The sequence below is a fragment of the Peromyscus maniculatus genome, chromosome 22, assembly GCF_049852395.1.
Source record: "Peromyscus maniculatus bairdii isolate BWxNUB_F1_BW_parent chromosome 22, HU_Pman_BW_mat_3.1, whole genome shotgun sequence".
NCBI classification, from domain to species: Eukaryota; Metazoa; Chordata; class Mammalia; order Rodentia; family Cricetidae; genus Peromyscus; species Peromyscus maniculatus.
The window spans coordinates 7,326,427-7,398,515 of NC_134873.1; the positions used below are offsets into that span (position 1 = coordinate 7,326,427).

General features: G+C 40.3%; 2 protein-coding genes across 7 annotated transcripts in view; both read left to right on the forward strand.

The window, feature by feature from the left end:
• The window catches only part of LOC102927813 (uncharacterized), an 18,733-nt gene extending 17,688 nt beyond the window's left edge, over positions 1-1,045 (forward strand). For all 4 annotated transcript variants that reach the window (XM_015990710.3, XM_042269953.2, XM_042269952.2 and 1 more), the window contains one exon: positions 1-1,045. This exon is cut by the window's left edge. The gene's annotated coding sequence lies outside the window, so the exon portion shown is untranslated.
• A 15,472-nt stretch (positions 1,046-16,517) lies between these two features.
• Positions 16,518-44,000, forward strand: LOC143270303 (uncharacterized). 3 transcript variants are annotated; one of them, XM_076559722.1, is made up of 4 exons: positions 16,518-16,621; positions 33,450-33,576; positions 33,779-33,839; positions 41,673-44,000. In XM_076559722.1, the coding sequence occupies exons 1-4, from the start codon at positions 16,619-16,621 to the stop codon at positions 43,615-43,617; spliced, it is 2,136 nt and encodes a 711-aa protein (XP_076415837.1). In that variant the 5' UTR covers positions 16,518-16,618; the 3' UTR covers positions 43,618-44,000. The 3 variants fall into 3 exon arrangements, with proteins under 3 accessions (XP_076415837.1, XP_076415836.1, XP_076415838.1); XM_076559721.1 differs by lacking the exon at positions 16,518-16,621 and adding an exon at positions 29,213-29,354; XM_076559723.1 differs by lacking the exons at positions 16,518-16,621; positions 33,779-33,839 and having other exon boundaries at positions 29,986-33,576.
• Positions 44,001-72,089: the final 28,089 nt, after the last annotated feature.

Genomic DNA, 72,089 nt, shown 5'->3' on the forward strand with positions numbered 1-72,089 from the left:
TTAAGAGTTTTATTGTGGGGGATAGGAAAGATGGGTGAGTGAGCAAATGGAGAGAAATGTGCAGAAGAGGGTAGGAATGAATGGAGTCTGCTTTTAAGGATCACCTCGAGCATGTTTATAGGGCTTACTTAGCCACGCCACACATGCAAATAAATTATGTGGCTATGTTCTCAGGGATTACATAAGAGGTAAGGCCCTGGAGTGACTAAGCATTTTGCCTGAATGCTGACAATGCATGCATAGCCATGGGACTCCAGCAGCAGCTAGGGTGTCGGGTATGATGACATTCCACCCTTTTTGCTTTTATAAAAATTGAGGGGTTTCAGGTGGCAGGTGAACAGGAATGGGGGATGCCAGGTCTCTGAAGACTGCTTCTAGCTGACTTGGTGGAGTTGATTATATTTGGGAGGGCACTCTTCCTGAGGTAGCCAGTTGTCCTAAGGTAGCTGTTTGTCTTTGCTGCTCTGTAGAATCATCCAGTGCCACTTGGATCTGACAGTTTGGACCCAACAAGATGCTAGTGAGGTAGAAGATGAAGTTTAGAAAAATTTTCTTAGATCCTGGTACTTGCAGGGAAGAGAAGATGAGGGGGGTCTCCAAGTGGTCCCAAGATGAGGGAAGAAGGTTCCAGGACTAGGAAAAGGTTGAATGATACTTATCTATCTGGCCTGTCCAAGTGAGTCCACACCAACTCCCTGGAGCTCAGAAGAATTTTTCAGTTTATGAAAGTGATATATTTTAGACATATTAAGAAGCAACCAAATGGAATTTAAAACCCTGTACTTATAGCTATGATAGTATGGTGATATAGTCTGCTATCAGAATTTTGTTGGTTAATGTTAAAGTTATGGAGTCATATAGCAAGAGAGAAATAGGAATCTGGAATGTGCTTTTTTATTATTAACAATTAGGCTTCCTATCTTTACCTGAGTCAAACCCTAAGACACCTGTTTCTTTTCATTATCGTGGTATCACTTTAGCATCCATGAGACACAGGTAATTGATTGCTAAGGGCAGTCAACACTAATAAACATATTAAAGCCTGTTCTGTGAGTCTCCCTTGTGAGTGGGCATGTGACTACCTCTGGAGTGTTACTTTTTCTTACTGCCTGGGTACATTTGATAGTCCTTGCACCTCCCAATCTGTGACTGACGGTGGTCCTATAATAGTCAGCTGAGTAGTTAATTAGAAATTTGAATGTGGAGAGGCACAGAGGGAAACTGATGAAGCAGAATGTGATCAGTAGAGACAGGGAAGAAAAACATGGGATTCCCAATCCAGTGGTATTGAGGGATGAAGCCTCATTCTTCTGGAATTGGAGACAAGGCAATTGATCTCATTGTCTTATGGAACTTAATAGAGCAGTGCCCTGTTTTCATCACTGTGTATGAGGAGGAATTATGGGGGTGAGGTTAAAAGGTTTTAGGTGAGATAAATGAATCCAGTGGGGAAAGCCTTCAAGCCTAGCAGCTGTGGGGGTTATAAGAATTACCTTGAAGGCTCTATGCCATTTAAGGGGAAGGAGTGAGAGGTGTTGGGGGGAAAGAAGGACCTGATCCCCATGTTGATTGTGGGTGGGCCGGGTAGGGAATAGTCAGTAAAATTCCATAGGAGAGGATGGAGCTGATAGAGTAAGGGGGTGATCAGATGAGCAGGGAGGAGCGAGATTTGGATGGAAGGCTGGTGGTTAGAACTGGCCTCTCATACATGAATGAGTTCAAATGGCGCAATTGAAAGGGGTTGTTTGGGAAGAGCCTGGAGGCTGAAAAGAGCTAAAGGCAATAGTTTTACCCAGTCAAAGTGAAGTTCCTGTCACATCTTAACAAGAATATTTTTTAAGGAGTGGTTAGTTTGTTCTACCTTTCCTGAGGACTGGGGATGGTATGGGATATGGACATGCTAAGGGATGTTAAGAGCTTTAGATAGGGTTTGGGAGACCTGGGAGGTGAACTCAGGGCTCTTTTCAGACTGGAGAAAGGTGGGGATCCCAAATTGGGGGTAATCCCTGGAGGAGGAGGAGGAGGAGGAGGAGGTCAGAGACTGTCTGAGCCCATTTTTAGTAGTTGGAAAAGCCTCAATCCAGTCAGAGGATGTATCCACTAGGACCAGGAGATATTTAACCCATCTGATGGTGGACATATGGGTAAAATCAAGTTGCCAGTCAGTCCCTGAAAGGGAGCCCCTAGCCTGATGGGTAGGAAAAGGATGGCTCTAATATATGGAATTAGGATCTGACTTTTTACAAATTTTATAGGAGGCAGTAATAGCTTTTAAGAACTGTAAGTCCTCAGGGATGGCCTGTAGGTGAGCCTTGACAAAATGAGACAGAGCCTGACTCTTAGGATGAAAGAGCTGGTGTAGATAGGACAAAATTTGTAGAGTGCCAGGGGTGGCTGTGAGGATGTGGGTTGTAGTGTATAGATTCCCTGTGGTGGGTGGGGTGGCTGGAGAGCCACTGTCCTAGCTGCTTGGTTGGCTCAGTTATTTCCCTTAGAGATGATAGAGCTGGTGGGTCGTTGAGACTAGCAGTGAATAATTCCTATAGCTTTGAGGAGATGAGAGGCTTTTAGCATGGCCATTATTTGGCCTAAATTAGATATGGATCCTTCTGCTGTAAGAAGCCTGAGCTGTTTCCAGATGGCAGCATGGGATAGAAGGATATGGAAAACATATTTGGAGTTTGTGTAAACATTTAGGCATTGCCCATGTGCCAATGGAAGGCATGGGTGAGAGCTGTTAGTTCAGCCTGTTAGTAGGGTGGGTGAAGAGTGCCTGTGCCTCAACCACCCCATTATCTGACACTATGGCATAGCCTGCTTTACTGGTCCCCTCATGTAAAAAGGAGCTGCCATCTGTGTATCAGGTATAGGTGGTCTGAGGCAGTGTGCCCTCCTGCATGTGTGAAGAATGGGGCAATAGTTCCTCTAGGGTTTCAGTGCAGGAATGAGATGGGGAATAGTTAGTATTAGGTTGAGGGAGAAGGTTTGAGATATTAAGAGATGAGCAAGATTAGAAAGTAAGTGTGGCATCTTCCACTAGTGCCAGTTGGAAAGAAAGAACTTGGGAAGTAACGGAATTTTCCCTGGGGCCAGCCCTGAGAAAGTTCTTCCCAGAGTTCTGGGGAAGACACTATACCTGGCAGGGGGTTATCTGAGAGAAAAGAATCTGTGTACACCAAAACTCTTTTGTCTGTTACTTTATTTCTCTAAGACAAAATTCTATCTATTCAGCTTCACTTCCATCCTGAGTCTCAGTTCCTTTCTGTACCTACTTTTTTCTGTCCCCTCATAGCCCTAATAATAACTAAGCTCTTATGCTTTTGATCTCATCTTTGTCCCCTGTTTCTTCATCCTCCATCTTTCCTTCCTCTTCTCCTCTCCTGATCCAATGCACTTACAATCTACAAGAAACTTTTTCTTGCTCCTCACTCCTCAGCCTGAGCCATTCTGCTTTACCATCTACAGAAACTCTCCTTGTTCTTTCTTTCCTGGCCATGCTACCCTCTGCCTGCCTCTGGAATTCTGCTCCAGTCCTTACTGCACCTGGTTATGCAAAAAAGCCCTATTGTCCTCAGTCAATCACTCTGCAATGCCACTAGGCCTGAAGGCAAGGGATAATCTGAGCTTCATTTGCACAAGAAACAAAGCTATGCATCTATAACCCCGCCTGTCTGCTAGACTGGGGGGGGGGGGCGTGTTACCTAATAGATCAGCATCTGAGCAGCTTACACTGTTTGCCAGTGTGGCCTAGTAGTATATGGGCCCCCACGAATTTCATAGCAGAAGACAGCTGAAATATTAAAAACTGAATAACACCAAATATTTCTTGATAAATGGCTTTCTCTAGAAAAATGCCTTGAAGTTTCTAGGTACAGCTTTAGTACACAGTTGAATCTGTATGATAATATATTCTTGTGGCCTACAAGAATGGAAAGGAGGAGAATTTGTAAGCCTTTATAAGTTAAGAGATGGGACAGGTTGTTGTGGAGAAGATGGTGGGTGACCCAAAGGTTAGTTTCTTTGATTCACAAATAAGAAGCTCAGCATTTTGCTAAAGCACAAATGCAGGGTGCCCATCCCTGGGTGGTGAGGTCTAGTTTCTTTGACAAGCATGTTACAGGTGCAAAGGAGGGTCCCATCTGGTGCTCTAGGGTTCCAAGGGCAAATCCCTCTCTGTTACATAGAGGGAGAAGGGATGAGTTAGGTCTGGAAGATGGAGGGCTGGAGCCTGAAAGAAAGCCTGTTGGATCTTCTGAAAGGGCTTAGTAATGGAGTCAAGGAGGGGTTCTTGCAGGGAGCCAAGAGCTGCCTCATATAAGGGGTGAGCAAGGAGGGAAAAAGATGGGACCCAGGACCATAAGAAGCAAGCTATTTCCAGAAAGGACATAATCTCCTGCTTAGAAGAGGAGACTGCAGGAGATTGGATTAAGTGCTTTCTATCTAAAATAATAGCCTTGTGGGTCAGGGTAATGTTTAGACTCAAGTAGGTGAGCTGAGAAGCAAACAGCTGGACCTTGGAAGATGAGACTCTATGACCCCAGCTGGACAAGAAATTAAGGAGAGCAGAGGTGTTCATTTGGCTCACTTGTAATGACGGGCTGCAAAATAGAATGTCATCTACATACTGTATGGGTTTAGAGTTGGGGAGAGACAGTAAGTCAGAAGCTAGGGCCTGACCAAATAGGTGTGGCCTGTCTCTGAATCCCTGTGGTTAAGACAGTCCAGGTCAGCTGCCTAGACAGGAGAGTGTCCGCATCAGTCCAGGTGAAAGTGAAGATGTTTTGAGACTGAGAGGAATAGAGAAGAAAGTGTCCTTGAGATCCAGAACTAAGAAATGGGGGGTTCATGAGGGGATAGCAGAAAGGAGTATATAAGGATTATGAACCACAGGATAGAAAGGGACCACTGTGGAATTAATGAACTGTGTCTTGAACCACATAGTAGGTTCCATTAGACTTCTTAACTGCAAGTGTAGAGGTGTTAAAAGAAGAAGAGGTAGGTGAAGTAGATTTTTTTCTTAGAAGGCCAGAGATGAAATGTTTAAGTACAATGAGGCTGAGGAGTGAGAGTAGGTATTGAGCTTGGGTAATGTACTAGGTAGGGTCCTGTAGCTGGATAACAGTGGAGGAATGGTGCCTAGCAACAGAAAGGTTTTGGGTGTCCCAGACTTGGGGGTCCACCTGAGAAGCTGGCAAGGGATATGACATGTTGGAACCAATAAGGTGGGTGGCTAGGAGGAGGAGAGGAGCTGCTGGTAAGTCTGTGGTCAGGCAAAGGGGGGGGGGAATAAATAAAATGGGAGCTCCCACTTTGGCTAAAAAAATTACTTTCATTTTAGGGATACAGGGCAAATTGGAACAACCAAAAATAATGTGGTTAAGAGGGTTATCCCTGAAAATGCAATTGAGTGGTGGGGTCTGATGAAGTAGGTAAGGCTGTCCCCCTACCCCAACAATAGATGAGAAGGAGAGGCAGGTCCCCAAAACTCCCTCAGGACTGAGTATGTGGCTCCAGTGTTTAAAAGAAAAGAAATGGATTGCCCTGACACAGTGGTAGCTACCCAGGGCTCCCTGTGGGAGATGGCAGTAGTCAGGTTAAGGGAGCCCAGGCATCCTCAGTCATCCATGGCCAGTTCTAGAAGGTCAGCTAGAGGGGGTCTGCATTTCACGTCCCCATGCCACCAGGTTGGCAGGGGCAGTCAACTGACCAGTGTCCCTTTTGGTGGCACTTTGAACACAACCCAGGCAGCCCATGTGGGGCAGGGCAAGTAAAAGCCCATGGCCCCCTTGACCACATTTGAAACAGGGAGTGGGTGGTCCTCGAGCCCTGGGTGGGGAAGGGACCCCGAGCAGTTGCCATGGCTGGTCACATGGCCTTGGCCAGCATTTGATATTTCTGTTTACGTGCTTTCTCATCTCCCCCTTGGTGCACCTTAAAAGCCAGCGCTAAGACTTCTGCCTGTGGGGTTATGGGCCATCACTCCAGATGATTAAGCTTGGCCCTAATGTCAGGGAAGCTCTGGGGGAAGAAATGGCTCATTAGGAGCTGTCTGCACTCTGGGCTCTCAGGATCTAGATTCTTTTCTGTCCTGAACTATGTCTTGAAGCTTTTCATAGTTTGCTGGTTAGAGGGTAGCCTTATAGAGACCCACTAGAAGGCAGATTATAAACTGATCCCTAGCTAGAGAGTCACCTGGGGTGTTATAATCCCAATGTGGGTCTCAATTGGGGACCACCTCAGCCCTGAAAGGATATGCTGTATTAGTCTGGTGAATTTCATCTGTATGTATTCTAGCCTGTTCCCAAACTTGCCTGCACTCTTCAGGAAGTAGGTTGTTAGTTAGGATCATGTATATATCATGAAAGGTGAGACTATAGGATTGGGTGATATATTGGAATTTTTGTGAAAGAGGTAGAATTAGACATATAAGAACCCAGTTTCTTTTCTATCTGAGAGTTCCACTAGTGAGAAAGGGATATGTACCTTAAGCAGTCTATCCACCCTGGCTACTTCTCGTGAAGAGAATTGTGGCCAGGTTGGTCTGACTAGGGTGGGGTTCCTTAGCATCTCAAGAATGTGTGGCAGGGGGAGTAAAAGTGGGAGCCAGAGTCTGGCACTTGGAGCACCCCAGGACCGGAGAGGAGGAAGGAGCTAGTGGAGCTGAAGGTACAGTTTCTGGAGAGGAGGAAGTAGCAGAAGGTCAGAAAGGCAGGGACTTATTAGCAGGGTCTAGAGTAGTAGGAGCATGAAGGCAGGTTATAGGAATCAAGGAGAGAGGGTTTGGAGCTGAGATAGAAAAAGGCTTGAATATACGGTAACTCTTTCCATATGCCCATTCGCTGACAAAGTTAGATAGCGCCTGTAAAATATCAGAGTCCAATGAGCCTTTTTTTTATTGTTATCTAAGGGATATTTTTTTGTTGTTATCTAAGGGGTATTTAGGCCATTTTTTTTTTAGTGCAGAGGTGGATAAGCTTAGAAGTCTGTAAGTAGGATGTTAAGCTTAGAGGTTTGAGGGTTTCTAAAAGGCATCCTAGAGGAGATATGGAGCTTATGCTATTAGAAGGCTTATTTCCCATGGCTGAGGCAGAGAGAAAAAAATGGGATCCAAAGGCTCTAATATCTCAGGCATCCCAGAGATTAAGCAAGGATCAATAATGGCACATACTGCTCAGTGGTACATCGACAAAGAGCAAGGGCCAGGGTGCTAGCCACAAAGGACAAAAGTCTGAGAGACAAGAAACAAATGAAAAATGAGGCCTCAGACCTCAGTCTTAGGGAAGGGCCATAGGCGATAGTCAGTGAGAGGGGCTGACCATAGTCTTGAAAATCAAAGACTGGGAGTTCCCCCACTTTGAGAGAACACCAGTGGGACACTGGATGATCAACAGTCATTTCCACGGGTTCAAGAAAGTGTTTATGCCAACTGGCAGAAGGAAAACTCACCAACTGAAGTAGCCAGTGTTGGGCAGAGAGATGCAGTGGCCAGGCAGATGGAAAATGGGCAGTTGTAGAGGAACTGACCTCAGTTCAGGATTCTGGCATGAGGGTGCCATGAGAGCCTGTTTGGTCTCAACACCAGTGTTACTTACTGGGTTCAAGAACAGAACACGAGATACAAGAAAGCCCACTTTAAGAGTTTTATTAGGGAGGATAGGAAAGATGGGGCTGATGCAGCAAGGCTGCCAGAGAGAAATGGACAGGAAGTGGGAAGGAATGGAGATTTTCTTAAAAGGGAATCTGCTTTTAAGGATCACCTCCAGCATGCAAATGGGAGGTTATGTAACCATGCCATGCATGTGTATAGATTACATGGCCAAGCTGCAAACGGATTACATAGGAGGTAAGCTATGGAGTGTCTAAACATTTTGCCTGAATGCTAATAGCGCATTGCATCATGGGACTCTGGAAGCAGGTAGATTGTCAGGAATGGTAACAACTACCATGCCCTGTTTATGCAGAAATCTTGTGTATGCTGAGCAAGTATTCTATCTAATGACTGCCATCTGATATGAAAGCATTGATGTAGCTGAGTTGTTTGTATGCAAGTCCACACTGAGATCTTGTCTCAAAAACAAAAACTACAAACAAACAAAAACTTTCCTTAAAAGAAATTGTGGGGGCTGGAGAGATGGCTCAGAGGTTAAGAGCACTGACTGTTCTTGGAGAGGTCCTGAGTTCAATTCCCAGCAACCACATGGTGGCTCACAACCATCTATAATGAGATCTGGCACCCTCTTCTGGCCTGCAGGGATACATGCAGGCAGAATATTGTATACATAATAAATAAATAAATCTTTAAAAAAAAAAAAAGAAATTGTGTGTTTTGAGACAGAGTCTATCTCAGTTGCCTAGACTGGCCTAGAACTCACACCATAGCCCTTGACTTCTGCCCCTTGGCCTCAGCTGCCTAAGTACCTGCAGAAAAGGACTGGACTACTGAGTGAGCAAGCCAGAGCACAGAGGGGCTTAACTATGTGTCTGGATATGCACAGCTAGTAGCCAGAGGTACATGACAAGATCAGAGTGTTCCTAGGGTCAGGTTGGGATCCAGAACCTTCTTTGATGTAGAATGCCATCAATTCAGCATGGAAGGATAGGAACAGGCCCAGGATCTAATCCACTTAGGGGTTGAAATCCTGAGAGTCTTATGTGGGCTAGGGCCACAAATGCACTGTGAGGCATTGTTTATGAAGAGAGAGAGAGAGAGAGAGAGAGAGAGAGAGAGAGAGAGAGAGAGAGAGAGAGAGAGAGAGACAACCTAGGCCCACCCTTTCATGGTTCAGCTGCAACTTCAGTGGCTTCGTATAGAGGGTGAGGGAGCATGCCAGGGCCAGAGCTTTGCCCAGCAGTCCCTGGACAAAAACAAGGAGAATGGCGAAAAGGAGGCTTTCCTCCTGCTCACTGTGGGGGCACACTAACCTGAGATACACAAAACTCAAAAACCTCCCACAAAGCAAGATATTGCAAAATCCTTCCACTTCTCACATGAGAAGCTGAGGCATAGAGAAAAGGAGAAGAGTCTGTGCTAGAGTAATTCTGGGTATTGGTGCTCCAATTGGTTATTGTAAACATGGTAACAAGTGTGCTGTACTTATATAGGCACAGGGAGGTGAAGCCACTCTCAGAAAGTCACAAGCCATTAAATGGGTCATAAGCCAGGATTTGAACCCACATATCCCCTGTGTACCCTTATGAAGATTTTAAGACTGCATGTATTAATTAATGTAGGGGTGATGGCATGCATGTGTGAAGATCTGAGGACAACTTACCTGAATCCATTTTCTCCTTCAACCATGTGGGTCCCAGGGATGGATCTCAGGTAGAAAAACAGGCTTGGCAGCAAGTATCTTTACCCCCAGGATCATCACACATGCCGCCAGTTGTATCATTTTATGTGTGCTCTTTGTGTGAATGTGCAAAGATATCTATCTGGTCATGGGAGGCATAAATGGAAATGGTAGCACCCAGCAAAACTTAGCAAAGACAGGAAATTTTATGTATCTCATATGGCAAGACAGACAAAACATCTGAAAATAATGAAATAGTGGGAAAATTGGCATCAAGTTTAATTAATACTAGAATATTAAAATTTTCCAGGGGGAAAAATCAGAATAAATCAGCAAAAATGATTACATTTAAAAAAATAAGGAAAATGTAGCAAATTAAACCAAGACAACCCTATAAGAATAAGTATTATAAGGAATCAATAGTGAGGTGGTGATTCATACCTTTAATCCCAGCACTTGGAGGGCACATTCCTTTATTCCCAACAGTTGGGCGACAGAGGCAGGCACATAAGAATTAAAGTGATTTAAATTTAAAAGCCACTTGCAAAAGGAAGGCTGAAATTCAAAGTGAATGCTACTGCAGAATAGTCCTTTAGACTCTGTGAAGACGCATCACTGTGATTCGTTTAATAAAAAGCTGAATGGCCCTCAGCTGGGCAGGAAGAAGTTACTCAGAACTTCTCGGGACAGAGAGGTCTCTAGGAAGAAAATCGGCAGAGTCACCAGCGAGAAGAGGGAGGTAGAAATGCAGGAGGAAGGTAAAAGCCAGAGTCATGTGATAACAACAAGTACATGAATAAAAGTAAGTTAATATGAGTTATAAAAGCTAGCTAGGGACAAGCCTAATCTATAGGCCCAGTTTTGATAATTAATAATAAATCTCCATGTTAGTTTTTGCAAGCTGGTGACCCAAAGAAAAATCTGGCAACACACTATCTTTTAAGATCTAAAAATAAATACTATTAAATCTTGAATTTATATATAAAGAGAAAGGGAAATATAAGTATATTTACTCACACATAATTTGATCAAGCAACCAGCTATTAAGTATACCTGCTTTTAAGCCAATTTTTTTTCTTTTACTTAATTGTTTTAGGCTTAAATTTGAGAACATATAGAAGGGCAAGTCTTGTTTTTAAAATGAATCATATTTGTACTCAGTATGAAAGAAACTTAGTTTTGAGCACTTTACAGCATTTGATCCTCATATGGTGATTAGTCATTAATTTACAAGTCTTAATTATCTTTAACAGTTTACAACAAGCTCATAGCTTTTATAAGATTAGAATTTTACAATTCTAGACATAGATCTCTAAGTTAACTTTTCTTAGTTTGAGTATAACTTTGTACCCTTAGGATTGTATCTTTGTACAAAAATCCATTCTAACCTAAAATAATTGGGAGATTTTCTTCTCAAGTTTAAAAGAAGATATAATAATAAACAGAGGACACATTGGCACTAAGGAATTTCAGAGGTGCCAAAACTAGTTAATTTCTAGTTAACTTTCTGTTAACTAGACTCCAGTCTCAAGTCCCTCATTCCAAATGTTTCCTCTGCTATATCCTTTGTACATTCACAATCCTTCTGCAACTTTCTTTTTCTTTTTCTTTCACATTAGTCCTCTCTCTTTTTTTTTTTTTTTTATAAATAGCCACTTGATAATTCCACAAATGTATGCTTATATGGAAACATTATATTGCCTTCTATATATAAAACTTTTATTTAACTTTTTAAATTTATTTTATATATTAACTATAGTTTTTCCTCCATGCCCTCCTCCTGTTACCTCCCACCACCACCAACCTACCCCTTTTCCCATCCACTTCTCTGTCTCCATTCAGAAAGTGACAAGACACCCATGGTCTTGAACAAAGCATGGCATATCAAGTTGAGGCAGGACTGAGATCCTCCAATAGATCAAGGCTGGTTGAGGTAATCCAACAAGAGGAACAGATTCCCAAAGCCAGATAAGCACCAGAGATAGGTCCTGATCTCATTGCTAGGAGACTTACAAATAGACCAAACTACACAGCTATCATACACATGCAGAGGGCCTAGGTTGGTCCCCTAAAGGCTCCCAAATTGTTGGTCCAGAGTTTATAACATCCTACCAGTTCAGGTCAGATATCTCTGTAAGTTTCTCCAACATGACCTTGATGCCCCTGGCTCATACAATCCCTCCTCCCTTTCTTCAGGAGGATTCCTGGAACTTGTCCTAGTGCTTGCCTGTGGATCTCTGCATCTGTTCCATCAGTTACTGTATAAAGGCTCTCTGATGACAATTAGCGTAGTCACCAATCTGATCACAGTAAATGGCCAATTCAGGCTCCCTCTCCACTATTGCTAAGGGTCTTAGATGAGGTCATCCTTATGTATTCCTGAGAAAATTCATGACCATATGGATCAAACACCTCAACATAAATCCATTTACAACCAACCTGGTAGAAGAAAAAGTGGGAAGTAGCCTTGAATGCATTGGCACAGGACGTTATTACCTGATTACAACACCAGTCACACAGACACTGAGATTGACAGTTAATAAATGGGACTCCCTGAAACTCAAAAGCTTCTGTAAGGTAAAGGACACTGTAAGTGAGACAAAACAGCAGCCTACAGAATGGGAAAAGATCTTCACCCCACATCTGAAAGAGGGCTGATCTCCAAGATATGTAAAGATCTCAAAAAACCAGACAAGAAAATACCTTTTCACACTGAGAATGTGTATTTTGGTTTCTTTACTGCACCCATTTTCATTAATGGTACACTATAAAAGGATCAGTAAAGTTGCCAGTCTCTCTGTGGACTATACCAAGGCATAAAAGTTTTATTTTATTTTATTTTATTTTATTTTTTTTATTTATTTTTTTTTTTTTTGGTTTTTCGAGACAGGGTTTCTCTGTGTAGCTTTGCGCCTTTCCTGGGACTCACTTGGTAGTCCAGGCTGGCCTCGAACTCACAGAGATCCACCTGGCTCTGCCTCCCGAGTGCTGGGATTAAAGGCGTGCGCCACCACCGCCCGGCTAAAAGTTTTATTTTGATACTAAAAGAGCTGCAATACAAAATCATTTTAAGGCAAAACATAGTTACTTATTGTAACCTGTTAAGGATAATTAAGAAATGTCACTTAATGGTCAGTCACCTTAAATACAATTGGAATGTAAAGTCCTAGTCTTATGAAAGCTCCTAACTTATTGTAAACTTTTAGAGATAATTAAGAAATATAAGTTAATGGTTAGTCACCTTTTAAATGATAAAACTCTTTAATATGCTCAGAACTATACTTATAGTCATTCTAAGTACTAATGTAATTAATTATAAGAATAAGCCTTATTTAGCCCCATGTATATATTTTCAAAGTTAATCCTAAAACAAGTGACTAGAAGCAAGCAAAGTTTGTCTATTCAGATATACCTAATAGATAGGTGGTTCTCAAATGCTTCAGAGATCTGCAGAATATGGCATTTAAAATGTTTAAGCTCTTGAGACCAGCCTGGTCTACAGAGTGAGTTCCAGGACAGGCACCAAAACTACACAGAGAAACCCTATCTCAAAAAACTTAAAAAAAAAAAAAAAAAAAAGTTTAAGCTCCCAATTGTAGATAGAATTGCCACAACATAAATGGCACCATTAAGGTATCCAAAGAATATATATCAGACAACCAGCAAAGAAAAGTAGGAGATAGATCACTACCCAGATAATAGGTTCATTGCTTTAGGAGTATTATTCCTAAAATTCAGAGCAAACTGTCGGCAAATGAATAATAATAAAGAGTAGTCTTCATAGATAGCTGAATATTTAGAGAATAATGGAGCTAGGGAGAATGTGTTTATGAACACTATTGTTAGTCAGCACATATCCCTCAGTGGGCAGGTGAAAAAAAAAACTGCATTATTCACGGTTCTTTACATTATCAGAACTGGTAGAATGAATCTCTCCCTGTAGGAAGAAAGTGGAAGTAATAGAATGTTGTACAAGCTGTGTCCATCTTTAATCTGGAGTGCTCTTAACTAGTAAGATATTTTTCTACCCTAAATTTTCTATTCTTGATAATGTTTCCTGTCCAGGGCAGCCTATTCAGGGCCATAAACCTGATGCTGATTAAAAAGTAGAATTTTCTTTCATTTGAGAGAATAAGGCAGAGATGAGCTCCCTAATTATTTGTCCAATACAACATGATCAGCCAACTATCCATATAGGTACAACCAACAAAGCTGGATGCAACAGGTTGTGTTCATGTATTTCAGCATACTTATTCACCCATAATTAAAAAGGAAGAATTTAGAAGGGATTTGGGAAGGGATGGAATGAAGATATAAAAGGGAAAAGGGATGTAATATCTTTTAATTAACGATTTATGAAAATAAACTTTAAATAAAGAGGGGCTGGAGAGATGGCTCAGCAATTAAGAGCACTGGGTGTTGTTACAGAGGACCTATGTTCCATTTCTAGAACCCACATGGTAGCTAACCATTTACTGTAACTCCAATTCCAGGCATCTCCTGCCTTCTTCTGACCTCTGTAAGCACTGTGCACTGATGCATGCATAGAAAACACTCACATAATTTAATTTTTTTTAATGTGAGAAAAAGGGAAGAATGAAACTTTCTACAGTGATGTCACAGCCCTGAGACAGACAGCAGCCAGGGCTAGTTGAAAGGATATCTCTATGTTCTTGCATGGAAGGAGCTTTTCACTTCCACCGAGTCAGCCTGTTAAGAGGCAAAAGCTGCTTCATTCTGAGGTTAATATAGTTCATGGTAACCACTCATCTAAGAGCAGAGTGTACAGTGACTTTAAATGTCTTTTCCTTGAAGTCCTCTGTATTTTTGTTCTCTATCTTTTCCATCTGTGGCAATGGCATTGGTACAGTTATCCTTTAGACTGAACATCAAAATTGACAGGTTGCATAGTTTCCAAAGCAATATTTTTTTCCACTGTGTCATTTATTGATTTTCCGCTAAGACCTTGTGGTACAAGATGAACCTGCCAAGGAATTTCTTTCCATCATTTTTATAATTTACGTAAGTTTCTGCATGACATTGCAGCAAGAATATCCCTAAATATCTCTGCTTTTACATTCTGATTATGATCAGAAGTGGTTTTCTTTACCTGCCTGTTTAGGAATAGGGAGAATTCTACATGAATATGTTCAGACTTCCTAAGTAAAATCCACATACTTCCTTTGTTTAGGAAAAGCATGCTTTCCCTGCCTCCTGCAGTAAGAAAATTTTCTCATTTCTTCTTTCTTGGCTATTGTGATGGCTATTCTTGGTAGTCAAACTGACTACTTCTGGAATTAACTAAAACCCAAAGAGTTGATAGACCTGTGAGAGATTTTTTTTAATGTTTTGAAATTAAAGACCCATCTTTAATTTGGATCATTTGAGGTGAAATCCAAAATTAGCTGCTTGGTGGTTGTGTACATCTTTAACTCAAGCACTCAGGAGGCAGAAACAGTTAGACTTTTCTGAGTTTGAGGCTCTCCTGGTCTACAGAATGAGTTCCAGGGCCACACAGATAAACCTGTTGTGCCCAGATCGTGACCCCCAGAGAGACCACCAAAGATGAGCATGCCAGAATGCAAAAGCAAGGTTTAATTTTGGATATCCAAATGCAATACAAGCCTAGGCAGGGACTTCGTCCAATACATCCAATGAAGTGGAGGCTGGAGGAAGTGCCCACCTGTCTGCAAGCTCAGCTTTTAAAGGGAAAAATCACAAGGTTACATCATTTAGGGGTGCTAGTATGGGTACAATTCTGATTGGCTTGCTTCTAGGGACTTCTAGAAATTACTTCTAAGGGAGTGGTTGCCCACCACCATTTCTCATTGGCTGCCCTAAGGTGGGGGCATTTCTGTGGTCAGTTACCCTGGAAACCAGGGAGAGGACATTCCATAGTCTGGCAGGCATTACCTCGTGACTATCTTGTGACTCTGTACTTTTACACTTCCTGGTTTCTGGAATCTGAACTGACTGGTTTTAGTAACTAATGGCCTATTCCCAAAAGGAGAAATCTTAGGCCTTAATTTTAGGGTGAAAGCATTTTGGTCTTATTTCTAAGATAGCTCATTTTGGTCTCACAAACCCTGTCTTGAAAACACACACAAAAATATCAAAGTTTAAGATCCACCTTTAATCTGGGTTGTACCTCTGGAGGCAGCCTACATATATATAAAGTATATTGAAGGAGGAAGCTCTGTCTCTCTCTTTGCCTCCTTGCCCTAGCACCAAGTTCATTCCTTTACTAGCATTAGAGCCTACTTCCTTGGTATTTTGGTGTATAGTTAAGACCAGCTAAAATATTTAGCCTCATGAACTGAACAAGTACTGTACTCTTCAAATTTCCATTGGTAGGCAGCATTGTTAGACTACCTGGAGCACAGCTTGTAAGATATTTTATGAAATCAACTTTCTACATACATGGAGAGATTCATTCTACCAGTCCTGATCATGTAGAGAACCTTGAATAATACAGTTGCATTTTTTTTGACCTGCCCACTGAGTAAGATGTGCTGGTTAACAATGGTGCTCATAACCACATTCTTCCTAGCTCCATTATTCTCTAAATATTCAACTTTCCATGAAGACTACTCTTTATTATTATTTAATTTGCCTACAGTTTGCTCTGAATTTCAGAAATTAAACTCCTGAAGCAATAGAGCCCTCATTCAGTTTTCTGATGGGAGAAAGAGCTATTATCATGTTTGTGGTCTGGTTCCTGCCTTTCTTTCCTGGTTGTCTGAAGTCCCTGTGAAAAGCAGGTAAAAAGTCCATCCAATTCACCTGACCTCAGTGTGAAACCACCTAACAAAAATCTCTTTTTGTGTGCTTAAATATCTCTTTAGTTGTTAATATTCTGGGCATCCTTCTACCTGTGTGACAAGGAATCACTCCACCCCACACAGTTATAGTGGGCTGTACAAGGTAGCCAGCCACATTGTGTCCAGGAAGAGGAAGGAGAAGTGCCTATGGAGGACAGGAAGCTAGCAGGATATGCTTTTAGAGCCAGGGACAGGTGCTATTGAAATGTAAATCTCTCCCAGTTCTGAAAAGGTCTTTGTCTGAGTTGGAAGGCAGGGTCAGGAACCATTGTGCTGTGTCTTTAAGCACACTGTAACCCTATAGGAGGTGCTCTTGTCACTCAGGCCTCACTAGCCAATCAGGCCCTCCAGGCAAGCAGTCAGTCAGAAGTGGTGCAGGGTCCTTCCTGTCACAAGCTTCAGGCTTGGCTTTGAAAAGGAGCTGGGACCAGAGGTTTTGTGTGCCGTGCTGTGTGTGCTGCTGCGGGAAGCTGAGCAGAGAGGTTGGGCAATCTGGAAAACCACAACATGGTGAGTGAAGGGCTGCTGTCTCCAGATTGGGAGGCGTGGTGATTTCAGTCACGGGAGCCAGTTTGGTGGGTCCTCCCCTGACTGGGTGGGAGCCAGTGTCCGGGTGTAGAGTTCCACATGTTCTTGCATGGTACTTCATGGTCCAGCGTGGTTCTGCTTGTCCTGCATGCTCCAGTGTGCTTCTGTGTGGTCCTGCGCTCTCTTTGCAATTCCTGGGCCGGCTGGCAGCCTGTGTCACTTCACTCTCTAGGCTGCATGTGTGCAGATCATTGGGAGTGGGACTGAGCTTTGAAAGAACCTTGTTGACATCACTGTGTAATGCCGGCACCCTGAGTGCATAAGCATTTTTGCTACGGAACACAAATTTGCTGAACTCAGAGAGACCTGGTCCTGTATCTAATATATCTCCCAGAAGTACAGCACTTTGAACTTTTCACATTTAGGCTTGGGATCCATCTGGAGTTATTTGTGTGGACCTTGTAAACAGTGTCTCCTGTGCAAAATAGCACTCCTCTGCTATACTGTGATGGAGAAAAGTGGAATTGATGGTAGTAAAATTGATGGTATAAGGGCTTACCAATTCTTTTTTTTTTTTTTTACCCGGGACAGGGTTTCTCTGTGTAGCTTTGCACCTTTCCTGGAACTCGCTTTGTAGACCAGGCTGGCCTTGAACTCGTGGAGATCCGTCTGCCTCTGCCTCCCGAGTGCTGGGATTAAAGGCGTGCGCCGCCGCCGCCGCCCGGCTAGTCCTTACCAATTGTTAAGAGACATTAATTTACAAAGTAGAATTTAGGAAAGGAAGGGCTGCATCACAAATGTCACAAAGATAAGTATATGCTAACCATGCCAGTTAGATATTAGTATGATAAGATGTAAATATTTGTTCTGCAGGATTAACTAGGTACATTCCATAACAAAGGAGACAACCCTAATTTACAACAAGCAGAAAAGCCCATCCTTCCATTGAAAAACTAGCCTCTAAGCCGGGGGGTGGGGGGGGTGGGGGGGGTGGCACACGCCTTTAATCCCAGCACTTGGGAGGCAGAGGCAGGCGGATCTCTGTGAGTTCAAAGCCAGCCTGGGCTACCAAGTCAGTTCCAGGAAAGTGCAAAGCTACACAGAGAAACCCTGTCTCAAAAAACCAAAAAATAAATAAATAAATAAATAAATAAATAAATAAATAAATAAATAAATAACCTAACCAAACAAACAAACAAAACCAAAAAAAAAAAAAAAAGTCTCTAAATGCTGCTCACAGGGTCAGAACCAACATTAAGTGATGGTGTGCCATGAAGTTATACTAATTCTAGAATAGGGGCGTCTTTTTGAAAATTGTTTTTGAGTCAAGAACTTCTATGTTAATTAGGTGGACTTGAACCCTGTCTGTAGTCCCACAGGACATTGCCCTTGTTATCCTCCTGACTAACCACCCTAAATTCCTGGATGACACATCTGTAGCATCACAGAGTTCTAAAATTACCTGTTTGAGTCACACAGTGGACTGTGCATTGCAGAACAGGGAAAGGATTTGTGTGTGGAGCATGACTTCTCCCTTCAGACCAAAAGAGGAGGAACAGTGTACTGTGTCCACTGCAGGGGGAAACATGCAAGCTATGTCATGGTAGATGTAGAGTGTTCAGACAAGGACTGTTTATCTGTCATTTCTTATGGCATTTAGATGAAATGTGAGCCAGACTATGGTTCTGTTGGTCCATATGCTGACTGTGGAAGTTGTCCTCGTCTCTGAGCTTCTCTGTGGATGGATTTCCTTGGGAGGGGCAAACTCTGCAGCCCTGGCATTGGAGAATATGATGCTGTGGCATCATTGTTCAGTGTGCACACACAGGCAAGCTTTCGGTGTGCAGTGAGAAGACAGATTGGAAAAATGAAGGTCTGGTTTCTAGAAGTTCTGAACATTGCACTCCTCTTTCACGTTTATCTTATAAATGCTACAAATAATTTAGAAACTGGTAGAATGATGGTGAGGTGGATCATCTTTCAGCAATACCTGATTAGATTCTTCTACCTTTCTGCTACCACCAGCTGCAATGGTGTTTTCTAGTGAAATTTTATTCCAGGGGACAAAAGGCGTTTCTGAGCTGCAGAGGTTTATCAGGTGTGCATAGTGTTGTGTGGGTGGATAGGGCAGAATCAACATCTTGTGCCATAATCCATGTGACAGGAAGCATTCATAATGGCTAAGACATCTTTGTTTCATGATTTGGGAGCTGGTTGGTGACTCAAAAGAAAACCTGCTACATGCCCTCAAATACTCTGTCTCAAACTGGTTGTTTCACTTTTCTTATTTCTGTGTCTATGCCCAGAAATAAATATGAGCTGCTGAGTCCATGGTATTTCTTCTATTTATGATTTCAGCGCAGGCCACTTCATTTTGGATAACCCACAATTTTCCCTCTCAATAGTCCTTAGTTTCCTGTAGCACTTTTCCTAAGGAGAGGGTCTCATTAGATCCTTCCCCTGAACCTTGTAAGTTAGTATGTGTACTGGCCATATTTTCTCCTTCACCTGAGATCTTCTTGCAGGGCTCAGGGTCATTCTACCTTGCCAGCCATGACTCTGGGTTCCTGGCTCCTGTATGATTCCAGCTCTGGAGGTCCAGATCTTTTTTCCAGGGCCCTGTGGGTACAGTGGATGGGCTGCCCTGTTGTCTTCACTGTCCCTGATCTTAAAGCAGCTCTCCAGTGTAGCTGCCAAGCACCCCCCCATTCTGACACTTTCTCCCAAACTGAGGTCCTCACAGAATTCCAAGGTCCTCTGAGTCAGGCTAAAAATAATGTCTGGAAGGGTATTTCCAAGGAAGGAGAATGTCTTTGATCTTGTTGTGTGGGTGTGTCTGTGAGGTTCTTGCCTGGGGGAGCATCTGGAGAGTGCTGTGCTTGTGAGGAGAGGTCTGGAGGAATTTCCACTCAGTTTGCCTCAGGGAGAGGGTGTGTTTAGTAGGTGATTTGCAGGCTTGGCCCAGGGAGGCAGGTAGGTGGGGCTGCAAAAGCTCACATGCCCTGTGCACCAACCCTATCTCAAATACCTGTGGAGCTGGAGGAGCTGTTCCTGTAGTCACCTGGCCTGATCACTTATAGCCCTCGAACTAGTCCCTGGACACCCCCAGGACCTGGATCTAGCTGGACAAGGAGTCAATCAAGGCTGATGATTTAACCCAGAGACTTGGAGGTTATAGTGCTGCTGTTGTAGTTGTTAGGAATAGCAGGATGCTGGGAACAGTGCAGGGAAGAGCTTGCAATGGTTATATACATGAGAACCCGATACAGGGAAAGTGAGCCAACAATCCACCTACCCCTTTTCAGGACCTTCCTGCCACCAGGTAGCCTTCTGATTCCTTAGTCTTTATGCCACTCTCCAGATCCTTCTTTGAGTCCAAATGCCTTCCTTATACTTCCTGGTGCTCTGCTGCTTTACTGAGCATTCTAGGCGCCACCCCCTTGCTTTCTGAGACTTCAGATAACTGCTAGAGTCTTGAATGTTCCTGAGACAGCATGGATGATCCTCATAGGTAAGCTCCTTGGTAAAACTCATAACTGTTATTTTGAGGCATTTACTATTTTGTATTTAAAAATCTCATATTTTTTTATTATCAGAACTATGGAGTTTGTTGAAATTAAAAATTACTGCTGTTCCTATAGATTTTGGTTAGATGAGTCAGGATTGGACCATTGTTTTGAAACTCCCTCTTGTATAGAAAACTGTCATGTTTTCAATAATGAACCAATGGTATAGAATGAAAAGTTTCCTGGAATTTGTTTTATATATTCAATGTAAATTATTTTATATTTGTTTTATCTATTCCATATATTCAATATATATTATTCATTAAACTATACAATGTGAGTGTTAGGCTAGCTGGATCTTTATAATGAGATCTTGTTTCAAACAACAGAGCAAAATTATATTCAACTTTATGTGTGTGTGTGTGTGTGTGTGTGTGTGTGTGTGTGTGTATTATTGATGAAGGTCTTTCTATCATATTCACTATGAAGACCAAATTCAAGGAGATCTGACTGGCTCTGATATCATACTTGGTATATTCATTTCTGTGAATAATTTGATGTGGACCTGTGGCTGACACCAAAAATGACTTTAAGAGATATTGTCAACTGGGTGGTGGTGGTGCACGCCTTTAATCCCAGCACTCGGGAGGCAAAGCCAGGTGATCTCTGTATGTTTAAGGCCAGCCTGGGCTATAGAGATAGTTCTAGGACAGGCACAAAGCTACACAGAGAAACCCTGTGTCGAAAAACAACCAAAAAAAAAAAAAAAAAAGACCTATTGTCCTGAACCTGAGTGCCTCTGCAGAGGTTAAGCTGGGACACTTCAGTGCATTTTGGAAAACAATTTCAGCATGAATCAATACAAATCAGAGTTGGACATGGTGGTGGTTGCATATGCCTTTAATCCTAGAACTCGGGAGGCTGATCCAGGCAGATCTCTGTGAGTTTGAGGCCAGCTTTGTTTACAGATCGAGATCCAGGACAGGCACCAACACTGCACAGAGAAACCCTGTCTCAAAAAACCACCACCAACAACAAAAATTTTCCAGTTTTGTCTACATTTGGGATTACCAATATGTAATCAGTGAATCAGATATAGGTGATTTCTTATTGTCCCAAGTAGCCGTTGTTTAATATCCAAAATTAATTAGGATTAATTTTCTCTCAGGTAGTTTGGATAAGTGTTTGTCTGTCTTATTGATTTCCTCAAAAACCTGACTCTCTGTTTCATTGACTCCTTGTCTTTTTCTTTGTTTCTATTTACTGAATTTTAGCCCTTATTTGATACTTTCTTCCTGTCTATTCCTCTTGGGTATGCCTGTTGTTTTTGTTTTACTGCTTTTATGTGTGCTGTTCAGTTGCAAATATGAAATCTTTTCCTTTTTTATGTAGACACTCAGTTCTATATACAGTTTCCTCATATCACCACTTTCATTGTGTCCTCCATATTTGGATATCTTGTGTAATCATTTTCATTGAATTCTAGAAACTTTAATTTCCTTCTTTATTTCTGTCTTGACCCATTTTTTAGTAGAGCGTTGTTCAGTTTTCATGAGTTTTTAAGTTTTTTTTTATATCCAGCTGTAATCCATAGTGGTCTGATAGGATGCAAGGAGTTATATTAATTTTCTTATATCTGTTAAGACTTGAATTATGTCCCGGTGTGTCATCAACTTTGGAAAAAAATTCCATAGGTGTGAGAAGAAGGTGTATTCTTTTTCTTTGGGTGGAATGTTCTGTAGTATGTTGGTTCATGTGATTTATAAAATCCATTAGCTCCAATATTTCTCCATTTGGTTTCTGTCTGGATGACCTGTCCATTGTTGAGGGTGGGGTATTGAAATCTACCCCTATCAAATACTGTGTGAGAGTCAGTGTGTCATTTAACCTGTAGAAATATTTCTTTTACAAAAGTGGGTGACCTTGTGTTTGGGGCATAGATATTAATAATTGAAATGTCATATTGGAGTTTTCCTTTGATGACTAAGGAGTATTCTTCCCCATTGCTTTTGATTAATTTTTGTTTGAAGTCTATTTTGGTAGATAATAAAAGTAGCTACACAAGACTGCTTTTTAGTTTTAGTTGCTTTAAATATGTCTTTCCCAGCATTCACCTTTTGGTAATCTCTATCCTTGATGTTGAAGTGTGTTTCTTGTATGCAGTGGAATGATGGATATTTTTTCTGAATCCATACTGTTAATTTGTGTCTTCATTGGGGAATTGAGGCCATTGATATTGAGAGATATCAGGAAAAATGATTACTAATGCCTTTATTTTGTTGTTATTGGTGGTGATGATGGTATGTGTATGAGAGTATGTTAGTTTCTCTCTCTCTCTCTGTCTCTCTCTCTCTGTCTCTCTCTGTCTCTCTGTCTCTGTCTCTGTCTCTCTCTCTCTCTCTGTGTTTCTCTTCTTTTGGTTTTGCTGATGTTATATTATTCATTTACTGTGTTTTCAGGTTTGTAGTTAGCTTCCTTGGATTGGATTTTCTCTTCTAGTACCTTATGGAGGGATGGATTTGTACATAGATATTGTATAATTTGTATCTTATTTTCTCCATTTATAGTGATGAAAAATTTCTGAATGTAATAATCTGGGATGGCATCTGTGGTTTCTTAGAGCCTGCATCATGTGTGCCCAAGACCTTATGGCTTTTAGACTCTCCACTGAAAAGTGAGGTATAATTCTCATAGGTCTGCCTTCAAATGTTACTTGGTCTTTCCCCTTTGCAGCTTTTACTATTCTTTCTTTGTTTTGTATGCTTACTCATTTGGTTATTGTGTGACAAGGGGATTTTCTTTGTTCTGTATGTTTACTGATTTGATTATTATGTGACAAGGGGACTTTCTTTTCTGACCCAATTTCTTGGGTGTTTTGCATGCTTCTTTGTAGCTTTATCAGCACTTACATTAACTAAGAAAAATTTGTTATATGGTTTTATTGAAAATATTTTCTGGATATTCCAAACAACCAGCACATGCTCTAAGGACAGGTCCCAGTCCCACTGCCTGGATGCCTCCTAAACAGATCAAGTTAATCAACTGCCTCATTTATCCAGAGGGCCTGATCCAGTTGGGGGCTCCTCAGCCATTGTTTCATAGTTCATGTGTTTCCATTCATTTGGCTATTTGTCCCTGTGCTTTTTCCAATCTCGGTCTCAACAATTTTCGCTCATACAAACCCTCCTCTTTCTCGCCAATTGGACTCCCGGAGCTCCACATGGGGCCTGGCCATGGATCTCTGCATCCGGTTCCCTCAGTCATTGGATGAGGTTTCTAGCACAATTAGGGTGTTTAGCCATCCTATCACCAGAGTAGGTCATTTCGGGATGTCTCTCGACCATTGCCTATTGTGGAGGTATCCTTGTGGATTTCTGTGGACCTCTCTAGCACCCTGCTTCTTCCTATTCTCATGTGGTCTCCATTTACCATGGTCTCTTATTCCTTGTTCTCCCCCTCCATTCTTGATCCAGCTGGGATCTCCTGCTCCCTCAAGCTCTCTTTCCCTCGACCCTTGCCCTTCATTACCCCCACTCACATCCAGGTTGTCCATGTAGATCTCATCCATTTCTCTGTCATTGGGCGATCCCTGTGTCTTTCCCAGGGTCCTGCTCTCTATGTGGTCTCCCCCAGTTGTGTCCTCCTATGAGTAAGTACATATCATGTTTGTCTTTCTGAGTCTGGGCTGCCTCACTCAGGATGATTTTTTTCTAGATCCACCCATTTTCCTGCAATCCTCATGATGTCATTGTTTTTTTTTTGCTGAGTAGTATTCCATTGTGTCTATGTACCACATTTTATTTATCCATTCTTCAGTTGAAGGGCATCTAGGTTGTTTAGAGGTTCTAGCTATTAGCACTGCTTGTGTAGTGTCCCATAAGTTTGGGTATGTGGTGTCTTCATTTTCATTGATCTCTAGGAAGTCTTTAATTTCTTTATTTCTTCCTTAATCCATTGGTTATTCAGTTCCATGAGATTGTAGGTTTTCTGTAGTTTTTGTTTTTGTTGAAATCTAACTTTAAACCATGGTGGTCTGATAGAACGCAGGAGTTTTTTCCAATTGTTTAGTATCTGTTGAGATCTGCTTTGTGGCTAAGTATGTGGTTGATTTTTGAGAAGGTTCCCTGGGGTGCTGAGAAGAAGGTATATTCTTTCTTGTTAGGATGGAATGTTCTGTAGATATCAATTAAGTCCATAAGAGTCATGACATCAGTTAAGCTCTTTATTTCTCTGTTAAGTTTCATTTTGGGAGATCTGTCCAGTTGTGAATGTGGGGTGTTGAGGTCTCCCACTATTAATGTGTGGGGTTTTATATGTGGTTTAAGCTTTAGTAATGTTCCTTTTACATATGTTTGGGGCATAAATATTCAGAATTGAGACTTCATCTTCATCTTTCTTTTTTTTTTTTTTTTTTTGGTTTTTCGAGACAGGGTTTCTCTGTGTAGCTTTGTGCCTTTCCTGGAGCTCACTTGGTAGCCCAGGCTGGCCTCGAACTCACAGAGATCCGCCTGGCTCTGCCTCCCAAGTGCTGGGATTAAAGGCGTGCGCCACCAACGCCCGGCTTCATCTTTCTATGTATTGTGGGAATTCATTCCATTTAGCCAATGGCTTTGGGGAAGAAGCTCTAGGCTGTGGCTTTGTCTGCATATGTGACCCCTTAAGAGCTGAGGGAGAGTTGTCATTCATATTCTTGGTTCGTCAAGACTGGGTCAGGTGGTGGAGAATGGCTTGCAGATGGTCCCCATCTGACTTGAGGAGATTGGCATCTGGATCAGCAGCAGATCAAAAGTGTGTTTACCTTGCTTTGTATTAGTGAGTCTGTATTCCCATTGCACCCCTTAATAAATTGAGATATATACATTTGTGGGCTCTTGCTACACCTATGCTGTCTTGTATGACAGCTGAAGACCTAAAACGACTGTCCCCACTGAAACTGTGGAGACTACTACAGTGCTGTGGGATATCTTTCTGTATGCTGTGAATATGTGTTGCTCTGATTGGTTGATAAAGCTGTTTGGCCTATAGCAAAGCAGCTTAGAGGCAGGCAGGAAATTCAGTAAAGAGACAGGAAGAAGAAAGGTAGAGTCAGAGGAGCCATCCTGCTGTCCAGGGAGCAGCATGTAATAGCACAAAGGAAAAGCCATGGAACAGTGGCAACCTATAGATTAATAGAAATGGGCTGAGTTCAGGTATAAGAGCTAGCTAGCAAAAAATTGAGTCATAGGTCATGGCCATACAGTTGGTAATTAATGGAAGCCTCTGAGTAATTATTTTATAAGTGGCTGTGGGACACCAGGCTAGGCAAGACTGGAGAAATCTTCTGACTACACTGTGGTCTATTGTAGCCTGTATAGGTAAAGGGTCACTCTCATTTTATTTGATACATAGATCATTTAGATTATATTTCCAGTTATAATGTATCCTTCTCAAATCTCTGAGGATATTGACTAGGTAGCTTTATCAGCAGCAAGCACCCATCTGCTTTCTCAAGACTTCATCTGCCTTCCAGTTCTCTTCATATATAAAAATATGTCCAAATGCCTCAATTTCCTGGAGTTACTAATTAGTCTAGTCATCATTTACCCTGTTATCAGACTCCAAAGGAGAGAAACTCACAAAACATACTTCAGTATAACTTTTTACTATTTTTTAAAGGATAATTGTGTAACAATGACCTCTGTCTCATTGTGAATATTTGGATAGAAAAAAGTGTAACATTTAAAGCTTAAGTTTTGAGGATCTTTGAAATGTTTTAAGGTCTAAGAAAAGGGGCTTTGAGTTGTATAAATGCAAGTTTATGTAAGGTGTGAGGGTGTCAAAGTTAAAATTGTGGTAACATTGATTTAAGGGATATAAAAAGAATGAATAATACTTCAAAATCCTGTCTCTCATCATGCTACATTCATGTTAAGACTTCAAGCTCAAAGTTTTATTAATCAATGCAGTTCTGATAAGCTATTAGTGTAGCTCTAGGAAAGCTTTGCTTCTATTGTCATAGTCACACCCTCAAGATTTTAAATTCCATTTGGTTGTTTTTGCGTACAGACTTAAAAGTTCTTCTTGTTGAGCTAAAACACCAGAATAATCTATATGCATCCAGTCTTCTGGATAGAGAGAAGAGGCCCTGCTTTTTTTCATATTTAAAATCAAGTTCAAGTGAGTTATTGCCCTTCTGCTCCCCAGAATGTTTCTGTCCTCTCTGAGATCACCTTAAATAGTGTTCATGCTTTTAACCCAGAATCATTTTTGGGTCCCCAAGCTTTTACCATGACAAAAGAGCATGAGTCTACTGCTCTTCCCAGAATGTAGATATGAGTACAGATTACAAATAGTAGCTATGCTAACATATCTAAAATGTGTGCCTCTTTATATAAACTTAAAAAAGTCTTGTAAGCTTCAGGTCATCTACTTCCACCTCTCACATGTGAAATGGACTCCAGACATATACTCTTGTCATTCACGAATGTACCACAATCGTTGGGCACCAGATGTACCATGAATCTTCAAAGTTCTTATTAATAAAATCAGACCTGAGGCAGGTATTGGGGTGAACACTGGAAGATCAGAGAGACAGAACAAGCCACAGCTAACCTCACCTGGCCAACTTCTCAGCTAATCTTGTTTCCTCAGACTGGAAGCCTCTGTGTCCTCATATCCGAATGGATCTCAGCAGAACTGCTCTGCTTGAAAGCCTGAAAGCTTAACCAGCCAAATGCTTCTAGTTTCTGGTCTTCATGTCTTATATATCTTTCCTTTCTACCATCACTCCCTGGGATTAAAGGCTCGCTTTCTGGGATTAAAGGTGTGAGTAACCATGCTCAGCTGTATCCTTGAACAGATGGATTTATGCCTCTGGAATGCTAGGATTAAAGGTGTGTGCTACTACTGCCTATCCTCTATGTTTAATATTGTGGCTGTTTTGTCTCTGATCCCAGATAAGTTTATTAGGGTGCACAATGTTTTGGGGAACACAATACCACCACATTTGTCCAGCAGAAAAGTCTCTCTCTCCCCTTTCTAAAAACTCTTTGACAGGGACTTTAGTGCCAGAGTCCAGCTCTGTCGAGGTTCAGGTCCAAAAGTGGAGGTGTGGAGTTGGTGAGGGAAGCATACTGACAGGATCTGAGGCTGAATCTTAACAGCTGCTGTTTATTTCATTAGTAACTGTGCAGAATTACTAGAAGTCATGCAGAGTGGAGCAGGCCTTTAATCTTAGCACTCTACAGCAGAGGCAAACTTTCCTTTATAATTCTTAGGCCAGTCTGGTCAGCAGATCAAGTTCCTGTCCAGTCAGGGCTGCAGAGTGAGACCCTCATAAAGAAAAAGAAACAATATAAGCGTGATGTAAAAATAAGTATTCTTAATTTACTTTACTTATTTTCACTAATGATGCAGAAGTAAGAGAAAACAAATCTGTAGGCTGTTATATGAATCTTAAAAGGTCTTATTACTGAAAACAAAGCTGGAGGTAAGCTATTGGGGTGAACACAGAAAGATCAGAGAAACAGAACAAGCCACATCCAACCTCACCTTGCCAAATCCTCAGTGATCTTATTTCCTCAGACTGAAATCTTCTGAGTCCTCATGGGAATGGATCTCAGCTGAACTGCTGCTAAAAGCTAAAAGACTTAAAAAAGACTCTTGTTCCCCCTCTTCATGCCTCATATACCTTTCTGCTTCCTGCCATCATTTCCTTGGTTTAAATGCATGTGTCTCCATGCCTGGCTCTTTCCAGTGTGGCTTTGAACTCAGAGAGATCAGGATGGACCTCTGCCTCTGGAAGGCTAGGATTAAAGGGGTGTGTGGTATCATTTTCTGGCCTCTATGTCTATCTAGTGGCTGTTCTGTTTTCTGGCCCCAGATAAATTTATTAGGGTGCACAATATATTGGCGGACACAATATTGTAGCATCTTAAAAGTTCTTATTAATAAAATCAAACCTGAGACGAGTTATTGGGGTCCATGCTGGTAGATCAGAGAGACAGAACAAGCCACAGCTATCTCACCTCGCCGGATCCTCAGCTGGTCCTGTTTCCTTAGACTGGAAGCCTCTGAGTCCTCATCTGGAATGGTTCCCAGCCGAACTACTGCTCCAAAGCCTGAAGCTTAACCAGGCCAAATGCTTAACCAGCCAAAATGCCTCTAGTTTCTGGTCCTCACGCCTTATATATCTTCCTGCTTTCTACCACCACTCCCTGGGATTAAAGGCTGGCTTTCTGGGATTAAAGGCGTGTGTCACCATGCTTGGCTATTTCCAATGTGGCCTTGAACTCACAGAGATCCAGAGGGATTTCTATCTCTGGAATGCTAGGATTAAAGGTGTGAGTGCCACTATTTTCTAGCCTTTGTATCTAGTGGCTGTCTGTTCTCTGAGCCCAGATACATTTATTAGGGTACACAATATCTTGGAACACAGTACCACCACACAATATCACCACATAAAATCCTATGTCAAATGGGCAATAACATATATTTATTATTTAAGTAATTAAAAAATATAAATTTATATATTTATTATTAATTAAATAAATTATATATAATTTAGTCATTAGAATGTTGATGCTCTCTAGTAAATATAGGTATAAGTAAAAAGCTCACTCTGATCCTGTAGGGTTTACTTCTCTAAATCCTGTATTTATATTGATGGGCCTTTTCTACAGAATAACAGTTTAAGAGAGTGCATATTAGTATATAGGTGTTTTTTTTTAAATCATAATTTTCTTTTACAAAAATGAAAATCATAGCACGTTTTCTACAGCACGCCTGAGGTATTGCTAGTCCAGAAAGTGGCAGATTTCCTTTGTCCTTTCTCAGTTCATAGCAAAACCTAATTCCCCAGAAAAGAGCCCTCCTGAGTGCAGGAATAGTTCAGGGAAAACTTTGCAGTCCAGTCCCAAGTTCTGCATGAATGTCAATCTCTGCAGATCGGGGGCAGATCTGTGCCTGGGGTGAAAGCCAGGGCTACCAATCATTGGGCTCCCTCACTTCACAGCACTGCCCCTAAGGGAGCTGTTTAGATTACGCAGGTCTGAGTAACCAATCAGGACCTCCAGATGGACTGCCAATCAGAATGAGGAGGGCACTTCCGGTGCGACCGGCAGCTTAGTCTGCGGCTGGGTGGTTAAAGGTGGATCTCCTGTTCTGTGTGCTGGGCTGTGACTGCCTGCTGGGAGCCAGGAGGAGAGCGGATGAGCATGGAATCCGCCATGGTGAGTGAGGGTCCACCGTCCCTCGTGGGGAGAAGCCGCCGGAGCCGGAGTGGGGTCCCCCGCCCCGGGGCTGTGGACATGGCGTCAGGACGCGGTGTGTGGAGTGATTCCCTTTGGTGTCCTGAGGTCTCTGCAACTCCCAGGCAGAAGCGGAACCTCTGAGTGATTTATCGCTGGGGTTAGCGCCTCTCAGAGCATGGGGGAGAGTGAGCCTTTGTGAGGAAATACCCTAGTCACCATGCAAGGCATATTGATCGTGGTGATAATTTTTTCATTTCTTTCAGTAAAACTGTGGCCAGGGAAGGCAGATTTGCTAACTTGCAGAGCTCTGGTCACTCTGCTGTCTTCCAGAAGTTCTGCACTTAGCATTGAACATTCAGGTGTAGGATCCGTCTGCAGTTAATTCTGTGCAGGCGTAAAGTCTGTGTCATTAACACATCTGCATGAGGATGCCAGGGTGGTTCATTTACCTGTGTCATTAAGGCCAAACTTACTGTGATTTCTGGCCTCATGTGGTAAAATTGAATGTATATTTATTGTGTTTTTATTTCTTTTCTTTTTCCTTTTTTCTTTTTTTTTTCTTTTTTTTTTTTTTGAGACAGGGTTTGTCTGTGTAGCTTTGCGCCTTTCCTGGAACTCACTTGGTAGCCCAGGCTGGCCTCGAACTCACAGAGATCCGCCTGGCTCTGCCTCCCGAGTGCTGGGATTAAAGGCGTGCGCCACCACCGCCCGGCGTGTTTTTATTTCTAAGTTTGCTTTCATGTTCTGTTGATCTCTTTATTCTTTCCCAGACAGTACAGATCCCCCCCCCACATAGGTTTTCTCTATGTAGCCCAGGCTGTCCTGGAACTCACTCTGTAGACCAGGCTGGCCTCAAAAACCAAGTGCTTCATTTAAAGGTGTGTGCCCCCACCACCACCCTGTTCATTGCAGTCTTTATTGCAATTTCAATCAAAGTTAGAAGTCAGATGGTGTCACAGTATTTATGTACTATTTATTCAGTCGTGTGTTGTTCAATTTTTCATTCCTGATGACATTTTCTCATGTTATTTTTGTTTCTCATGCAATTTACTTTGTAGCATAAATTGTTAGACTTTAATTGAACTTTTGCTGTATCTGTAACTCCAATTCTGCATTGTCATAATATAATAGTGACATGATAGACACATGGTTGCTTTCTACTCAAGGTTAGACCTGTGCCTGCTAAGGAAGCCCATCTTGCATTAGGCACAGGTCCCAGTGGGGTCCCCTAGTCTCCATGATTAAAAGTGTGTGGTTACATCCTTTCCTTAAAAACACTCTTTTAATTAGGTTTGCATGTATGTGGGAGGAGATGTTCCTTGTGTCTATGCAGGTAGGCCCCATGCAGGTAGGGAACAGAGGAAAGAATTCCATGATGCCAACCAGAGACAGCTGAATCCATCAACGAGTTTTACCAACTGATTGTAACAGTTGAAGCCAGTTGTTCTCATCCAGGTCTTTCACCTTCTCCTCAGTCCCCAAACAAAAGATGTTGCTTGGCCCCATTTTCTCCTAATTGAGTCTGGTCTGGGCTGTGACCAGACAGATTTGTGACTCTCCATGTTTGCTGGACTGAAGTCTTTTGGGTTTAATTTGTTAAAATGTTTAAATCAGTGGTAGTGTTGCTTGCTATTAATCCCAGCACTTGAGATGCAGAGGCAGGCAGATCTGTGAGTCTGAGCCCTGCTTGGTCTGCAGAGTGAATTCCTAGGACAGCCAGGTCTGTTACATAGAGAAACCCTGTCTGGAAAAACAAAAACAAAAACAAACAAACAAACAAACAAAAAGAGTTGCCTTGGTCATAGTGCTTCATAGCAAGGGAAGAGTCAGTAAGACAGGTTATGTAGTACTTTGTTATATTATGTCTGTATTCTCCACATGCCCTGGGAAATCAAGTCAGGCTAAATGAAAGAGTAATGTGCTGTGGAATATTATCTTAACTGGACAGAGATTTGTTACCTTTGTTTATGATGTGGAATGTTATCTCATGTGAAGGTGTTATATTTGTATCTGCTGCATTTGTTTAATGATGCAAGGATGTATTACATTTGTTTATCCTGCGTTTGTTTAATTATGAAGAGATGTGTTGCTGTTTCACTTTGCCCGCCGAAGGCACTTGAGTGGTCTAATAAAAAGCTGAATGGCCAATACCTGGGCGGAAGAGGGATACACAGGGTTGGTGGGCAGAGAGAATAAGCAGGAGCAGAATCTATGCTCCAGAAGAAAGAGAGGGAGGAAGAAAGGAGAGAATCAGGGGGAAAGAGAGGGACACACCCAGGTCCAGGAGCCTGGCAGCCCCCAGGCAGACCTGGAGACAGCAGGAAAGATATACAGAAAGAATAAAAGGTACATAGCCCGGGGGCATAAGGTAGATAAAGACAAACAGGTTAATTTAAGTGGAAAGAGCTAGCCAGAGGTGAACCTGGGCTTGGGCAAGCATTCAAAACTAGTAATAAGTCTCTATGCCATGGTTTGGGAGCTTGCTGGTGTCCCGCTAAAAATGCCTGGTATATTTGGTGTTTATACGTGGTGCATAGAATTTCCACATACAGCCTGAGAAAGCTGAAAAAATAGTAAAAACAAAACAAAACAAAACAAACAAAAAAGAACACAAAACCAGATACAGCTCCTTTAAGAGGTTCTGCCTTACAAGGAGCATTTAAACAGCCCTTTTTATGTGTGTATATTCAAATAGTATTGGACTATCACATAATATGTGGATCTTTGAAATCAGACTAAATGCATTTCCCATTGTGATTTGACTGTGAACCTGTCATGACCTGTGTCAAAATGTTGAAGGTTGAAAGAAAAATCTTCCAGGTAGTGTCCTGAGTTTGAGCATTGTCTTTGGTGTGAGCCTGCATTGGTGACTTACAATCACAATTGTGACTTAGATTCATAATTGGTGACTTCTCCTTAGGAGGAGGATCCTTTCCTGAGGAATATAGTCTCACCACATTTCTTTGTTTTGTTGAGAGTGAGCAGCCTCCTTCCTTCTCATGTAGTCATGCCATCACCAACAGAACAGATTTCATTCTGAAATAATGTAATGTAAAGTAGAAGCAATTGCTTTTCTTCGCCAATCCATATTTCTTGCCTGATATTTTTATGTTTATATTTTTGGCAGTGAATCAGGTTTTTGTATATGTCAGGCATTTACTCTTGTGCTGAACTTTACCCATGTCATGACTTTTGAACTTTGGCATTGGTATCATTTTCAGAGCAAGAATGCATTCATTCATGAAATTAATAGTGATCTGCTGAATCACTGAATTGTTGTTTAATATCGTCCCTACCTTTGTGTATATTTTTACACTTTTGTATTGTTTTCAAATGTGTGGTCTTATCTGTTGACACATCTGTATATACTACCACCCTTTTTGGGTGTGTTTTACTGTTTTAGGGTCAGCATTTACTTTACTAATGTTCTTGAGAACTCATTGATCTGTCAGACAGCAACTTAATAAAAATGCATTGCTTCCCGGGAATTATTAGCCTTACAGTTCAATAGACAAATATAGAACTGGCATGAATGTTTAACATCTGGGAGAAATTTTGAGTGATGCCTGAGTGCTTTCTGTTTTTTGTTTTTGTTTGTTTTTTTGTTAGAGACAGGGTCTCACTATGTACCTTTGGCTGTCCTTGCAATCTCTACATGGACCAGGCAGGCTCAGAAATCACAAATTTCACCTGTCTCTGACTCCCGAGAGTTGGCATTAGAGTTGTGCACCACCCACCCTTACTTTCCACCCCTTCTTGAAGTCAATAATTTTGATAAAGTTCTGCTGATGTATACTAGATAGTGTTACTCTGTTTGCATGTCTCTCTGTATAAATTCCTAGGCATTTCTTCTGCTGTGCCGTAATCTATTCTGTGGACAGTGGAATGGAAGGTGTCATTCTCTCTTGATGTTTTCTTTCAAAATGAGTTGGTGACTGCACTTGATATTTACTCACCCATGTCAGAGAATGTATCAAGCACATGGAATTATGTAAATATATTCTCAATGAAGTGTACATTTGCAATGTAGTCAGTCTCACCATTTCTATTATGTACATATATGGGATACTTTAGGATGCAGTGACCTATGAGGATGTGCATGTGAACTTCACTCATGAAGAGTGGGCTTTGCTGGATCCTTCCCAGAAGAGTCTCTACAAAGATGTGATGCTGGAAACCTACTGGAACCTCACTATTGTAGGTAAGAATGTGAGCTTTCTGTCAGTTTTTAACTTAAGGGAAGAAGCCTTTCTTGGAGATTGGTGCTCTCCTATAATTTTGAATGTTAAAGAAGAAAATAATGGTGAATAAATCAGGCATTGTTCAAAAGTTCATGAAAGACAGTAATTTCAATTGTTCGTAATTTCCAGTAATATATCACATTTTCTGGTGCTGTATTTTAGGGTACAAATGGGAAGATCACAATATTGAAGAACATTATCCAAATTCTACAAGACATGGCAGGTAATTTTCATGTGCAAGGTGATATATATGTATGTCTCCGATAAGTACTGGATTCCTGGTTGGTGGGTCGCTACATGACTGATACAATAAGTCAAATCAAACCAAATTAATAAATCCAGATTTAATAAACAGAGCATAGCAAAGCAGAGCACTCCAGGGGCTCTTAGGATGTCAGGAGACAGAGAGCAGAGCACCCATGGCAGCTCTATGGGCCAGATTTTAAATAGCCAGTAAGGATGGGCATAGTCCCAGACATCTCTGGGGGAGGAGCCATTAATGGTGGGCTTTCTGCAATGAGGCCACATCAGGTGCAAATTGTAAACATCCCAATTTATTTTGGGCATATGGGAGCAGGTTCCGGTCTGTCTACTTCCTGCTAGCATGGGACCATGTGGGGAGGGGGAAGGTTTAAGTCAGGTGGCCCATGCTCAGCAGGGGTATGGGTGGTGATGCATTTGGATAGCTGCCATCCAGGAGGCCTCAGGCATCTGTCCTTGAGGAGGCGGAGAATGTGGGTTGCTAGGAGAAAAAAAGAATAGCTTTTTATCACTGGCCTTACGAACAGGGATAGCCATTGGTAGTAGGAAGAATGATGGAAAGAATGGAACTGAGAAGTGTTCTGGTTGTACAGAAGAGTCAAGGGTGAATGAGTGAGGGATCTGGGCAGATATGCCCTTAATTGGGACATCTTGGAAAACAAGGTTTGAGTTGCTGGGTAGGTGCCCAATGTGCCTGTAGAGGTGGTACCAGCAGTGAAGTCCCAGGCTCTTGGGGAGATGGCATGTTAAATCTAGGGATGATGTATTCCAGGAGTACTGGAGCCATGTATCTGCTGTTTTTCTGGAGTTTGGGAGAGCATCCATCCTGTAAATGTGTCAATAAGAGTTAAGAGATATGGAGCCTTTTTATGAACAGGCATGTGGGTAAAATCCACCTGTTAGTATTTGTCCAGTTGGCATCCTTGGTTGTTGGTTGGCATCCTCAGAGCTGTTGCAGGAGCGGGTGTATCTGTAGGATCCCTGGGGGTTTGGCCTTGGCCCAGGCAGGAGGAGTGAACCTACAGAATATGCTCAAAAATGGGTGGGGTCAAAAATATGCTCTAGAAACTGTTATTATTTTCCATCAGGCCAGACTTCTTTACAAAGTAGCCAAGCCCTTTTTTCAGGAAGCTTCAGGTGTCTATAAAATTACTGGAACAGATTTACATATTGGTGTCATAATAAATAAAAAGCTATGGATTTCGGTTAAAAGGCATAAATATTTTTAAGTCTAAATTCACTGAACAAAGGAGGTTGTGTGTGTGGAGGAGGGAGTTGAACATGTCTGCAGGGCTCTATATCCTCTCTAGTGCTAACCTATCTCTAAAAGCTGGACCAGTAAAAACACAGAAATTTAAGGATCCCTGAAAACTGATTGTAATCAATGCTTTATCAGTTTTTCAAAACTGCATATATCAAAGCTAACACTTTGAACTTCTGAAGTTATATCTGAAACCAGTTTATCCTGTACCATGGAGTCTGTGAATGAGGTACACCTGTATGTATTTTTACCAGGAAACATACTAATGAGCTACTAAGTTGCTTTTAGGTTTGGGGTTGGTTGTGTTGTTAAACTGGCAAATCTCTTGGTACCCTGGTCATCAAACACCATCAGATCTGAGAAGGATAAGTAAGTGAGCAGGAGTAAGCCAGCTTTCCAGTTAACCCAGGCAGTCCCAAGTCTCTCTATGGTCACTGGGGGACAAGTCCCAGAGGTAGCACTTGTTCAGATGCCAAGCTCAGAGGATCTGACAGATTCTTTGTGGAGTAGAAATTTGGGGAGATAGGCCTACCTGACTTGGCAGAGTGGCACAATTGTTACCCCATTGCTCCACTTATTCAGTCTGGACATGATCTCAGCAGCAGTTAATGGTGTAAAGCAGCTTTTCACTGTGTGGCTGGCTTTGTTACTTTCGAGGCAAACCTCGAGGTGGAAGTTTTTCTGTGGCCGTCCATCTTCTTAGAGAAGATACAGTATGCTTCCAGGCGTTGGCCTGTCTCTCCTAAAAAGCTTTTATATTAAATGCTATATTCTGTTTTCTGAGCATGTTCGAGAATGGGGGAAAATCTGATAGGTATATCTAAATTAGAGAAATGTTGTTTAGGTTTAACTTTGAGGGCATATGTTGGTTAAGTCTAAACATACAGTTTACCCAATTAGTTACAGTTTACCAATGTTGGTAAAAGCCAGAAGATTCAGTCTGTAGTTTTCATTGGTGATCCTAAGATATCAGGCTATAGCAAGTTTTAACATTGCTAACAATTTATATTTCAATATCAATGGTCAAAACAAGCATTGTTTTAAATCCTGTTTAATAAACCTTTTTTTTAGGACAGGACAGAAATCATCAAACAGAAATATATCCTAAACCAAATTATTGGAGACCTAATGTCTCCTTGATGGGGCCAATCCAAGTGGTTACCCTTATTAAAGATGGTGGTGAAGTATTTCTTTAACCTCAATCAAAATGGTGACTGGTGATGTTCTCCAAAACAGTTTCCATCTGGAATCACAAGCCTTACAGATTTTAAAACATACCCAATTAGCAAGACACATTCAGGACACGTAAACACAGGCATTCAAAACTAGTCAGAAACACACATGTGTGGCCACACCATTCACACAATTCCACCACCCATAAAAAGTAAACAGCATAGCCGGGCGGTGGTGGCGCACGCCTTTAATCCCATCACTTGGGAGGCAGAGGCAGGCGGATCTCCGTGATTTCGAGGCCAGCCTGGTCTCAAAAGCAAGTTCCAGGAAAGGCGCAAAGCTACACAGAGAAACCCTGTCTGGAAAAACCAAAAAAAAAAAAAAAAAAAAAAAAAAAAGTAAACAGCATCATTAACAAAAACAATTTTTTTAAAATAAGGATCCTAGCAGTTCGGGCAGCCTGATACCTGGATCCCAAAGAAGGCACTGCAGAGGGAAACTGAAAAACAGAGTAGCAGCACACGCTGCCCAGTTGAGTAAGTCAGAGCAGCAAGTTGAGAATTTTGAAAAAATTCTCCCTCTGTTTTATTTTATAATGGAGAAGTGTCATCCTAAGCCTTGAAGAGACTGTTGTCTTCATTGGATGGGTCTGGGGCTTGGTAGTGAATCTGATTGGTGGTGGTTTTCGCCATAGCGGTGTTCTGCTCCTGGAGGAACTGAATAAGGCAAAGGGCAAGCATCAAATAAAATACAGCACAATTAGATGACTGATAAGGGCTTCCTAAAACCAGGAAAACAAGGGGTTACTGAACCAGATAAGTTGCTCTAGGGGCTGGAATTTTGAGATCCAGTCTTTGTGGAGTTTTTTTTTTTTTTTTGGTTTTTTCGAGACAGGGTTTCTCTGTGTAGCTTTGCGCATTCCTGGAGCTCACTTGGTAGCCCAGGCTGGCCTCGAACTCACAGATATCCGCCTGGCTCTGCCTCCCGAGTGCTGGGATTAAAGGTGTGCGCCAATTTTTTTTTTTCGTGTGTGTGTGTGTGTGTGTGTGTGTGTGTGTGTGTGTGTGTGTGTTCTGATTGTTCTTTATTTTATATCTAGAATCCACTTATGAGTGAGTACATACCATGACTGTCTTTCTGGGTTTGGGTTACCTCACTCAGGATGATTTTTTTAGTTCCATCCGTGTGCCTGCAAATTTCATGCTTTCATTGTTTTCCCCTGCTAAGTAGTACTCCATTGTGTATATGTACCACATTTTTTTTCATCCACTCTTCCATTGACGGGCATCTAGGTTGTTTCGAGGTTCTGCCTATTACAAATAGTGCTGCTGTGAACATAGCTGAGCATGTATCTAAGGTTACATTCCACCAACATTGGAGGAGTGTTCCCTTTGCTCCACATCCTCTCCAACATTTACTGTCATTGATGTTTTTGATCGTAGCCATTCTGACAGGTGTAAGGTATCTCAGAGTCGTTTTGATTTGGATTTCTCTGATGATTAAGGATGTTGAGCATTTCTTTAAATGTCTTTCAGCCATTTGTGATTCTTGTTTTGTGAATTCTCTACTTAGCTCTTTAGCCCATTTTTTTAATTGGAATATTCAGTATTTTGATGTCTAGTTTCTTGAGTTCTTTATATACTGTGGAGATCAATCCTCTGTCAGATGTGGGGTTGGTGAAGATCTTTTTCCATTCTGTTGGCTGTCTTTTTGTCTTATTGACTGTGTCTTTTGCCCTGCAAAAGCTTCTCAATTTCGTGAGGTCCCATTTATTAATTGTTGTGCTCAGGGTCTGTGCTGTTGGTGTTTTATTTAGGAAATGGTCTCCAGTGCCAATGAGTTCAAGAGTGCTTCCTACTTTCTTTTCTATTAAGTTTAGTGTAACTGGATTTATTTATGTTCAGGTCTTTGATCCACTTGGACTTGAGTTTTGTGCATGGTGAAAGATATGGATCTATTTGTACTCTTTTCATATTGAGATCCAGTTATGCCAGCACCATTTTTTGAAGATACTTTCTTTTTTCCATTGTATAGTTTTGGCTTCTTTGTCAAAAACCAGGTGTTCATATGTGTATGGATTAATGTCAGGGCCTTCAATTCGATTCCATTGGTCCGTATGTCGGTTTTCATACCAGTACCAAGCTGTTTTTATTACTATAGCTCTATAGTAGAGTTTGAGGTCAGGGATGGTGATGCCTCCAAGGGTTGCTTTATCGTCTAGGATTCTTTTAGCTATCCTGGGTCTTTTGTTTTTCCATATGAAGTTGAGTATTTTTCTTTCCAAGTCTGTGAAGAATTGTGTTGGGATTTTGATGGGGATTGCATTGAATCTGTAGATTGCTTTTGGTAAGATTGCCATTTTTACTATGTTAATCCTACCTATCCATGAGCATGGGAGATCCTTCCATTTTCTGATATCTTCTTCAATTTCTTTCTTTAGAGATTTAAAGTTCTTATCAAAAAGGTCCTTCACTTGTTTAGTTAGTGTTATCCCAAGGTATTTTATATTATTTGTGGCTATTGTAAAGGGTGATGTTTCTCTGACTTCTTGCTCAGCCCTTTTATCATTTGTGTATAGGAGGGCTACTGATTTTTTTGAGTTGATCTTGTATCCTGCCACTTTACTGAAGGAGTTTATCAGCTGTAGGAGTTCCCTGATAGAGTTTTTGGGGTCACTTATGTATACTATCATATCATCTGCAAATAGTGAAAGTTTGACTTCTTCCTTGCCAATTTGTATCCCTTTGATCTCCTTTTGTTGTCTTATTGCTCTAGCTAGAACTTCTAGTACTATATTGAATAAATATGGGGAGAGTGGACAGCCTTGTCTTGTTCCTGAATTTAGTGGTATCGCTTTGAGTTTCTCTCCATTTAATTTGATGTTTGCTGTTGGCTTGCTATAAATTGCTTTTATTATGTTTAGAAATGTTCCTTGTATTCCTGATATTTCTAAGACCTTTATCATGAAGGGGTGTTGGATTTTGTCAAAGGCTTTTTCAGCATCTAAGGAGATGATCATGTGTTTTTTTTCTTTCAGTTTGTTTATATGGTGTATTACATTGATTGATTTTCATATGTTGAACCATCCGTGCATCCCTGGGATGAATCCTACTTGATCGTGATGGATGATTGTTTTGATGTATTCTTGGATTCGGTTTGCCAATATTTTGTTGAGTATTTTTGCATCAATGTTCATGAGGGAGATTGGTCTGTAGTTCTCTTTCTTTGTTGCATCTTTGTGTGGTTTGGGTATCAGGGTAATTGTAGCCTCATTAAAAGAGTTTGGTAATGTTCCTTCTGTTTCTATTGTGTGGAACACTTTGAAGAGGATTGGTATTAGTTCTTCTTTGAAAGTCTGGTAGAATTCTGCACTGAAACCATCTGGTCCTGGCCTTTTTTTGGTTGGGAGACTTTTGATGACTGTTTCTATTTCTTTAGGGGTTATTGGTCTATTTAAGTGGTTTATCTGGTCTTGATTTAATTTTGGTATGTGGTATTTATCCAGAAAATTGTCCATTTCTTCCTGGTTTTCCATTTTTGTGGAGTACAGGTTTTTGAAGTATGATCTGATGATTCTCTGGATTTCCTCATTGTCTGTTGTTATGTCTCCCTTTTCATTTCTGATTTTGTGAATTTGGGTGCTCTCTCTTTGCCTTTTGGTTAATTTGGCTAGGGGTTTGTCTATCTTGTTGATTTTTTCAAAGAACCAAGTCTTTGTTTCATTGATTTTTTTTTTTTGTATTGTTCTCTTGTTTTCTATTTCGTTGATTTCAGCCCTCAATTTGATTATTTCCTGGTGTCTATTTCTCCTGGGTAAGTTTGTTTCTTTTTGTTCTAGAGCTTTCAGTTGTGCTGTTAATTCATTGGTATGGGATTGCTCCATCTTCTTTATGTGTGCATTTAGAGCTATGAATTTTCCTCTTAGCACTGCTTTCATAGTGTCCCGTAAGTTTGCATACGTTGTACTTTCATTTTCATTGAATTCTAGGAACTCTTTAATTTCTTTCTTTATTTCTTCCTTGACCCATTGATGTTTCAGGTGGGCATTATTCAGTTTCCATGAGTTTGTGGGTTTTGTATAATTTTTGTTGTTGTTGAGGTCTAACTTTAAGGCATAGTGGTCTGATAAGATACAGGAGGTTATTCCAATTTTTTTGTATCTGTTGAGATTTGTTTTGTGTCCAAGCATGTGGTCAATTTTTGAGAAGGTTCCATGGGGTGCTGAGAAGAAGGTATATTCTTTTGTGTTAGGATGGAATATTCTGTAGATATCTATTAGGTCCATTTGAGTCATAACATCTGTTAGGTCCTTTGTTTCTTTGTTAAGTTTCAGTCTGGTAGATCTATCTTTTGGTGAGAGTGGTGTGGGCCTACCTGACTCTGCTTGTTGCTGCTGCCGTGCCTGTCTACCGGTCCCGGACTTCTTAAGACATTTTTGTTTGGGAATGGGAGGCTTACTGAGCTGTTCATTCGTGTGGTAAAAGTGGAAATGGGGAGAGAGAATCAATGTCCTTCCACAGCCACACCACATGGTTGTGGAAGGACTACTCACCCTGGCCAGTTCACCAAAGATAAGTATACAATCCCCGGTTGCCGGGTTCCTCTGTCACCGATGCAATAAGCCAAAGCAAACTGAATTAATAAACCCAGATTTAGAAACAGGGCAGCGCAAAGGAGAGCACTCTCAGGTACCTCTCAGGAAAGCAGGAGACAGATCATGAGAGCACCCATGGCAGATGTATGGACTGGGTCTTAAATAGCTGGTAGGCATGATCCCAGACATCTCTCGGGGAGGAACCACGGATGGCAGGCTTTCTGCAATGGGGCTGCTTGAGCAGGAGATTTCAAACAGTTTGAAAAAATGTTAATGTGTCCTGAACTTTTAATGTAAAGCAACTGTGGAAATAGGCATAGCTTTGTGAGGATTATTAAATTGTCACAACACCATATACTCCAATATCAGGTAGCTGATAACTGTTTTTAAAGCATTCCTTTAAGGACAAGACAAGGAAACAATGCCATAGTAGATGTCACAGTTTCAATCATAGCCATGTAAGAGGCATGTTGTTGAACTGTCCAACCAATTACCATCATGCCTTCCAATTATCATATCATTGATGAGGGCATTAGTGTATGGCTAAGACCTTTTGTAAGCAAACCTTTGGTATTAAAGCTAGCGTTGCTCATATACTTGTAGTGAGTGATTTAGCATAGTTTAGTGACAGAAGCACTGTATGAGAGACCTGGAGGTTGTCTTGGTGTAGAAACACGAATCTCTATTCCACATCTGTATAACACACAAAATATTCGACTATGGGAATGCAATGTGAAAACCCTTTATTTTTTATTTTCCTTTCCCAGGTGTGTCATCTGTCACTCTGGATACAATCCATGGGAGCATAATGGGTATGGAAAGAAGCATTGTACTTCTGGCACTCTCAGAAGAAATGGAAGATATGTGGTAGTCCCCTCTATGAGAAGACATGACTGTGATACAAGTTTACAATTACTTGGTTTTCCAACTTCAGTAGGAATTCACCAACAAACTCTCATTGGAGAAAAACCTTATGATATCCAGGAATATGGAAATTCATCTCTCTCTACTGGTTCACTGTGCATATGTAGTGTGGCTCCCAGTATAAGAAAATGTTATAAGTGCAATCAGTCTGGTCAGGCCCTGAGTTCTTCAAGTTCTCTTGAAAGATATGAAAATTCTGATGTGGGAACAGAAAATAATAAATGTGAGTCATCTACTAAATGCTTTAGGCTTAACAGGCATCGTCAAACACACCAAAGAACCAATAATGAAGAGGCTCTCTATGAATGTAATCAACATGATAAACCCTTTATATCTGATTGCTCTTTAGAAAAACACCAAAAATCTCATTTGGAAGGAAAACCCTATGAGTGTAATCAAAGGAATAAAGCCTTTGCATGTGACAGTCTTCAGCATCAAGTACAGAGAATTCAAACTCCAGAGAAATGCTATGAATGTAATCAATGTGGGAAAGCCTTTGTAAAGATGAGTAATCTTCAAAGACATGAAAGAATTCATACTGGAGAGAAACCCTATGAGTGTAATGAATGTGGTAAAGCCTTTGCACAGAAGAGTAATCTTCAAAGTCATGAAAGAATTCATACTGGAGCGAAACCATATGAATATAATCAATGTAATAAAGCCTTTACGAGAAAGAATAGTCTTCACAGTCATGAACAAATTCATACTGGGAAGAAACTCTATGAGTGTAATGAATGTGGTAAAACATTTACACAAAAGAGTAATCTTCGAAGTCATGAAAGAATTCATACTGGAGAGAAACCATTTCAATGTGATCAATGTGGTAAAACCTTTGCACGGAAGAGTCATCTTGAAAGTCATGAAAGAATTCATACTGGAGAGAAACTCTATGAATGTAACCAGTGTGGTAAAGCCTTTACACAGAAGAGTTATCTTCTCAAACATGAAAGAATTCATACTAGAGAGAACCCTTATGAATGTAATCAATGTGGTAAAGCCTTTGCACAGAAGACAAGTCTTCAAAATCATGAAAGAATTCATACTGGAGAGAAACCCTATGAATGTCACCATTGTGGTAAAGCCTTTGCATTGAAGAGATATCTTCTCAAACATGAAAGAATTCATACTGGAGAGAAACTCTATGAATGTAACCAGTGTGGTAAAGCCTTTGCACAGAAGAGTTATCTTCTCATCCATGAAAGAATTCATACTGGGAAGAAACCCTATGAATGTAATCAATGTGGTAAAGCCTTTGGACAGAAGAATAACCTTCTATGTCATGAAAGAATTCATACTGGAGAGAAGCCATATAAATGTAATCAATGTGGTAAAACCTTTGCACAGAAGAATGGTCTTCAATCACATGAAAGAATTCATACTGGAGAGAAACCCTATGAATGTAATCAATGTGGTAAAGCCTTTACACAGAAGAGTTATCTTCTCACCCATGAAAGACTGCATACTGGAGAGAAACCGTATAAGTGTAATCAATGTGGTAAAGCCTTTGCAGTGAAGAGCCGTCTTCACAATCATGAAAAATATCATACTGGAAACACACCGTATAAATGTGTCCAATGTGGTGTAGGCTTTGCACAGAAGAATGCTCTTCGGAATCATAAAATAATTCATATAGGAGAGAAACCCTATGAATGTAGTCAATATAGCAAAGCCTTGGTACAGAAGAGTAGCCTTCTAAGTCATGAAAGAATTCATACTGGACAGTACCATATGAATGTAATCAATGTGGTAATTTTAAATGTAAGCTGCCATGTGGGTGCTGGAAACTGAATTGTGTTTTCTACAAGAGTTACTTGCCTGGAGTCCAGTTTCATATGGGTTCAGGTCCCTAAGAATAGATCAAGCATCAGTAGAGGAAGGAGACTGCCATGATCTGAGCATGAAGCAATATGGCAGCTGCTTCATTGAAAAACGACTACACATTTTATGCTCTATAACTGAATCTTATTTTAACTCAAGCAGGTTAAAAACAGACTTAATGATTCCAGGATAAAAGCAGCCATCATCATCATTACAGCATTTTTCCTGGGGCAAAAAGTGATAAATTCAGCAAGTATCTTCATTCCTTTCTGGATGTGAGCCCATTGTTTCCCTTCATAGTTGCTTTCATCCTTGGAACTAGGTGTATCCAGTTAATAAATCTTTAAGTTCTATTTTTGGTATAATCAGGGGAACATAATGGGGCTTCTTGTTTGGGAGTAGGGATAGTAATCACATTGTGTGGTTCCATGGTGGTGGGATTTTTCCAAGAATTTTGTTTAAAGAGAGTACCTTGCCTATGTATATGTTCCCATCCTCCAGTGTAGCCAGGAAAATAAATTTCCCACAGTAAAAGGCATACGGAAACTCCATTACATATAGTGAGAATTATTAAAATTGAAATAAAAATGATGCTGGAGAATTAAGATTGACAAAGAGGAAATGCTGGAACTTTGTCAAACAGCAATGGTCACTGTGCAGTCCACGCCACGTGGTAAACTGCTAAACCATTTCTCATCCCTTTTTATTTCTTTTAAGATTCATTTTATTATTGTTACCTTTGTGAGTCCACATGAACAGTATAGTGTGAAATCAGATGTCAGCCTGTGTAACCCAGTTCTTCCTTTCTACCATGTGGGTTCTGAGGACCACACCAGGTCCATCAGTCTTGGTAACAAGCACATTTACCTGCTGATTCATGCCATGATGAACACTGAGCACTGACTCTTTTGTTAACCGTTGAATTTTTGTTTGCTTGTTTGTTTTTTAAAACAGGCTGATGAAGTTGAGGCTGACCTTGAACTTCAGATCTTTCTGCTTCCACCTCCAGTTACTGGGATGATAGGCTTTACTTCTATGCCCTGTGTATGCAGAGGTCTTTTGTGTGCTGAGCAAGTATTCTATCCAGTGACCACCATTTGATATGAAAACATTGATATAACTGAGTTTTTCATATACAGGTCTACACTGAGAACCTGCCTCAAAACCTAACCAAAACTGCAAACATTAACTTTTGTTAAAATAAACTCTGTGTGTGTGTGTGTGTGTGTGTGTGTGTGTGTGTATGTGTTTTGAGATGGAATCTCTCTCAGTTGCCTAGACTGGCCTAGAACTCACTGTAGCCTTTGAATGCTGCCCCTTGGCCTCGGCTTCCTAAGTACCAGGAGAACAGGGCTAGACTAGGGAGTGAACAAGCCAGAGCACAGAGTGGACTACCTGTGTGTCCTGGGGCTCACAGGTAGTAGCCAGAGGTGCTTGACAAGATGAGAATATTTCTAGGGTTGAATTATATTCCATAACCTTTCTTAAAATGGAATGCCAGCATTTCAGCATGGAAGGATGGGAAGAGGCCCAGGATTCAATCCTCTTTGAGGTCGAAGTGTTTTCAGAGTCTCATGTGGGCTAGGGCCACAAATGCAGTGTGAGGCATTGCTTATGAAGAGATAGATATACACTACCAAGACCATGGTCATGGCTCAGTTGTACCTTCAGTGGCCTCATAGAGATGGTGAGTAAGCATGCCAGGGCTAGAGCTGTGCCCCGGAGTCCTTGGAGAAGGACAAGGAAATGGTGGAAAAGAGACTTCCTTCTTGCTCACTGGTGGAGCACAATAAGTTGATATTAGACAAAATTGAAAATCTCCCAGGTGGTAAAGTATTGCAAAATCCTTCCACTTCTCACATGGGAAACTGAAACAGAGAAGGCAGTCGTGGCTACAGCAATTCTGGGTATTGTTGTAACTGGTTATTGTAACTATGGTAACAAGTGTGGTGCACTTATATCTGTCTGAATAACAGGCATAGGGAGGTGAAGTCACTCAACAAAGGCGAAAGACAAAAAATGGACAATTAGCAGGATTTGAACCCATGTATCCCATGTGTACTCTTATAAAGTTTTTAAGGATGCATGTATTTATTAATATGGGGGGCGGGCATGCATGTGTGGGAATCAGAGGACAACTCACCTGATTCCATTTTCTCCTTCAACCATGTTGTTCCCAGGGAAGGAACTCAGATAGAAAAACAGGCTTGGCAGCAAGTATCTTTACCACTAGAATCATCTCACTAGCCCTCAGTTGTATCATTTTGTGTGAATGTGCATGTGTGGAGGTCACAGGTCAATATTGGGGATTTCATAATTGATATTATTCTCCAAGTTGACTTCATGGGTTATTGGTTATTGAAAGGCATCTCCAGACTCTAGAATTCCTGAAGATGTGCCATTTGAGACCCTAAGGACAGGGGAGCCATTATGGCTTTCTGTCTGAGACAAATAGACAAAGTATTTGCTAATCTGAAGTTCAGACGACAGTGCCTGGTTTTTTGTGCTGTGAGTACACAGGGCCTTGAGTCATTAAAAGATAATCTGTGTTTTTGATTGTGCTAACAAATCACATCCTCATAAATTCATGGCTGTATTGTCCACATATTGCTTTAATTTTCCTGTTTGTTCTTCTGGCCCTATATATTCCACCCCTTTTGTACTTTGTTTTACTTGAGATCAAGTTCAAATCCCTAGAAGCTGAATATTTCCCCCCTGAAGAGGCCAATCTGTATGCCATGATTTGATGAACATCAAAACATGATCTGTTATCCTGTCAAGGGTAACAAAATAATTGTTTGAATTCTTACCTTCCCAAACACTTAAATGAGGAACATTTTCAGCACCTGGGGTATTCAAACACAAGTTCTGAGATGGATCAGCTCCTGTCCTGAATCTGGTACCCTGTACCGAGTTCCAGTGAAAAGATCCCTGTTTGCATCCTGTATCAGGGTGGCCACTCCTAAAAACCCTGTCCCCTCCAGATTATAGAATTTGCCAAAGAAGTCTTTCTGCTAAATGACACTTTGAAGGTGCAGCAGGTTATCCTGGCTAGCTCTTGGAGGAGGAGGCACTGAGAGGCCAAATGTCAGTCTTGCTGCAGAGAATCTAGTTGCTACTGGCTCTGTGGAACACAGTCAGGTGATGGGACATAGAGAAAACTGTCTCTGTTCAAAGAGGGATAGCTTGCTGGATCTAGCCTGGGCCAGGTGCCTCAGGGACATGTCCCTGCTGCAGCCATCCATGACCACTGAAGTTTGGGTTTTGATTTAGGTGCAGAAGTGTGTGGTTGTGTCTTGCTATAGATTCAGCTTTTGCAAGCTCAGGGCTGTTGAGACACTCAACCATTCTGCCTCCATCATTCACCTCTGCAAGATAAAGCCTATCAGGGACTCTAGGAGTCCAGCCCCTCGATAGTCCCCTCCCAGGGTCCGGGAAGAATCTATAACCAGCTGATTATTACTCTTTGATGAGAAGAAATGAATGTATGTACATGATACTCCTTAGTTCATACACTTTATTAGTCTGTGATAATTCTCTCTCTACACAGCTCCTATTCTGCTCTCATGTTTAGCTCCTTCCTTCCTGATTTCTCTATATTTGTCTACTGTCCCCTCTAGGTTCTATCTTAATTCCCTCATCTAGTTCTGTCCCTTCTGGTTTCTCATCTATCTAGTTCTTTCCCCTATCAGCTCCTCTCCCATCTCCTCTCTCATCTGGCTCTTCTTCAACTTGTTCTTCCCCATCTGAATTTTCCTCATCTTCCACCTCTTGTCCTCTCTTCTAGCCCTTCAATCTAGTTCTTCTCCATCTCAGTTTGTTCCTCTCAAGTTCTTACCCATCTAGTTCTTCCATTCTCTTTTCTCTTCTCTGACCTTTGCCCTGGAAGTCCCGGTATATAAAGGGAGGGTCCGAGCTAAATTGTGTAAAGCTATTACTTAATGTCCACCTCTCCTAGGTGGTGTCTCCTTGTGGAATTTACCATAAGTCAGGAGACTTGCATGTGGGCTGTTATCATTGTTAATCTACCTGGGACTAACAATGGGTGCCCACCTGGGTGGTGTTTCCTGTAATCCTTGAAAGTGGCTAAGGGAGATATCTGATTCCAGAGAAAGCCTTTCCCTGAGGCTGTTCTCCAAATACCTGGAATGTGTATGTCCAGAGAGTTGTCAATCTACACTGTTAGTCCTTCTTAGGGGAAAGTCAATTGGGAAAGCTATGAAGGCACACATGATTTTCATAACAGAATACAGCTGATATATAACAAGCCAAGTAACACCAAAAACTCCTTGGGATTTGGCTTCCTCTGGAGGAATTCCCTGATTCCTCCAGGTAGAGACTTTGCCATAACCAGCTGATATTCCTGCGGCCCGCAGCAAAAGCCTTAGGGACCACCTTCCTCATCCTGCTGGATGATGACCAGGACTCCTGTACTGGGAGATCAGCCTGGACTTGACCAATGTTGCTCAGCTAGCCCCATCTCACCATGACTCCCTACACTCTCCCTGTGATTCCCAGACTCTGCAACACTTCACATGTTACAACTTCTGATGTGCCACCAATATCACAAGTATACACCAGGGAGTGTAAGCTCACTGTGAAAGGGAAAAATAACCAGCGTGGAACATGGGGGTGATGGCAGGAGGGTGGTAGATGGACTTAGTAGATAGTTTTGAGCTTCTGGACCAAAAGTCAGTTATGGCAATGAACATGAGTACAGTGCAATATTTAACAAAGGCAGGGAATGTTGTGGATAGAACATTCTGCATAGAATGCCCATCATTTTTTCTAGAGATAATTTAAAAATGTCTGAGCCTTCTGGAGTATGCGGAAAGTGTGGCATAGGTTGTCATTGTACTACTGAATTCAGATCATGAAGGGACAGACAAGGTAACCCTTTGACATTGGGAAATGTTCTGAGTGGGCCTTTTGGAGGCCCCAATATCAAATTTGATCCAATCATTATCTGTCAGTATCAGAACCCCCAAAGTTACATTACACAGTGGTTTATTAACTTCAGATTTTTACATGCCCATGAAAACAGACAATAGGTACAGAGAGTTAATGTATAGTACAAAGAACTTCCGAATTGAATTAGTTTGTATATGTGTGCTATTTATTCAGTCTTGTGTAGATCATTTATTCTTCATGTTGATCTTTTTTTATTTTTTCTGTTGTTGATACCATTAACAGATATTTTATTGGAGTTTTGTTGAATCTATACCTCAAATCTGTACTGACATAGTAATGAAGCTTTCTGTGTACAGTCATGGAATTTTATCCTTCTATCTACTTCCTTGATTCTTTTAATTACTAATTTATAGTTTTACCTAGAGATATTTGTCACATTTCTGTTTCTCTGGCTTTTATCCATGGTCACGTTTAAGAGATTTGGTTTTTTTTTTAATCTACTGAATTTCCTTATTTTATTTCAACTGTATGGGTGTTTTGCATCCATGTCTGCATGTTCTCCACCAGTGTTTGGTGTGCACAGAAGACAGAAGAGGGCATCAGATCCTCTGTAAGATGATGTAGGCATGATTGTGCATCACCGTGTTAGATCTGCGGATGAAACTCATGTCTTTTCCAAGAGCAATATGTGGCCTTCACTGCTGACCATTTGTACAGTCTTAAACTTGACAGATTCTCAGAATTTTGTGTGCGTGCATGCAGATGCTCACACTGAAAACTGAGTGTTCAGAAAGTTGAGGTTTGATTAAAATTGGGTGTTTAGTCGCTGGAGATGATTCAGTAGATATCAGATTGTCATGTAGGCAAAGATTGTTCCCTTTCATTGTAAATCTCCACAAGACTGACCACAAATTACCACTGTGTAGAATAAATACTAGTCTGTCTTGAAATCTCTTCTCCCAATGCCATTAAACCTAAACCTCGTCTATTTAGCCTCCTTCAGAAAGCAGGGCCCAAAGTGTCCACATTCTTTGTCACAATACCACTGGAATGGTCTCTATGGCACTTACTGATATTCTCCACTAACTTCTCTTGAGCAGGACCATCATTGTCTACATTTTTCTATGCACCTATGCCTCCAAGCTCTTTCTAATATGGCCCACTATCCCTCCCTTAAAACATTCAGCCACTTTCTTAATCCAAAGTGCCAAAGTCCATAGTCCACCAACAAGCAGCATGGTCTGGCCTGTCACTGTTGTACCCTGTTCTCTGCACCAGTTTCTGTCTCAGTCACTGTTCTATTGCTGTGAGGAGACAGCATGACTAAGGCAAGTATTTTAAAGGAAAGCATTTCATTACAGTTTCAGATGTTTATTCTATTATCATCATGGTGGGTAGTTTGGCAGCACCCAGGCAGCCACGGTAGCTGATACTTCTACCTCCAGATCCACATACAGCAGGAAAAGTGAAAAGCAGTGGGCCTGGCTATGGCCCTTGAAAGCTCAAAGCTCATTCCCAGTGATAGACTTCCTCCACCAAGACCACACCTTCTCCAACAACACCTCGCCCCCTAATTCCTCCTTAGTATCATCACTCCCTGATGTCTAAGCTTGCGGACATATGGGCTAAGGGAGGCCATTCTCATTCAACACACCACATTACTTCTTTTTTTTATTTCATTTTTTGTACATAGGTCATTAATTTGTGTTTCCTACATTTCTGATGTGTCTCAGTCATTAAGAACTTCTTTTGATTTTCCACAAATGGTTATTTATTTCTTTTTAGACCAAGTTGTCAGGTATGTGTCTTAGTTTTGGTTTCTTTGCTGTGATGAGACACCATGAAAAAAATACATATTGGGGAGATAACAGTTTATCTGGCTTATGCTTCCATGTCATCAAAGGTAGTCAAGACAGGAACTCGAACAGGGCAAAGACCTGGAGGGAAGAGCTGATCCAGAGGCCATGGAGGGGTGCTCCTTATTCTATTGCTCTCTATGTCCTGCCAAGGCTTTTTTCATATAGAGCTCAGAAGGACAGCACTTATATTGTCAGCAGTTGAGTCAAGGGTAGTTCTTTGCTCATTAGGCCATTTTGTACCAAGAACACAAACTTCCAAATGGAAATGTCTTAGAAGCCCAATGTTCTCTTGGGATCAAATTATTTCTGCCAGGAGCAATTGTGTCTCATGTCAACAGAATTCTCTTATTTAAATGCCATCTTCTGTAGGTCTATGAAGTGTTTGAAGATTACCTGTCCATCCGACATATGTTTTTGTAAATCTGGTTAACCTAACTAACATAACTATAGAGATGACAAGCATAGGTGACTATAAATCTCTAAGTCTTATCCACCTAAATAACCTAAAGACCAAAGCTTCATGTAAACAAGGGAAAAGGTCTATAAGCAAATGTATAGTAAAGGACGATGACTTCAAAATTGTGACAATACAGAAGATATGTATAACAGAGGTAGGAATGTATAGTGCTATTTGCTGTATGACAATAACCTTAAATAGATGTCAATATACAGAATATCCTAAAAAGAAGTAGAACATACATACAGTATGACAGACATAAATTTATATTTGTATCTATATAAAAATATTTCAATAAGAGTAGAAATATATGTACATTATAACAAATATAGTTCTGTATTTGTATCAATATACAAATTATCTTAAACAGAAATAAAAAAATAGTGCACATTAGTATCCACACATAAGAATCCATAACAGTGCAAATTACAGTGCAAATTATCTAAGACTGCTATTTTACTAAATTTGTTTAATAGTATATACAATAATCTACCATAATATCTTCTTCCTATCCCTTCTATTCCTCCTTTCCCCCTTTTTTGAGACACCTTTTCTTTTCTTAAGGCGAATACTGAGTTTAATATTTTCTTCCACCCCCAACCCTATATCCACTACCCATAACCCTGAGAAATACGAAACCTTAGGGAGAAGGGACATCATTTTCTTAGAATTCCTTCCTGAGGTTTAGGGGGTGATGGTATCTCTTTTGGGTAAAGTGAGAAAGCTAAAAGATAGTTAAATCTCATTTAGACTAACTGTAGATTCCACAGCAAGTCTCAGAGTAATGGGTAAGATTGTCTGAAAATTTGGCAAGAGTGTAGTATGATGATGATTATCATGACATCATTCTGGATTGAGTAGAGTTCTTCTTGTTGGGGCCCCATCCTCCTTCTGGAGACTTCAGAGATTGCTATTGGAAAAACTTATTTTTTATCAAAGTGAAAGTTTGGATTTAAAGATGACATGACATGTAAGAAAGGATTCTGAGAAATCAAGAGTAAGAGAAAGGACCCATTCAGTATTCTTTATGAATTTTATTCTCTTGCTTTTGGGATAATGGTTATTAATCTCTCCCAAAAGGTTACTGTAGGCTCTCTGCCAGTATTCATTATCTTTCCATAGTGATGAAATTTCCTCATTAGTTAAAGGTACTCCAATTTCTGTTGCGTGCATTCCTGTCAACTGGTAAAGTCTTAATTTACCTTTCTGAATCAAATCAGGGATCTTTTCTATATAAGTCTTTAATTTCTTATTTGGTTTACATAGTAGGAATATCCATTCCAATATAATATCTTCCCTCTGCATCAAAATACCTGTGGGGGAATGTCTGGATGGGGAATATGACCAGAATGCATTTAAGTTCTGGATCTACACGATCCACATATGCTTCTGGAATTGTCTTTTCTACTAGAGCCAATTCCTTCTCAGCTTCGGCTGATAATTCTGTTGGACTATTTAGTTCTTTGTCCCCTTCTAGAGTATTAGCCAAAATTTGTAGTCCATCTTTGGGTATTCCCACGATACCCAGTAACTTGGAAATGCTTCCTAACAACTTTTGAAAATCCTTAAGAGTCTTCAGTCGATCTCCTTAGTTGTACCTTTTGTGGTCTATTTTTTGTAGCTCTATCTTATATAATAAGTAGTTAGTAGAAATCTACTCTGTGTTTTTTTCAGGAGCAATTTCCAGTTCCCAGGGAAGCAAAACTTTTTTTACTTCTTCAAAAATGCTTTCTAATGTGTCTAACTTTGGGTTGACTAATAGGATATCATTCATATCCTATTAATATAAATTATGGATTGTGGAAACTTTACACCAATTATCTCTAAATGATTTTGCACAAAGTATTGGCACAAGGTAGGGCTGTTTAACATTCCCTGTGGTAGAAGTTCCATTGATATCACAGTATAATTAGGTACTGTGAAGGCAATTTTTTTCTCCATCATTTTCTTTTAAGGGTATGTTAAAGAAACAGTCTTTTAAGTCAATAACTATTATATGTCATTCTTTGGGTAGCAGATAGGGCAAGGGCATCCCAGTCTGTAGGGAGCCCATTGGCTGAATTACTTTGTGAATAGTTCTCAGATCTGTCATCATTCTCCAATTACCAGACTTTTTTAAAATGACAAATACAGGAGAGTTCCAAGGGGTGGTAGATTCTTCAATGTGTTGAGCATTTAACTGCTCTTGAACCAGCTGTTCTAAAGCTTGTAGCTTATCTTGTCAAAGGCCATTGTCCAACCCAGACAGGTTTATTAGTTAGCCATTTTAAAGGTAAGGCAGTTGGTAGTTCTGGGAGTTCAACACCGTTTGTGCTCTGCTTGTGTACAGATTGAATAGTTGGTGACTTTTTTATAGCATGTTATGATGTTATTCCTAGGAACATGTGTTGATCTGTATTCCTTTTCTGAGAGTGTAGGAATTTTAATCTGGATATTCTACTGTTGTAACAGATCTCGGCCCCAAGGATTTACTGCTACATTTGCTACATATGTCTTCAGCCTTTCTCTCTGTCCTGGCCCTATGCATTCAACCCATCTCGAATTCTGTTTTATCTGAGATAGGATTCCATTCCCTAGAAGTTGGACATCTACCTCTTTAGGAGGCCAATTCCAATGCCATGGTTTTGGTATAATTATAATCACAGCTGTACCTGTGTCTACCAGGCCCTCCAGAACCAGGCCATTAATTTGAATTGTAAGCTTTGGTCTTGGTTCATTTATGAAAGTCAGCCAAAATATTTGTTTTGTTTTGTTCTTTGGAAATTGTGATTCATTTATCAGAGGTGTTTTATCATGCATTGCAGCATTGATTTTTACATTAGGCATTGGTTTATTCAGTTGTCCTGGAGAGGAATTTCTTCCACAGTGGCTGGAAAGGTTTGTAGCATGTTTGATTTGGGGGCCTGGAAGAGGCCCCCTGTGGTGACAGGTTGTTGTGTGTTTACCCACCAACCCCACAGCTCTCCAGGGTTTTCTTGAGTGTGAGCAGCAGGAAATAGTAGATAGAAGGATTTATATTGTGGAGAATATTGCGGAGATAAATAGAAAATAAAGGATAGCCTCAAGAGGGCTTGGAACCTTTTCCAATGGGCTCTGAGTGTCTCTGCCTCAGAATATTTATAGAGACGCCAAGGGGGTGGAGTAAAAGGCCTCCCCCTCCCAGCACAGCCAAGTGCAGACCATCTCAGACACCTGTACTGAGGCCTGTGGTCCTAATCATCCTGTATGTGGACATGCTGGGTAAAGCCACAAGGAACCAAAAAATGAGCTCCCACAGGTCCCCCTTTCTGAATATATAAAAAATAACTAATTATTAATGGCTTACAGCAATCTCCAAGCTGTTACACCTCCCAGTATGGAGTAGAGGATGATAAAGATGGCATTTCTCTTTTGAATTAGGTCCAAGTTGACTACAGGACTCTTAGCTGCCTCAAGCCCTTTCTAAACCAAAAACTCTTAAGGCAACTACAAACTTCAAGAATCCCTTAGCTTCATCATTACCATTAACAGGTTAATATAAATAATGCTATACATAGTCACAATCTCCCAATCTTGCAACACAAAGCAAATTCCTAACAGAATCATTTGAATTAGCATATATGGTGCAATATATAGTTAGTAATTTTTTCACTCTTACAACTTTAACTCTTAATCATTTGAATTTTCTTGCTAACAGAACATAGAAAAAACTTCAGTGTATTCACATCAAACTTAAATATTTCCTTAACGCCACAAAACCAGGGTGCATTAATATAAATAGGTTAAACATAATTTCTGCAAACATACATTCAACCTTAATTCACTCATAACTCCTTCTTTTCTTTATATTTTTTAAAGAAAACTCAAACCTTGTTAGAGGAACTGAAACTTACACAATTTATATAAACCCATATTGAAATGCAGTATTCTCAATCTAACCATTAACACTTTGAAAACTTTTAGCAAAACATCCAAAAGCAGTTTCATAAAACTCTTTACACTTTAAAAATAGTCTTAGTGTACCCCACTTGCATTTCTTACTAACAAAGCATGACATTAATCCATTCAAACAATTTTTTTAATTAAGTAGACTAAGGAATATTAACTCTCCCCTTTCTTTATAATTTCTTAAGCAAAATCACAAGCTTAGTTAGAAAACCCAAACTTTTCCATTTATAACACAAAACCAGTTCCATAAGTCATTCCATTTTTACATAAACAGTTCCACAAGACAATTGCACTTTAAACACAGAACAATACATGAATTATCAGCATATATGCATACACAAAACTGGATCTTGAGCAAGGTAGAAACAATAAATTTCTTCATTTAAACAGTTCCATTTTTAACCCAATTCCAGAAAACAGTTCTTAGGTCATTAGTATAAGTAAACTCAAAATTGTACCATTGCAATGAAATCTCTGTTGTTCATTTCATCTCTTAAGTCCCAAAATTCAAATGATAAATTCTGTTACTAGCCTTCCAAATATGAAGAAATCCATAACTAAAATCTTTTTGTAGTTTTATCTCATTTTAAGTTCCAAAAGTTCAAACAAGAAATAAATTCTAGTATCAGGCTTTCACTTCCAAATATGAAGAGACAATTATGACCAAAACTTTTTGCAGTTAACAATTTTAATTCAAATAAGCATCTCTACAACTTTTGCTCTCACAGACAGAGACCTTTTTAGGTAAAGTAGTATTCTAAACCCCACCGGTTTTGATGTTAGCTCAGGTTTTTCTGTGTTGCATTGATATTCCATAGATCTCAGCTCCAGATGCCTTGTGCTGGTTCTGGCGTCCACTATTCTTAGCTTCTTAGCGGCTTCTGGAGCTTTTGAAACCATTGAGACTGCCTACTTTGCAGTCTAGTAGACACTACCTTCTGTGTCTCAGGTTCTTTTATCATATACATTAAGCATAGATTCACACTCAATATTTACACTTTCACAAACTCACATATAACATGTGCTTAAGCATAAACTCACTCAACATTTACACATTTTTACAAACTCACATAGAACATATTAACATCTACTTATTTATACTCTTTAAGGAAAGTATAGAACTACTTTAGCAAATACATTTCTTATTACTTCTTATATACTTCTTATATTCATTCCATATTCTTATTTAAACTTACATTTACAAGTGGTATCTTACAAGTTTATTACTACGTGTCTTAAAACTACCTTAGATACTTCTTGCAAGCTTATATTCTTAAAGGAACTCTATAGATCTATTTTACAAACTTATATAGGGCTACCATTAGCATATATCTAATTTAGCAAACACCCAAAGATTTCTTAACACAGAGATCTAACAAGAGAATAATTTCTACAAACTCACATATCTTATTTTCATCTTTTTCTACTTCTTACTCTTAATTATTATCACTATCTCTATTAGAAAGATTCTCTTAACTAGACAGGAAGTATGTACATCATTTCTAAAGTTTAGAGTTTATAGTCAGCTTTGCAATACAACACTGGGATTTAGTGAGTGTTGTCATTATAGAGTTGTGATACTTGTTGCTAGTGGACTGTAACATTCTCAGGAAGAAGTCACACCCCAAAGTTGCCAGTTCTCTCAGCCATTCCGGAAACGGCAGAGATGTACTGTCAGCGGTAAATGGTTTTTAGCTAGAGACTGTCCCTTCACCCAAATTCATAATAGCTCCCCTAAGTGCTTCAATTCAGACAAAGGTTTCTATTACAGCAGTACTTTTGGTTTGTTTTACAGAAAAACTTCACTTCACGCTGAGGGTGAAATTACCGTATTTAGCTGCTGTAAAGCTCTTCGCCAAAGACTGCACAGCTATTAGGTGATATAAAGTATTTTTCTAAATGAGCTAGTGAAGCCAAAATCGGCACAGCTCAGAACTCTATTTCCTCACTGTTTTCATTAAATCATTGACAAAACCTCAGAAACACTAATTGAGCCACTTTCATCCTGGTTCCTTTATAGGTTTTTTGCTTTTGCAATGGGAGATGTGAACAAGCATTTTACATTTTCAACTATGGGACATTGGGAGGTTTCTGGTCTTTCCTAAGCTGGCCAACAGGTGTCTCTCCTTCATTTGACACTGGCCCCAAATCAGAACTACACCTGCCTCATTAGCTGGCTTTGAGGCTGGCATTTCTGATCACAACTTTCCTAGGGCCTTATGTTTGCCTTAGCCAGTCAGTGAAAAAAAAAAAAAAAACATTTACAACAGAACTTTTCAATAGCTCCTTCAGAGACATTTTCTCCTACTGATAGATCTTTATCATATTTTGCTTGTTTCTTTCCCCTCCTGTAAATGTAACCAACTGTCTTATTATATAAGAAATGCAGAACCAATGCAAAGAAGAAAGCCAAGAGATCAAAGCTAGTAGCCTTACCTGCCTGCTGCAGCTAGCCTCTTCAGCCAAGAGATCTCTCCTTGGAAGACCTACTTCCTGTATGTTTGCCTTTATATAGTCTTTCTGTTCTGCCTTCTCTTTGGTTGTAAACCCAACCACATGACTGCCTTGTCACTGCCTGTCTGTACAGACTTCCAGGTCTTCTATGGTTGGTATTGAGATTAAAGGCATGTGTCTCCAATGCTGGCTGTATCCTTGAACACACAGAGATCTACCTAGCTCTGCCTACCAAGTGCCGGGATTAAAGGCATGCACCACCAACGCCCAGCTTTTGCTATGGTTCTAATAGCTCTGACCCCCGGGCAACTTTATTTATTAACATACAATTAAAATCACATTTCAGTACAAATAAAATATCACCATATTTCTCCTTTTATATTTTAATAAAAAGAAAAATGGAAAAAAGTTATAACTAACATAAGAAAAACTATATACAAAAGTACAATAACTATATACAATATATACAAATAATAAATACCTAAACAATGCCTAGTCAATTTGTATTTGACAAATTTAGAGAAAATAATTCCATTATCTATCCTATTTTGGTAAGTCCAAAATATACCTAATTCACTTTCTATCCTAACTAGTCTTCAAGTATAACTAACTAATCTTCAACTCCCTAAGAGATGCATGATGGAAAATAATATTACCTAACAAAAAAAAAAAAAAACAGCAAGTGCATGCAAACAACTTTCAAAAAATTTGTGAGTTGACAGAAACAGCCAGCTGCCTGGACATTCACCCAAGTTTTCTCCACAGTGTTGGGGCATCATCTTCAGCCTATAGGCTTAGCATATCTGACAGACTCATTTGTGAAGTAGGATGTACACAAGGTCAATAGTTCGACCTCACATTGGGTGAGAGCAGTCCATGTACCAAAAACACCTGAATTCCAATAGTGTCCTGTCATGATTCAGGATTTTAAATTCTGGAAATTGTTGATGTTTTTTGAACTTAGCTGTCCATTCTTCTTGGCTGTGTATATGTGGCTTCATCTCAGCATCCCGTTCTTCTACACATCCCTCTATTAAATGTCAGTCTACTATTGAGAGGTGTGAGCTTAGTTACGCTTCAAGAATTACTGTTTCAGCTGCTGTTCCATTGCACAACAGAAGCCATCGGCCCACTGCCTGTTCAGCTGCCTTCGAAGAAAAGGGCACTGTACCTTTTCCGGATTGCAAAGGCCATTTCAGGGATGGTGCCATATTGTCTTGGCCTCAGAAAATGCCTTTTGATAAAGCCATAACCACACTTGTTTTGGCAAGAATCAGTAGTCATTTGTTTCATTTCCTGTCTGTCCATTTTGTCCTGTTGATTCGAGGATACTATGTTGTCCAGTGGCTAACTTTTGCCACAATGAAAGTTAACTCCATGTGCAGTTTCTACAATGCCCATATTTTCTCTGAAGTAGATTGGTACTGCCAGGAGCTGACGTGTCTCATAGTCATAACAACAACAAAAAATTCTTAGTTATTAAAACATTTTAAATGCCATATTCTGTAGATCTGTGAAGGGTTTGAAGATGACCTGTCTATCTAAAATATATCTGCTCAATTTTTAAAACATACCTAATATGGCTACAAGATCTATTATACTGTCTAACTACTACCTTTCATTCCTTTATATCCTAATAGGTTGTAATAATAACATTTAAGGATCAGAAAATTGCATTACATTGTTAAATGAACGGTATGAGTACAAAAGAAATATACATATAGCATTTTCTAACAATATCACTTTCAATATATATAATTTGCATACAATATAAAACAATCCAATCCAATGTCAAGTATTTAAAACTAGTAATTGTCTTTTTCTTTTTCTTTTCTTTTCTTTTTTTTTTTAAACAAGAACCTTAAATCTAATCTCCTTTGGTTAGCCTTTTTCCTAACCTCTCAGGAGAACTCAGCTAGGTCTACCTCCAGCAACCAGGGTCCAGGAACCAAAGAGGTGTCCTATCTGGATCTCAGGTCTTCAGTGTCCCCTCTCAGCACTGCCTTGTAGGCATGACAATTACCTAAGCCTCAATGGGGGTTGGAGCTTCCAGATCAAAGCTGGAATGGCTACCCACAATAATAATCTAATTTTATTGATTGAATTTTTGATATAACTTCCCAGTGACCTCCTAGGAGATTTGAAAACATACAATTATGGTTTCATTTTTTGGCCATCATATTATCTAGAATGGGGGAGCCCGTTTTCGGGTTCCTCGTGGTTTTACCCAGCATGTCCGCATTAAGGATGATTAGGACCACAGGCCTGAGTGCAGGTGTCTGAAATGGTCTGTACTTGGCTGTGCTGCAGGGGAGGTCTTTTGCTCCTCCCCTTGGTGTCTCTATAAAAACCCAGGGGCAGAGACATTCAGGGCCCGTTGGAAAAGGTTCCAGGCCCTCTCGAAGCTATTCTTTATTTTCTGTCTGTTTAAAATGTATCTGCTCAATTTTTAAAACATACCTAATATGGCTACAAGTTCTATTATACTGTCTAACTACTACCTTTCATTTCTTTATATCCTAATAGGTTGTAATAATAACATATAAGGATCAGAAAATTGCCCTACATTGTTAAATGAACGGTATGAGTACAAAAGAAATATACATATAGCATTTTCTAACAATATCAATTTCAATATATATAATTTGCATACAATATAAAACAATCCAATCCAGACAGTCAGGGCCCGTTGGAAAAGGTTCCAGGCCCTCTCGAAGCTATTCTTTATTTTCTGTCTGTTTATCTCCGCAATAAATCCTTCTATCTAATATTTCCTGCTGTCAACACTCAAGAAAACTCTGGGGAGCTGAAGGGTTGGTGGGTAAACACTCCACACAAGAAGAAATATTTTAAAAACTTTCTTGATTTCAATTTACTCCTGTTTTAAAAAATGTGTCCATGTTTGTTCATGGTGTTTGTTATTACTCATTTTTTGTTATTTTGTACAAAAATGTAAATTTCAAAAAACCATTTGATAATAAAACACTATAAAATTTCTTTTTCTAAAGGATCTATTTATTAGATATAATTTCTTATTTTCCTAGTGAGTTATTAGATAGATGCATAATTTCATCAACAACCAGCTATTCACTATACCTGATTTTAAGCCAACTTTTTTTTTTAGTTAATTGTTTGAGGCCTAAGTTGAGAACATATATAGAAGGGCAAAACTTGTTTTTAAAATGAATCTTATTTGTCCTCGGTAAGACTACAAGTTAGCTTTAAGCACTTTAAAGGATTTGATCCTCATATGGTGATTGGTCATTAATTACATGTCTTAATTATCTTTAACAGTTTACAACAAGCTTGTAGCTTTCATAAGATTAAGGTTTTATAATTTTAGACATAGATCTCTAAGTTAACTCTTCTTAGTTTGAATATAACTTTGTAACCTTAGGAATTTATCTTTGTATAAAAATCCATTCTAGCCGGGCGGTGGTGGCGCACGCCTTTAATCCCAGAACTCGGGAGGCAGAGCCAGGCGGATCTCTGTGAGTTCGAGGCCAGCCTGGGCTACCAAGTGAGCTCCAGGAAAAGGCGCAAAGCTACACAGAGAAACCCTGTCTCGAAAAACCAAAAAAAAAAAAAAAAAATCCATTCTAATCTAAAATAATTGGGAGATTTACTGTTGCTTCTCAAGTTTAAAAAAAGATGTAATAATGAACAGAGGACACATTAGCACTAAGAAATGTCACAGGTGCTGCCCTTTTCCAGTAACAGTCAGAGCTGCTCCTGGCTTTCCTCCTATGCAGGTTTCTCCTGCTAGTGTTTTCATGAGATGGAGGTGCCACTGGTTCAGTATTACTGTCATGCTTCAATAAGGTTTTATTTATTTATTTATTTATTTATTATTTTATAGCAAGGAAACTGAGGGGAAGCAGCACATTGAGCCTTTTTTCCCCACTTTTTGTCTCCTTTCCATTCCTGTTCCCAAACAAAGAAGGTTTCATCCATTCCAACTTTCTGTTAAGTAGACTTCAGACTCAAGTAACTCATTCCAAATGTTTCCTCCTACTATATCCTTTCTACATTCAGAATCCTTCTGCAACGTTCTTTTTCTTTCACACTAGTCCTCTCTCATTTTTTTAAGTAGCTATATGTATTAATTATGTGACTTGGTAATTTCACAAATGTATGCTTATATGGAACCATTATATTGCCTTTCTATATATAAAACTTGTACAATTTATTTTACATATTAACTATAGTTTTGCCTCCATGCCCTCCTCCCATTACCTTCCCCTACTCCCAATATTCCCCTTTTCCCATCCACTTCTCTCTGTTTTAATTCAGAAAGGGACAAGACACCCATGGTCTTAAACAAAAAATAGTACATCAACTTGAGGCAGGTCTGAGCTCCTTCCATGGAATAACGCTCTTTCAGGTAATTCAACAAGAGGAACAGGTTCCCAAAGCCATCTAAGCACCAGAGACAGGTCCTGATCTCATTGCTAGGAGCCTTACAAATAGACCAAACTACACAGCTATCATACACATGCAGAGGGCCTAGGTTGGTCCCATAAAGGCTTGCTAATTGTTGGTCCAGAGTTTATAAGCTCCTACCAGCTCAGGTCAGCATTCTCTGTAGGTTTCTCCAACATGACCTTGATCCCCCCCCAAACCCAGGCTCATACATTCCCTCCTCCCTTTCTTCAGGAAAATTCCTGGCACTTGTTCTAGTGCTTGCCTGTGGATCTCTGCATCTCTTCCATCAGTTATTGCATAAAGGCTCTCTGATGACACTTAGGGTCGTCACCAATCTGATCACAGTACATGGCCAGTTCAGGCACCCTCTATACTATTGCTAGACTATGCACTTAGCTGACATCATCCTTGTGCGTTCCTGGGAAAATTCATGACCATGTGGATCAAACAGCTCAATATAAATCCAGTAACAACCAACTTGATAGAAGAAAATGTAGGAAGTTGCCTTGAAAGCATTGGCATAGAAGCTACTACCTGATTACAACACTAGTCACACAGACAATGAGATTGACAGTTAATAAATGGTGCTCCCTGAAACTCAAAAGCTTCTGTAAAGTAAAGGACACTGTCAGTGAGATAAAACAGCATCTTACAGAATGGAAAAAGATCTTCACCAACTCCACATCTGAAAGAGGGCTGATCTCTAAAAATGTAAAGAACTCAAGAAACTAGACATGAAAATACCTTTTCATGCTCAGAATGTGTATTTTGGTTTCTTTACTGCACCCATTTTCATTCATGGTACACTATAAAAGGATCAGTAAAGTTGCCAGTCTCTATATGGAGGCATAAGAGTTTTATTTTGATACTAAAAGAGCTGCAATACAAAAACATTTTAAGGCAAAAACCTAACAGGGATGGAACATATATTCCTACTCTTATGAAAGTTACTCACTTATTGTAACCTGTTAGGGATGCCAGTTAATGGTCAGTCACCTTTAATCCAATTGAAATGTAAAGTCTTAGTCTTATGAAAGCTCCTAACTTATTGTAACTTTTAGAGATAATTAAGAAATATGAGTTAATGGTTAGTCACCTTTTAAATGATAAAATTCTTAAATATTCTCAGAACTATACTTATAGTCATTCTATGCACTAATATAATTAATTATAAGAATAAGCCTTATTTAGTCCCATGTATATAGTTTCAAAGTTAATCCTAAAATAAGTGACTAGAAGCAAGCAAAATTTCTCTACTCAGACATACCTAATAGACATACCTAATAGGTTCTCAAATGCTTCAGAGATCTGCAGAATATGGAATTTAAAATGTTTAAGCTCTTGAGGCCAGCCTGGTCTACAGAGTGAGTTCCAGAGCAGGCACCAAAACTACACAGAGAAACCCTATCTTGAAAAACTAAAGAAAAAAAAAAAGTTTAAGCTCCTTATTACAGATAGAATTGCCCCAACATAGAAGGAACCATTAAGCTATCTGAAGAATAAAGATAGCACAGGTCAACTCTGTCTGGATTGTGGTAGCACTAACTGCTAATGGACATATCTTTCCCACCTGCTTATTCCTAAATAACCACTCAGAGGCTTATATTAATGATAAACATTTGGCTGATGGCTCAGACATATTATTAGCTAGCGCTTACATTAACATAAACCCATTTCTATCCATTGATGTATATTCGCAGGTTCTGCCCTCACCCCACCCTTCCTCATTCAGTACTTAGCTTGAATGGAATGCCTAACCTTATTCTGCCTGGCATTGGGACAAAATAGCTTTATTCATCAACCAACAAGAGCAATACATATTCACAGCATGCAGAAAGACCATCCCACAGCAACTAACCACTGAGAAAACTGCTCTATGCCTTACCTGCTGTCAGGTCTCTGCTCAAACTGAATATTTTTGGATTCATTGCCATTCTTTGCCTAGTAAAAATAATGTCACTCCCCCAAGTTGTTCCTCCACAGAAAAAATTTTCAGACTTGTGTCTGACAGCCAAAGTCCTGTGTATTGTGGGAATTCATTCCATGTAGCCAATGGCTTTGGGCCACAAGACATAGGCTATGGCTTTGTCTGCATATGTGACCCCTTAGGAGCTGAGGGAGAGTTGTCATTTATATTATTGGATCATCAAGACTGGGTCAGGTGGTGGAGAATGGCTTTCAATTGGTCCCCTTTGGTCTTGAGGAGATTGGCATCTGGTTCAGCAGCAGATCAGTAGCATGTCTACCTTGCTTTGTATTAGTGAGTCTGTATTCCCATTGCACCCCTTAATAAATTGAGATATATACATTTGTGGGCTCTTGCTACACCTATGCTGTCTTGTATGACAGCTGAAGACCTAAAACTACTGTCCCCACTGAAACTGTGGAGACTACTACAGTGCTGTGGGATATCTTTCTGTATGCTGTGAATATGTGTTGCTCTGATTGGTTGATAAATAAAGCTGTTTAGCCTATGGCAAGGTAGCTTAGAAGCAGGCAGGAAATCCAGGAAGAGACAGGAGGAAGAAAGGCAGAGGCAGAGGAGCCATCCTGCTGTCCAGGGAGCAGCATATAATGGCACACAGGAAAATCCATGGAACAATGGCAACATATAGATTAATAGAAATGGGCTGAGTTCAGTTATAAGAGCTAGCTAGCAAGAAAATTGAGTCATTGGTCATGGCCATACAGTTCATAATTAATATGAGCCTCTGAGTAATTATTTTATAAGTGGCTGTGGGACCGCAGGCTAGGCGGGACTGGAGAAATCTTTCGACTACACTGCAGATTATGGTAACCTGTATAGGTAAAGGATCACTCTCATTTTATTTGATACATAGATCATTTAGATTATATTTCCAGTTATAATGTATCCTAGTCAGATCTCTGAGGATATTGACTAACTAGCTTTATCAGCTGCAAGCACCCAGCTGCTTTCCCAAGGCTTCAGCTGCCTTCTCCGTTCTCTTCATATGTAAAAATATGTCCAAAGGCCTCACTTTCCTGGAGTTACTAATGAGTCTAGTCACCATTTACCCTGTTACCAGACTCCAAATGAGAGAAACTCACAAAACCTATTTCAGTGTAATTTTTCCTTTTTTTTTTAAAAAGGATAATTGTGTAAAAATGACCTCTGTCTCATTGTGAATGTTTGGAATGAAAAAGGTGTAACATTTGAAGCTTAATTTTTGAAGATCTTTGAAATGTTTTAAGGAAGGGGTTTTGAATTGTGTAAATGCAAGTTTATGTAAGGTGTGAAGATGTCAAAGTTTAAATTATGATAAGATATTGATGTAAGGGATATAAAAAGAATGAATAATGCTTCAAATTTCTGTCTCTCACCATGCTACATTTTTGTTAAGACTTCAAAGTCTTAACTCAAAGTCTTATTAATCAATGCAGTTCTGATAAGCTATTAATCTAGCCCTGGGAAAGCTTTGCTTCTATTGTTAGAATCACAAGCTTGAGATTTTACATTCCATTTGGTTGTTTTTGAGGTACAGACTTAAAAGTTATTTTTATTGAGCTAAAACACCAGAATAATCTACATACATCCAGACTTCTGGATAGAGAGAAGAGACCCTGCTTTTTTTCATATTTAAAATCAAGATCAAGTGAGCTATTGCCCTTCTGCTCCACAGAATGTTCCTGTCCTCTCTGAGATCACCTTAAAGAGTGTTCATGCTTTTTTTTCCATCAAAGGAATTTATTTTGTTCTATTCATTCACAGTCAATACAGAAAATACTTGGAAACATTTCCATATAATGTTTGACACAGAAATCATCAAATAGAAGTATATAATGTTGACAGGAGACAGTACATTTATAATTTATAACCCCAAATGTATTTATAAATTAGAAATGGAAAGATCTACAAATGAAATTATGAAGGTTCACCAAAGTCATTTAATCTGTCAGTTTCTCATTCATTATTATGTCTTAATAATATTCTATTGTATGAATAAGCCACATTTTATTTCTCTCCAGTATTTGATAGCTATTTGAGTTGTTTTAACTTTTTTACTATTAGCAACACACTGCTGTAAACTTTCATGTACATGTTTCATAGGTGCACATTTTCAGTAGTTTGAGGATATATTCCTAAGGGTAGAATGTTGAGTAACAGAATAACAATGTTTTGCATTTTGACCAACCACCAAACTGTTTTGCCAAAGTGGCACACCATTTTACAATCTCACCAAATCCTTGTTTTTAAGGCTCTGATTTTTGTACAAAAGCATTCAATCATTCTGTCAGACCAAACCAGGAAAAGTAAGCTATAGTTCAGAGCTGTACTATTCCATTTACTATGCAAAGCCATTCTTGGCGTTTGCAACTCTCAGCCCTTTTGAGTATTCTTGCAGTGTTCACCTTTTCCTCCACCACTTTGTTTTTCTCCTTTTTTTTTTCTGGTTTATTTCTATCTATTACAAATGTATAAAAAATCCTCCATCAACGCTGCTGTTAGCAGCAGAATCTTGAGAAATATACCTTTGGTTTGCCTCAGAAAAGGAACACATATTGCACTGAAAAGTTTATAAAATTGGCGCAAAACATTGTGATAATGTTACAATACCAGTTTTAAGAGTTCAGTGACTAATGGGGAGCCGATGGGATACATGCAGAACTGTGAAAGCGATCTCACTTAGCCAGCTATACACGTAGACTGTAAATCTACATTCAGATCATTTCTGAACTAAGACTATCATCTCGGTTTATCTGTTGAGGTCAACCAGGAAACCCTAGAATATACCTTGATTTTTGCAAAAAACAAAATAGAGAGAGGGGTTTCTTCAGCATGTCAGTCCACGAGTAACAGTATCCTAACAGGCAAAGTGTTCTCTCACTATCAACATAGAATGAACTGCTGCTGGAGGTCAACTTGGCTTTTAATTTGCATTAGCACTTACATGCATAGTAGTCCAAGTTGTTGACCTCATGACTTTAAAAAATAACTCTAAAAAAGTAAAATGGCCCTTCTTGGAAGACTAAAGAAAGACATCCAGCCACAGTTGTAAAAAGTCTCATCAAAACAATATACCCTTTTATGAATTACACCTCAATTAAAAAAAAAAGTAGCCCCAAATAAGAAGCAGCTCTGAAAAAGAAAATATAACTTAAGATATTTGAAAAAAACAAGGTGAATACAGGTTCAAAAATAATTAAGATACATTTTCTTAAGGCTACCTAGAATTAGGCTTTAAAGAATTCTACCATTTCAAGTTTACCACTAGTTACTAGATACCTATTTACAAACAAGATGTTCACTTTTTTTGTTCCTTTATCAAGAGAAAAATCTACCTTCAGACTATGAGGGTGGTGATGGGGAGGGACTAGAAAACAAGATTCAAACAATCACATGCAAATATCACATTTTTCAAATGGAAGAACTCCAAACTGCACTAGAAGTTCCAATCACTAAGACACTTTCCATTGAAATGATTTAAGTACAACTACATGGCACCAAGGTTTAGGCCTAATATAGGCCTGACAACCAAGTCCTTGTTTTCTGGAAGAAAGGCCTCAAAAGTCCCACTCAATTCCACATAAAAATACTTCAAAGATCAATTAGGTTTTCCTTTCCTTAATATTTTTGTTTTTGACTTCTAATCTTAAAGACTAGATTAAAACTTAGCTCATTTCCCAGAAGGCATTGCTTCCCTTTGCTCTATGAAAGAGTCCACCAAGACCTCTTCCTCAAAACCATCTAGCCCCCAGCCTCCAGTCTGTGCTTGTGATGCATCTTTCTCAACATCCTGAAAAGGTAATGTAGGTAAAATATGCTCATAAACATTAAAACTAGTTGTTAGAAAGACGTAACTAGCTTTATAATTTAAGTTTTAAAACATAAATACTTGCAGCTTGATCTGCACTGACAATGATTGTCGAAGCCTAGAATTCAACATTTACAAATTCTCATTCACACACACAAAACACACTATTATCACACAACTTGTTTCTTGAGAGAATCTTCTGCTTTTTAAATCTTTGGCCTCCCAGTCAATCCCAAGTTCAACCAACTTTAACTAAAACTTCACTCAGAATTTCACCAAGCTTTTCACCCACACATTAATGCTTGTCGTATCTTTCATCAACTGTCAAAATCTGAAGCCTGCTCAGAGATCGCCAGGTAAAAGAAAATAAATGAAATACACAGAGGTTATTTCAAAACAGAATATGACCATCATCAAAAAAAAAAAAAAAAGTCACGATTCCCGATTGGGATCATCTTTTGTTTCCCACGTTGGACTATTTCACACTCCGGCATTGGCCAAAGGACACGAGAGCTGGTTCTGGAGCATACAGTTTCTCAAACAGGTGTCCCCAGAGGAACACCAGAGACAAAGTCACATGAGGCCTCTCCCATACAGAGACTGTCTCACAGGGGCATCGAGGGAGGACACCCACTAGTTTGTGGAGATCCCTGAGAGAGTATGATTCTTAAAATCTGGACTGTACATAATTCACATCAGCCCTGTTCAGGTACTTACTGGAAGAAAGATGCAGCTGTTTGCCAGAACTCAGCACTCCACTCTAGATCTCTGCTTAGACTCCGTCGCGGATTTCCGAGTTCTGGTAGTTACCTGGACCACTGAGGCATTGCCACAAGACTTCTTCTCTTTTGAAACATCCTTTTTCTCTAGATATTAGGATAGCTACACCAGCTTGTTTCTTAGGTCCATTTGCTTGGAAAGCCTTTTCCCAGCCTTTTACTCGGAGGTAGTGTCTATCTTTGAAGTTAAGGTGTGTTTCTTGTATGCAGCAGATGGATGGGTTCTGTTTTCTTATCCATTCTGTTAGCCTATGTCTTTTTATAGGTGAGTTGAGACTATTGATATTGATGGATATTAATGACCAGTGATTGTTAATTCTTGTTATTTTTTGTGGTTGTGTTGTGTTGTGTTGTCCTTCTGTGGTGTATGTTGGTGTGGGATTATCTATTGCTTGATTTTTCATGGATGTGTTTAGCTTCTTTGGGTGGAATTTTCCCTTCTAGTGCTTTCTGTAGGGCTGGGTTTGTAGACAGGTATTGATTAAATCTGGTTTTATCCTGGAATATTTTGTTTACTCCGCCTATGGTGATTAAGAGTTTTGCTGGGTATAATAGTCTGGGTTGGCATCTGTGGTCTCTTAGTGTCTGCATGAGATTTGTCCATGATCTTATAGCTTTCATAGTCTCTATTGAGTAGTCTGGTGTTATTCTGATGGGTTTACCTTTATATGTTACTTGGTCTTTTTCCTTTGCGGCTCTTAATATTTTTTCTTTGTTCTGTGTGTTTAGTGTTTTGATTATTATGTGGTGAGGGGACATTTTTTTTGGATCCAGCCTATTCGATGTTCTGTAAGCTTCTTGTGTCTTCATAGGTATTTCTTTCTTTAGGTTAGGAAAGTTTTCTTCTATGATTTTGTTGAATATATTTTCTGTGCCTTTGAGTTGGTATTCTTCTTCTTCTTCTATCCCTATTATTCTTAGGTTTGGTCTTTTCATGGTGTCCCAAATTTCCTGGACGTTTTGTGTTAGGACTTTTTTGTCTTTAGTGTTTTCTTTGACTGACGAATCTATTTTCTCTATCGTGTCTTCAGTGTCAGAGATTCTCTGTTCCATCTCTTGCAATCAGTTGGTTATGCTTGTTTCTGTAGTTCCTGTTCGTTTTGTCAGGATTTCTATTTCCAGCATTCCCTCAGCATGTGTTTTCTTTATTGTCTCAAATTCATTTTTCAGATCTTGGAATGTTTCTTTCATCTGTTTAATTGCTTTTTCTTGGCTTGATTTGATTTCTTCCCATTTTTTGTTCGTTTTTTCTTCCATTTCTTTAAGGGAGTTTTTTATTTCCTCTTTAATGGAGTTTTTCATTTCCTCTTTAAGGAAAGTTTTTATTTCCTCTTTAAGAGAGTTTTTCATTTCCTCTTTAAGGAAAGTTTTTATTTCCTCTTTAAGGTAGTTTTTCATTTCCTCTTTAAGGAAAGTTTTTATTTCCTCATTGAGGGAATGTTTTATTTCTTCTTTAAGGGCCTCTATCATCTTCTTAAAGTCATTTTTAGGGTTGATTGCTTCTGTTTCTTCTGTCATGGTATGTTTAGGTCTTGCAGGTGTAGAATCACTAGGTTCTGATGTTGCCATATAGGTCTTTATGTTGTTGCCTGTATTTTTGCGCTGGCGTCTACTCATCTTTTCCTCTGTGCGGTGCAGGTGGTGTCTCTGTCTGAGAGTGCCTCTCTTGTTCTAATTTTTAGTCTTGGTTTAGTAGGAGTTCTTGGTTAAATTGGTGCTCTTGGGCTGTTTCTTCAGGGACAGCTGATTTCAGTCGGTGAATTATATACTTATGATTCTGGTGATCTGGTTTAGTGGCTGGGTAGCGCCTTCTTCTGTGTTCCCAGGTCAGGTTTTGTTCATTTGTCAACTCCTCAGCTGACCTTGTTTCTTCAGACTTCAAACTGTAGGCATCTGAATCCTCTCCCAGATGGGTTGCAGCTGAGCAGGGTAGTCTCACCAACACCTCCAAGTTGTTGGGTTTCACAGGATCAGCAGTTGGGCCCTGGGTTGTCCCCAGACAGAGTGTCCAGACTCGCCCTGGTTCCGAACCACAGAGATAGCCTCTTCCCCAGGTGTTGGGGCTAGGGGTGTCCCCGTTCCAAGCTGCTTCCGCCCCTCTCCGTCCCCGGGCCTGTCCACCCCTGTGGCCCGCCGCCACAGGCCCGCCTGCATCCGCCTGTCTCCGCCGCGGGCCTGTAAGTCCCTGTCAGCTGCCACTGGGTCTGTCTGCCTCTGCGGGCGACCAATGGGCCTGTATGTCTCTGCCGGCTGCCACCGTGGGCCTACCTACCTCTGCTTGTCACTGCTGCCGGGCCCATGCACCTCTGTGGGCCGCCACCGGGCCTGTATGTCTCTGCCGGTTGCCACTGGGCCTGTATGTCCCTGTCGGCTGCTGCCACCGGGCCCGTCCACCTCTGCAGGTCGCCGACCTGCATCTGCCTGTCTTCACTGCATGGCCTGTCTACTTCTCTGGGCCGCTGCCGGGTCAGCCACCGCTGCTGGGCCCGTCCACCTCCTCTCTGCTTAACTTCGCCGCCGGGCCTGTCCACCTCTGTGGGCCCCCGCTGGTCCTGAATGTCTCTGCCAGCTGCCGCCGGGCCTAAATGTCCCTGTCGGCTTCTGCCGCCGGTCCGTCCACCTCCGCGGGCCGCTGCCACAGGCCCACCTGCGTCTGCTTGTCTCTGCCATCTTCGTGTTCATGGTTTTAAGCCTGAATCATTTTGGGTCCCCAAGCATTTACCATGACATAAGGGTGTGAGTCTACTGTGCTTCCTACAATGTGATATTAGTACATATTACAGATAGTAGTAATGCTAACATATCTACAACTTGTGCCTCTCTATATAAATTTTAAAAAGTCTTGTAAGCTTCAGGTCATCTACTTCCTTCCACCCCTCACATGTCCAATGGACTCAAGACATATACTCTTGTCAATCAATGGCCTGCTTCCTCACCTGACTATTCCTGAGGGTGGAATCTTCCCCTTTCTCTGGTCATGGGACTCCTCTTCCAGAGTGACAAGGACTGTGGACCTAAAGGTTTCAAATGGACACCTAAGAAACAAATTTCCCCCTAACCTCCTCAGCTTTATCTTCTGTTGCTAATATGTGTCTCTTCCAGCAGATTTCCAAGCAATCAAATGCTGCAGATTGCTCTAACTGCTGCCTGATTTTCTATCAACAAAAGGCTGGGATGTTAAGATTCAAGCTTGGGACAAATGGCTGAGGTGACTATTTGTCATAGCAAATCTGGATTTGGTCACAAATTTGTCCCAGAATTCTCCAGTCTCTACCTGATACAGAGTATGCCTGGCATACTGAACCCCCTACCCTGAACTCTTCTGCCCAGAGGCTGGGCTATCCTTCCCCCAGAGGCTCTTCCATATGTAATTTAGACATTTTGGTCACCTGTCTCTTTTGTATGTTTGGCCTCCTGACTGCTCCACCCGGTTCCCATCTCTTCTCCTCCCCTCCCACTCTCTCCACATGACCCAGCTCAGTGTGCTTTTATCCACTCTGGCCTCCCTCAGATATTCTTGTCTCTGACTATGCTCTCCCACACAACTACAGTAAACTTTCTCCTCCACCATATTTAGGAGCAGTCATGTCCTTTTCTTTTTATTCTTTTTCTCATTCAATCACACCCAATGATACAGTTCAAAATTATGAAATTTGCTTCATTAGTTCATATACCATGAAATTAAGCATTCATTTAAGCATTAACTAAAGGATTAGGAGAAGAGATCTGAGTTTCAGTCAGATCTTGTGAAAGGAGAAGTCCCAAAGCTCCATGGCTGGCCTGGAAGTCTAAAGGTCTAGAAAAGATTCTGTCTTTGTGGCCAAGATGTGTCCAGCAGAAAATTCTCTCTCTCCCC

Bases quoted from the DNA above. Each gene is read 5' to 3' on its own strand.
- LOC143270303 (XM_076559721.1), top strand. From the start codon at position 29,334: ATGAGCATGGAATCCGCCATG. The intron at 33,577-33,778 runs GTAAGAATGTGA...GCTGTATTTTAG, and splicing joins CTGGAACCTCACTATTGTAG to GGTACAAATGGGAAGATCAC. The intron at 33,840-41,672 runs GTAATTTTCATG...TTCCTTTCCCAG, and splicing joins AATTCTACAAGACATGGCAG to GTGTGTCATCTGTCACTCTG.